The 60,948-nt window shown below is 41.2% G+C and overlaps 1 long non-coding RNA gene across 2 annotated transcripts; it reads left to right on the top strand.

The window, feature by feature from the left end:
• The first annotated feature begins 366 nt into the window (after nucleotides 1-366).
• On the top strand, nucleotides 367-46,772 carry LOC113127375 (uncharacterized). Of its 2 annotated transcripts, XR_003295415.1 has the most exons (4): nucleotides 367-451; nucleotides 1,384-1,482; nucleotides 37,136-37,295; nucleotides 46,693-46,772. It is a non-coding gene; the product is annotated as an uncharacterized LOC113127375 (long non-coding RNA). The 2 variants fall into 2 exon arrangements; XR_003295416.1 differs by lacking the exons at nucleotides 37,136-37,295; nucleotides 46,693-46,772 and adding an exon at nucleotides 15,871-16,216.
• Nucleotides 46,773-60,948: the final 14,176 nt, after the last annotated feature.

Here is a 60,948-nt window from a genome sequence, read left to right as displayed (position 1 = left end):
TGCATGTGAATTAATTAGTCCTACACCTTTTTGCAACATGTCAAGCCTATTCCTTCCATTATGCCACACACATCCACAAAAGGTAATTAAATCCTTTGTAAATATCGAACCAGAACTCTCAGACACAACAAGGACTCTCCTTGATAGCTGTCTCACAAGCATAAGCTTTCAAATGAGGTGGTTTGCTTGTTTTGGGGGGTGGTGGAAGGAGGGACTAGGATGAGGGCCAATTCTTAGTTTCTACGATAAAAATCCATCTGATTGAAATTGCAGGCCATTATGATATGAGAAGTAGAGTGCTAGAGAGATGGGGAGACAGAGAAAGTGGCTGCACAATTGCTGAGGTGCTCCTTTCTTTTCATTTTCAGATGAAAGCTAATTACGCGGTGTGGCGAGAAGACGGGATGGTGTGCACGACGCAGGAAACGGGAAGCCGAGGTGGTTAATTGGGGTATGTGATTACACAGGGCTGTAGTTAGAGGGAATGAGGCAACAACACACTCGGCAGCACAGCTCATCATGGGGAGCCTGAGAGGAGCAGGCGATAATGCTGATATCCTGCACCCAGCAGACCTCACCCTCAGCAGGCACTCTATCAGGCCTACACACTGAACTCCGACATTAAGATTTAAAGTGATATTGTTGTACTTTTTTTGGGCTTTATTTTTGGTTACTACACTGCACTTCCCAGAGTTCACTTGGCATTGAAAAAGCTTTGACAATTCCCCTGGGATTTTCTGTGAGGGCCTGAGTTTCAGTGGGTGGTGCAGTTTTGCTGAATACTGATGTTCTTGCTAAATACCCAGATTTTAATTCTGTAACTATAAACAAACACCCAGTTGCTATTACAAATGTAAAATGCGACACATCACATTTTTGCTGCTTCTGCCAATTTACAGTGCATCACATTCTGTCCAGATAATTGGTCTATTTTTAAAATTCCCAAAGAAATATCTTGGATATATGTTTTTAGGTTGAAACATTTAGTTAAACAAATAATTCATTTTAATGCTTTAGGTCACTACATAGAAACAGTGAATCTTTATTATGAATCTGAGAATCAGGGGTTCATTTTGTGTACTGTGTGTGTCAGAGCCACTAAAGTCTAATAAATGCAGTTATGCTGATACAATATTATTGACCAAGTGAGAGCATAATAACCCACCCATTATGCAAATGAACAGTATATAACATAGTATAATAAGTATAATATAGTATAATAACTCCAGATGGAGTACATGATAAAAGTTTGACCTAAAACTGTTCTGCTAAATTACTGTTTGTTCTACAATTGTTCTTTAATGACACAGATCTTCTACATGTATTTCCTTGTGTTTATCAGGATTGCTTTCCAATAAACTGATTTTGATTTTGTCTCTAAAGGGCAACAAACACCAAGGAATCAGCTCCTATGATGCCAAATGGTCCCTGTAACACACACCGGGAGTGGTGCAAACTCCGTGCAGGACTACTGAAATTGGTGTGAGTATTTTAATATCTCAGTCTTGCTGATTTTTGACAGTAGTGTCATAGGTTATAATATTTTTGACATGAAATAAAAATTTAAACAGTGATATAGCATCAAAAAGAGTGATCAACCTCGGATCACTATTATTATTATTATTAAACATTATCTGAGCCCGCTCTCTGCACCTAATTTGAGGCAGACATTTAAATTTCTTTATCCAATGTAATTAGCCTTTAGAAAAACTGCAAAAAAGACAAAAGTACAAAATCACAGAAAAGACAGTACGGTGGCCAGCATATTTAAAGCCAGGGAGTAAATATTATTTTGATTTTTGTCCATACTGGGAAAGAGGTCTGGGTGATCTGTATCAGTTTGGCGTCAGTTTAATGTCAGTGGGCTTGAACAGAAAATAATGGTTGCAGGTGTTTGACGTGTCCCACAGTGTTGGTGTGTGTTACCCTTAAAAGGGTCAGAGATAACATCATCTGAACCATTTGCAAGTGGTGGGTGATAAAAAATGGCATAACAATAAGTTTCATGTGTGATCAGTAGTCAGACCAGTGTAAAGCAGCATTAAGATGACAAAAACCTAGTAAAAACTTTTATTTTCTAACATAATTCAGAACTTTTGTCATTTTGATGTTAACTTACCCATAGAAGATTGCATGTCCAGGATCTCTGCAACTTCAGAGAAGCAACAACGAGTTAAGCACCTTCCTCAAGGCAGTATTCATTTTATTCCCCTCAAAACATCAGTCTCCCACTTATGAGGTGGTTCTCTAACCTTGAGGCTTTTACCAAGCTTTAAACCCTATCAAAGAGCACATTTGTACTGGAGACCTGACACAACTGCACTTTCACTCTCACATAGTCAAATAAGCAGAAGCAAAAGATGACCTGCGGCATGAACCCTTTCACTTTGTGAGCGCTATCGATGCCACTGCAGCGGCCTGCACTTGAAATTCCCCAACGTGATCTCCAGCCTGGATGGTCTGTATTGATCAGTGTGTTATTCAAAGTGTCTCCCAGTGTCTCCATGTAGTCTTCTCCTTTTATGTTGAGAAACAAAAGCACTGATCATAAAAACACATAGGAAGAGTGAGTTAAGGGCTGTTAACACTCTACTACACAAAGAAAGGGAGTGTTCGACTTGCTGTCCTGCTTATAAACACAAAGATCTGCCAAAGACATATTTTTGGGTCTGAAGAGAAGGAGTTTATCAGCAGGAACATCTGTCTTTCTGCATTGTTACTTCATACCTTCAACTGCGTTCTCTGGCATCACTCAGTACAGAGGCCTTATGCTAAATCTGAGGTGCTGTGAGATGATTAGCAAAATAAGAAGGTAATAGAAAAAGACTAGGCTATGACAGTGTTTTCTCTAATGTGTTTTATTCTAGTTGGCTGATTCATAGTTCATACACGAGGACATTGCTTTGCTCTAAAGGGCTGCAGGATTTAAGATAAACCACAGTGTGCTTGAATCAGGTCTGGCAGGACACCTTTTTTGCAGCTGTATCTGTAATAACCTGCTTTTATGGTAACGTATTTATAGCCTTAATAGCTCACAGGTATGCAAATAAAATTTGTGTACGCAACTTTGTAGAAATTCTGCTTGATTTTGTCTGACCCCCAGCTGCTCTAGTGAAGCTGCTCAGATTTGAACTGTGGCTGTGCTGGGTAGTATCCAGGTGCCAACGTGTAATTGTGGGTGTGGAAAAGAAGAGCTCGGCAGCCTCTAACACATTATTATTAACAGTAATGGAAAACAGTGTATTTACTGGAGACACATCTGCCAAAGGATGAGGTTAATTCCCTTGAAAGCCTGTTTTCTATTTATATACTATACATATGTGATGTTGTGTGATCTTTGCATGAATATGAATTTTGGCCTCTTGAGCACTCTAGTGTCCGGATCTTTCTTCTGTCCTGTGGTGACCTGGACGCTCCTTATCCCCGAGGTCCGTTGTGTCCTGTAAGCCCTCTCAAAAAGCCGCTGCTACCTCTTGTATCAAAGCTGCATGTGAAGAAGAAGTAGCACACATCAAAGGTGGCGAACCTCCTGAAATAAAACGTGTGTTGTTGCCGGACGGCCGTTCGCCTTTGAACTTCCCCCGCCCCAATCTGCGTGACAAAGCTTCAATTAGCCAACATCAGAGCACTGTAACATAGGAAACCGCAGCATCCCTCCTCCTTCTGTCTCTCTCATCACCGGCCTTCTTGATTCATGGATGCTTTGTTTTTGGTGAATTATTCCTGCCTAGTCAGCTGCTGTTATTGTTAATCAATCTTAACCACCCACACAGTGATGAAGGTAACTCAGATGAGAGCAAACATAGGCAGATTAGACTGAATGTATTAGGGGCGTTGATGCCCCCAAAAATTTGCAGTTGTTTGAAGGATAAGATGCACTTGCACTGTGCATGTTGTTACAGAGAAATGCACCTAATTCAGCAGAAAAGGTAGAAAAGTGTGAGCTGGGTGAAATTTTAAAGCATTTAAATCATATCTTTCATAGACATATAGAGCAGTGTGGAATTCATGTGGGCTTGTGGTGTCATGACATAACTAGCCACTAGATGTCACTCTAAGATGTGATAAAAATCTAAAGATTGGCCTGCTGTGTAAGTGTTGCCTCCAAAATTGAATAAATAGAACAATATTTCTCAAATGAAATAGTTGTAGATGCAAGTAATAATCAAAACATATGAAATCATAGTATTTAACAGAAACACATTTGGTTGCAAGCATTTCATATTGCTAATATAAAAAAATGAAATGATAATAGATGGTAAAAGAAGACAATAGTATGAATTCAGAATATTATTATTTTTTATCTTTATTTACTTAAGTGCTACAGTTTTAACACTTGACCATGTGAACTAAATTACTATTGGGTAAAAATCTTAAATATTTTAATGAGTAGCAATTTGCAAAATATATGAAGAGTAAAATAGTGCAAATATTTACTGTTATTTAACATTTAACATCTAAAGTATCCACAGAAAGTGAACAATCTGTTGTTATTGTAACAGTCCCAGATGCACAATTTGGGGTTTAATTTTTAGCTGTTGGTCAATATAAAAAAAACTGTCACTGTAAATGCTGGATGTCTCACTTTGGAACAAAACAGTCATTTTGCATTGGCTTCTGTAATAAATGCCTATAAGACCAGATGCCATTATTATCCATTTTTACTCCAAACCACCTTGTGCCACCTCTCCTCAACAGATTGCCATTCAACCTAATTTATGCAGGGTAACCTTTTGTAAAATGTCCATATGCTTGATGTGCCTCCCTTCACAGAGGCGTGTGCTAAGCAGCTCACTGTAAACACAGATGGACCAAACTGCTGCAGAAATTGAGGTGAACATCTGTATGGAAGAGATCTAATGTACCCTATTGCTATTATATTGCTGTCCCATATGGAAACAATTCTCAGTGTGTGTGTGTGTATGAAATAGAAGGTGGGTGAGTGTACACTAATGTAAATGCATGGAGCAAGGAAATGTTATTTGCCAGTGCAGTCAGTCAAAAAAAAAAAAGGTGTTTGATTGTTGTATTTACAGCTGTGATTGTTTTTACCTCCATTTATAAAAATTGGAAACTTAATAAAAAAAAATTCATATTGTTTAAAATCTGAAAATAAATGACAAACATTTTGAGCTTGTGTAATCGCGATTATTTTTCAATACTTTTAAAATCCATATGTAGGCTATATATTATAATGGAGAGTTCACACTTTTCCATTGAATGAGGAGGGACTACTTTGTGCCCTGCACACACAGGCAGTGATGATTGAGTTCAAACATCTTCCCCTCAGAAAGCTGACTCAAGGCGTACAAAGGCCACTGATGAGGTAAACGAGTTTCCCACTCCCCTATAATCTCCTTGTTTTGCTGCCATTATGAAAAAGACATTCAAGGGGCTCTTTCCCTTTCCATTCACCGTTGCATTCGCACTTTTTACCTCACTGAATGAGGATTCCTGTATTATAATTTGGCCAGAAATTATTAAGCAATAGATTGTCGGCTATCAGGAGACACAGGGACACTTTGAATGGCAGCAATGGTATTATCTCAGCCTTTTCAAGGAGCTGCAGGTTTCGAACTGCCAGCTAATGATTGAATTAATTCAACAAAAGCAAATGATGTTTCTCTCAGTTTTAATGGCAGCCTCACTAGGAAAAATCAAAGAGCAATTCTTCAGGTGCCATGTCATCTGTGGGTTGGGTGGGGGGGTGGGTAAATAAAACAGAAAGGAAGGAAGCTTTTACAATTTAAATAGGCATTAGTAAGTCATAACCCTCTGAGCACGTCTCTTATTTTAGCTCCCGCAATCCATGTTTAGGATTCACCAAATTTAATATAATAAATGCACTGTTTATAAATTTAGATAAACCCATGTGACATTTAAGTGTAATTCTCATTTAAATGGGACACTTTGCCTCAAAGTAAGCAAATGTGTTAGAATAACCTGAAATCTGCATTCTATTACACACACACACACTGAGTGCCATTGAGAGCATGTTTTACATAATTTCACTGACTGCGAAAATGAATAAACAAAGAATTATGTAAAATGTTGTGATCTGAATTACTGAAATAATGCACATGATTAAGATGCGTGTAAGGGGGTGTTATGCTGGTGCTGCCACTATGCAGAGTGTCGGTGGAAGTAAAAAGCAGAGTAACAACTGCTTAACCAGCCACTATCTCTCACATTGTAAACTCTAAACTTTATATCAGCTGTGGAAATTGATCAGGCTTGGTTTTGGAAGTTATTTATTTAGCAAACGTGGAGTGTTGCAGGTCACAGCAGGCCTCATTTAGTATTTTTATCACAGTTATTAGTTTCTTAGAAACAGCATGTCATCTTTTTGAAGGCACATAATCCCAAATCTAAAACATAAGCAACCTTGAGTTGGACTGGTGGTTTTCTGGTGTTATACAAACAAGTGGTGTTTTATGTACATGGCTGTGATTTTAAAATCATGTACTACCTGTGGGTCCTCTGTGGCAGCTGGAGTCAAGCTGAACTTGTAATAAATCAAGGCGATATCCAAAACAAGATGAGTGAACTTTGCCATTGGCCCCGCTGTTGTTTTAATGCTGATGCATGGATTTTCTTTAACATGCTGCCAAGGGACTCACATTAGCATGCCATTTAGAACCTGCATTCTTGTCTGAAATAACACTTATTGCATAATATCCCCGTGAACAAGCTTCAGTAATACGGCACAATTAAGCTGGAAAGCGTTTTGCATCTGCCAACCCTCCACTAGCAGCGATTATTTGGCAGTAGGTACACACAGGGTTATGGGCAGTCATTTGATGGACACACAAGCCTTTTGATTTTTAATTGTAATTGTAATCCTCTCCACTTCAGGACTTGGAAATACAGAGTTTGAACCCCCCGTCCCCACAGAGATACACACCACCACCACCTCCCCCTGCTCCTGTGGTGGAGTATTCAATGGCTGCCCACTTCTCTTCTGCGTGCAGCATTAAAAGGTGTAATCCCACTGAAATGTAAATCACAGTTCTTGAAAACAAATTACGCACAAAGATAACAGGGACAGCGCTCTATCAATAAGGCATCAGAAAGGCCGGAGTTTTTCCATGTGCGGTTGGTTGTCTGTCTTTTTTTTTTTTTCTTTTTCTAATATATATTTTCTTTCTGGGGCCAAATTGCAGCAGGCCTGTTATCAGGAGTAATGGTGAGCTGTCAGCCAAGCCAGGTTGATTACAAGGTTATAGTAAACAATCCCGTCTAACTGCTGGGGACTGACTGAAGGGGGGGACAGATGAGGACCACACATCACATTCATCAAGCAGGTTTAAGCGAATGCTGAGGGGTTCGATGGTTGCCATCATTGGCTCCCCCGTCCCTCTAACTCCAGATAATTGCCCCTATTTCTGCTTCTCCTCTGGTGATTTTTCTCTGCAGACCTTCACTTAGTTATACCATCTCTCCATCACAGTGATTCTAATTTTAGGAAAAATGAAATTTTGTGTTAGCTGCTAGGTTTCAGAAGGGATGTTGGAAAAAGCTCCATCTGAAAATGATGGTAAAGTCTGATGAGGATGGTGTGAACAGACAATAATTGATAGGCATGTTATGCCTAAAGGACTGCTAGTACAGTGTGACATCTGTTAGATACATATGGTCCAGCTGCAATGTCCGGCTATTTGAAAAGTGTCGTCTCTACAAATTTGTCTTGCCACTTTCCACTCAGCGGTGTGCAGTCTTAGATTGTAATACAAAGAGTGTATTTAAGGGCAGGTCCAGCCCCATCGTCTGCTCTGGTATTTCTGCCTTCAACACTGCCATTATTGAGCTCAATCACCCCCCTGTTAGTGCCAAAGTCATTCAATTAAAGGGAGCAGGAGAAACAAATTTGCTACAAATCGAGCTTGTTGATGTTCTGTGAAGTTGAGAGAGGGCACAGAGAGAAAGATGGGGCAGGCAGCACAGTCGGAGAGGTTAAGAGAGCGAGGATTCATTTCAGTTGCCCCCTGTCCAGGTCGAAGTGCTGATAGTAAAGATACATTGGCTGCCAGGGGAAGAGGCCAGGCTTTCTTGGGCCTTCTCCTTTGAGAGGCGGATAGAACAATCGGCTTCGTTGTTCAGGCCGGGAAAATGATGAGGTTGCAAATGGAATCCCGCAGAGGGAAACAAAAGATGAGGAGATCATTTAGTGCAACCGGACTCTTGGGTAGGTGCCCCTCTTGGACACGTTAATTGATCTCATTTGTTACCTATACCTGCCCGATCGAGCTGCTATCATCTCGGAGGGGGGGGAGGGGAGCCTTGTGGTGTCATGTCCTGTTAGGATATGGAAAGTGATAATGAAGATAAAGAAACCACAAAGAAAGCAAAACAGTGGATAGAATGTGAGCAAGGTAAAAGGAAAAATTAGGGAAGAAAATGTCTTGGGGAGGGAAACAGAAAAGGGAGTACAGTAGAATTAAGACAAGAAGCAAAGAGAAAGAGAGCCGAGGCGAGTGAGAGGGCAGCGTCTCCTGCCAGTCCAGTGCTCTAGTCTTACAGGCTTCATTTCACTGTGGCACCGATGGGCCCTGAAACTAGACACTTCCAAATATCCCAATTACACCTGCACTTCTTGTCCTTTTGTAATGGGAATTCTGCTTTTTACCCTCTCTTCCCTGATTTTGGGCAAACACAAAGTGGACAATTGTCCAACATGGAGCTGAGACGACCTGCTCAAGCATCCATGTCTATTTTACTGGATGCAGGTGTATCGGCTGTGCTTTTAAATGGCCCTGATTGGCTACTGTATTGGTCTGCAGTTATGTAAACTGTATGATCTATTAGGGGCACCGGTCTCTGCATGGGAGTAAATTCTTGGTGTCTTTTTCGTGATCCCTTAAATGTATTTCCTTTTCATTACAGTGTAGAAAGTCTTGTAGAAAACCACATGGAGGCATCATTTGTATTCTTCTCACATTCCTCTTTCTCTGCATTGCTATTTGTGTTCAATTCAACCTTTGCATTACCCAGTGAGAATGATGCACTGACTATGCACAGGCCAAGGATACTGAGAAAGTCTTCGAGGACTTTGCCCCTGTGTTTTTCTGAGGTGGTTCTCTGCCTTCTCGTCGAACGATGATGTGCGCATCGTCTTGCCCTCAGTGAGATAAAGTGGAAGTTTGTTTGTTCAAGGTCTCAGAAAAGTGAGCATGAGATCTCTAGCTGTGCTCTTTTGTCTCAGTGTGTCTTTTGCAACTTCGCCCCCCTCCTGCCGGCATGTCTTCTGAGCTGGCATGGCAGGGTGAGAGCTCTCCAAGCTGCCCGCAGCTTCTCATGCATCCTGCTTGGCTGTCACAAGACGAGATGGGCGCCATTCAACCCAATTAGTAAAATCCTCTCTGATGTTGGGAAGAGGGGAAAAAAGAGAAAGAAATCACATTTTTATTTCGCCCCCTGTCCATCATCTGCCAATTTCAGTGGAAGTAAAAGAGTGGCACCAATTAATGACTGTGGGCTGGAGGCGGCACCAGCACTGGCACAGGAACAGCATGTTTCAAGCGTCGGGTGGCATCATGCAAGGCCTGTTTCTCCACCGACGCTAAAGCAAATGAAATGAGACTAATAGGGAGCTCGTTTCCAGCCGCTGATTAAAAGGCCTGGGAGCTCCTGAGGCATCGCCTATGTCCAGGTCTAGGCCTGGCGTCACGGGGCCTTCACATTGCTCCTGTAATGTCATTTTGGACATCAGCACGTCTGTCTCCCTGGGGTCATCCTTCTTCAGACTCTCTCAATTTGTTTGTTCTGCAGCAAAGGCAGGCTAGGAAATCTACACTTCCTTTGGGGTGTTAATTAAGGGGAGCATCCAAAATTAATCAGCAAATTCACTAGGGCGAAGGACGATGTGTCTGAAGGCCTGGAAACAAAGTCCGTGAAGCGCCTGCGGAGAAAGGGGCCCTCGGCTATGACCAGGCAGAAAAACAAGTGCACAGACGGCAATCTGACACAAAAATTCATGTAAGTATAAAATTTTACACTCATTTTCCCTGTCAGCTTGTCACAATGAATTATAAAGGCTGATTCGCTTATCTGGCTGAGGGAGATCACACACGCCCGGTCATCTGAACACCATCATATGGTCAGTGTCTGCTGGTGAAGGCCTGTGCTAACCACAAAGCTAAAGCTACATCACCAGGACCACTGGAGGCCGCTCACTTATCCCACTTGTGTCAGTGATTCTCATCCAAGACTGTGCAGATGATTTCAACACTGTGCAGCAGTTCCAACTTCAAACTGTGCCTTTGTTTCAGGTTGTTGCCTTCTGTAAAGAATTTCTTTTGCAAGCTTCAGCCTCTTCCTTTCTCCTTTCATTCACCTTATCCCCACATTCATTATGCCAGCATACTTAGATAACTCTCCATTTTTGTCTTTCAATTTATCTTTGGAGTTTTTTGCCACATTCTCTAATTAGCACAGCGCCTGCAGGCTATTTGTGACCTTTCCATATGTAAATAGAGGGATGCTTCCCTCCCTCTCCCCCCTTTCTCTCCCTCTCTGTGACTTGCAGTGACAGGATGAGTGCAGTCAGAGTGAGCCAGTTCTTATGTGTGGATGGATGACACTACTCCAGGCATGTTTGGCAGCGGCTTCGATGATATTGGAGCGAGGTGTTCAGGAGTGTGGTGATTGACAGCTGCCAGGTGTGACACTGCTGGCATGACACAGTGTGTAGCGACTGTGTCCTGTCATTTCTCCTCTGCTCATCGCGCGGAGGCCTTGTGTCACTCACGCTGTCCTTTAAACCCTCTCGCCCAGGGTACTTCAGCGAATGTGCAGCTGGAGTACACTGACTGCAGAGTGCACTTCGGAGAGGCCTCGCTGCTCAACAGCTGTAGTTTCTTCAGCTAGGATATGAGTTTGTTTTATATCTTTTATCAAAGTGAAACTGACTTGTAGTGGGGAGCACCTGAGCTTTGACTCTCTTTCTTTTTACATTTACAGGTACCTGTCAAAAATACTACATGACCTTTTAGGCTCCTGATACTTCAGCCAGCACTGACAAAAGCAGATTGCCCCAAGATAGTGTATGTTTTGAAGTTGAAAGTGAACTGTAGCTATTTTAAAGTATTTCTGCTCTTCTTTGGTCATTCTGCTGCTTGATAAGTACTTTTGATACAAAGTATATTTTTCTGACAATAGTTTTTACCTTCTACATGTTCGCGTTGCTACTATTACGTAAGTAAATGAATACTTTTACTATCTGTGCTATCTTGTCTGCTTATGGAGATAGTTATGTTGGGATTTTGGATAAATGAGCAGGTCTGGTCACCTGACACACACCTGAGGAAGCTTGTACTTGGAGAAGAGCCTGTTGGGGCTCAGCACATTGCATTCCTGCTGTATGTAATTAAGAAGCTGCTGAGGAAGGAAGCAGCTGAATGACTAACATTTTATTTATTTATTAACAAAGTGAATGACTTGATGACTATATGGAAAAATATATCAAAGCAGCAACTGCTGGCATTGGTCCTGCTGAGTTTGGGGTGAATATTAACGGTTCGTTCTCACCACTAAAGTTAAATTACACACAAATTAATGTAATTCAGCTATAAACTGGTGTCAGGACCCCAGTTTGAATAATGGGCTCTCTGGCTACTCACTAGTCTCCAGTCACTGAGACAACTTATATGAGAAACAATATGAAAAGAAAACATCTGAAGTTGGTGAGACACCCTGGCTGCTGAATAACTTTTCTCAAAGCCAAAAATGGAATATGCTGCCGGTATGAATCCCAATATGGATTTTTATTCCTCAGAGACAATCCAAAGTGTTTTTACTCACATTAGCATATATTATAGAAGGGGTGGCTGGATTGCCAAACCAGATCACTTTAAAAGACAAATGCATACAGCAAATATGAAAGTGAACCCAGTAATTATGGCATATTAATTGATGATAATCTTTTGTGCCAGTTCACCACTTAGAAATGGGCCAACTCTGACCTGTGCTGAGGATAAATATAGATTTGGTACATGAAAGGCAAAGTTGTCATCCTCACGCAAATGAGACAAGATCCTGCAAGTAAATAAAGCTGGAATCTCTCCGACATAATTGTTTTACCCAGGCATTACATTTAATGCATGAATAATGTCTGCAAATGGCAGATCTCTTCTTTTCATTTTCTGTGGTGGAGTGTATTTACGGACTGCTGGTGGTCCCTGGAGGCCCCTCTTTCCCCCCTCAGCAGTATTTAATACCTCTAAAGTGCGTAATTGCTGATCAGAAAGTCTGCGATGCTGTGTTTGGTGTGTAAAAGACTTCTTTCAACAAGAAGTGAGGAAGAGAGGGAGGAAGGAATGCTACACCTCTGGTATCATGTGCCATATTTGTTCACAGTGTCTGGTAGTAGCAGCGAAAAACACAACAGCAGAGTGGCTGTCTCAGTAGCAGGCTGGTATCTCTTTACTGGGGTCTTTTTGTGTGAGGGAACAGACTTGGTTGTCGTGTAGTGCTGGTTAACCACCGTGTGCACAGAAAGCCACTTAATAAGTAAAGGCTCGCAGTGTGATTCTGATCTGGCATGGTGACCTCTAGAGAAGCACACCCACAGGCTTACTGTGTCCCTTGGTCTCCATGTCCCCTCCCTCCTCCCCACCACAATGGGTGGTGGGGACGTGACATCAACATTATTTTCCCCCAACTCCCTGACTGAGCACCTGCTCAGCCGCCAACCAACCCCACCACCACCACCCCCTCCCTCAACCCCCAGAGTGGTGTCCCTGTCCAGGTCTCGGGCCACAACACATTCCAACCCGACACTGATGCGAGGTGACCGGACTGGCCGGTTCACACGGCCCCTCCAGTGGCGCTGGGGCCACAGCCAGAGTTACACACAGACAGCTGGAGGAGACGGGAGAGGAGGAGGAGGAGGAGGAGGAGGAGGAGGATGCAGGGCACAAACAGCCATAAAGGAGAACAAGTGGAGGGAAAGTTGACAGGTTCAGCAGAGCAGCTGAATGTCAGTAACAGCAGCCAAAGAAACACTTGAGAAGTGAACAGGGAAACCATGAGGTCTACAGTGATGCATGAGATTGTGGGTTTTTGTTACTGTCGGGTAAAGTTTGATATGCAATTGTCATATCAGTGTGAGCGTTTGTGGGGTATTTTTTCTTTTTACTGCAAATATTTGCTGCATGAAAAGTAAATCTTCTTGTTAAATCTTGTTTTCAGCTGAAAATAAACGATTAAGGCACCAAAAAGTTGTAGAGGCTTCCATGAATTTGTTCTGTTCTTCAAGTTCAAACTAGAATTCGTAGCTAAAACCTTCCTACTGTACTGTCTGTTGAGGTAAAATGTCAAAAGTCTTATGTCATTGTACCATTTCAGGAAAAAGTAAAGACGCCAGATTTTTTTTAAAGGGCCACACGTGAGATTCACTTGCATTTTTTTCATTTTTGATCAGTACTAAGATTAAAAACACGTTGAAACTGCTCATGATATCAAGCCCAATTTAAAAATTTTAATTTTGCTTCAACGGTAAATTAGTAAAAAAATGTTAGAAATATAGTAAACATGTAGCTTATCTGTTCTTTTTTTACACACCGTTTGAGTCCTGTCTGATAACAATCGCTGTAGAAAAATTAATATTCATATTTATTACAGTTCAAAAGCTTAATACACAAAATTCAGCTGAAATGCTGAACTTTAAAGTCCTTGTTCTTTGTCCACTTTAGGAAAAAAAAAATCCAAGAGCACCACATACGCTCAGATCCTCCCTCTCTGCTTTACTGTTGAATAAAGAGTTGTTGACTGAAGAGGATAATCTTGCGAAGAGGATAAAACACTGAGAAGGTGGCGGCACACTGAAGTAGCGTTTTGCAATGATTCAAATGTGCAGTTAAATATTTTCAATCCGTCTGTTAATTATTTATATAAAAAACTCCTGAGTTTCCTGTTGAGCACAGAAATAGTAACTTTTACAAAGAAAACAAACTGAAACTAGTGGACTAAAAAATTTACTTGAACACTGAAGTGACCAGTTTATTGTAATGTTTGAATAGAGGAATAACTAAACAGTGGGGATACAAAAGATATACAAGATCTATATCTTAATTAAATATTACTGCTCTCAGGCATATTCTTTCACCCTGACAAACATATCACTCCTTTCCAAATGTGAGGATGGGTAGCTTGTGTTATCAGGAAAGTGTTAATTAATGAAAGACAAACCTCCTTCAGCTTGGTGCACATATTCAGGCATAAACCCGGCTCTTGCACTTAGGCAGCCACACACACTCAGAGATGCAACCTTATTAGCCACCGCACATAAGTGGGATCACTGTTTGTCGGTGAGCTGTTGCTCCACTTTTTTCTGAAGGAGAAACAGAGAATGAAAGAGAGAGAGGCCTGAAATAATTTGTTTAATTTGGAGCAGCTCCCAGCGCAGCAGGTGAGAGGAAGGGGCAGAAAGCGAGAGAGAGAGAGGATGTGTGTGTGTGTGTGTGTGTGTGTGTGTGTTTTCTTTTTGTATGCAGGTTTTCTCATCATATGTGTGGGTTGGGGGGATTCAGGGTGGCAGATCAGGGTCTCACTTCACTTACCCCAGCTGCAGACACACGGCTTGTTGGTTTGGGTCATGATGACAAAAGCAAAACTACACTCCCACCCACCCTTCTTATGTCTCAAGATGCCCCCCCCCCCCCGCCAAACCTCCCTGACCTCCATTCCCCGACCCCAACACCAGAAACCAAATTCCTAATTATCTCTGAATAGCAATTTTATTGAACCCTAATTTGTGGTAATGAATTGTGATAGGTGGGAAACCAGGGAGAAAGAAAGGAGAAAGTTCACCCCCCCTCCACCATGCACACATCTCCCCTTGTTAACTGTGAGGGCACCCACTCTCTCTCACGACTGCTGCTGATAATCTGTGATATTCTCTGTGTGAGACCCTCGTTGATAAGATGTTCAGGTTTAGTTACATAAGAACAAACGCGGTTGCACCACTGGCTGACGGCACACAATATGGAGCACTGTGAGAAAATGGAGCTTTTCACTTAGGACTTGCTGCTTTTAACAACTTTTTAGGGCTCAACTTTGAGTCATTTTCTGCAGGTTGTTGACAACCTGTGTCCAAAAAAAAAGGACAAGCAGAAAACACAGATGTGTTTCTTATCTAAGGGCACTCTGGACCCCAGATCTGTCTTTTTGGGATCACTTGGTAACTTGAAAAGCAGCGAGTATAGTGGTTGAAGGGCACTTGAGCCGAGGATTCGTAGAAAGAAAGTAGTTTTCATCAGATGTCTGGGGGTCACAGGGTTAAACCAGCCAGGCCCCGATACAGATGAGCCGCTCTGTCTTTTTTACTCTTTCCCTCTGGGGGAGCAACATGGCCTAGAGCATGAACACCTACGGGAGAATGGGTGGGTGTACAGTACTTTTAAAGGCCTCATTTGAATATCTGCAGCCTGAACATAGCAGGCGAGTATAGATTTACAAGAATGGAAGGGGAAATTGTAGACCTCATGTGTTTGCTTTGTGTTTATGATCTTATTTAACAGTCCAGCTCCCAATATTTGATTTAAAGTTTTTACATTTTAAAAGTATTTATAGGTTGTTCAGCGCTGTCTTGAGTCATAGCTGGACTTTGACTGTCTGACGTCTCCTGCATTTTTAAAATCCTCCCAGTGTGCTGTTGACCTGCACTGCCTTTGCATGATAAATATTAGAACTAAATCAATGCTGCAGCATCTTTTCAAAAGTTTTTTTTTTTTTGGCCTATAATTAAATGATTATTTTTTTGCCATGTGCTGAGAAAATCACAAGTTACAAACCTAAATATTGTTATTTAGTGAGATTGTTCAAAAACCCAGTAATTTTGTTTCCTTTTCTTTCTTTTCCTCACCTACCCAGAGTGAACAAACTTTCCCCTCATGATTGGAAGAGAGATCTCCAGCCTGTATCCCGTCATATAAACACTGTTTGCTCTGGGCTTCCTGTCTGTGGACTTACATTACAATGTGTAGATTTAGAGATTGGGAAACTAAAGTCGCCAGGCTTTTCAGTTGGATAACGGTTTCCTCTCTCTCTCAGACCCCCCCCCCCCCCCACCCACCCTCCTACTTGCTTCCCCTCTTCTCCAGCCCACTGTCTGTCACACTGTCGTCCAATACCAGATGGTAGGCGTTCAACACGGAGACCAGCACCGCTAAGCTAAAATACCTGATTACAATTCCCCAATACAATTCAAATATCATGGGCCGGCTTAAGGATAATACCTTTGTAACAACGTCATTTATTTTTTTCCTTGTTCCCTTTATCCTTGTTTTACTGGGAGAGGAGACTGCAAAGCCCTTTCTCAAACAGATAAAAGAAAAGATAACCTCCTTTTTCTGTTTCTTCCCCTGTTCATGTGGGGGGGTATATATTTCTTTTTCTCCCTTGTGATCGGATGCATTTTTTCAAAAAGTGGCAAGAAAAATAAACCTGAAAGTAAAACTAACATTTTAAAAGGACTTTACTGAAATAAATATTATAGGGAAATAAGGAGAGAAATAATTGAGTTGAAAATATTTATAGGATGTAAATGTGCCCTGGTTGACATTTTGGAGCCATGACAATAATGAATGAAAATTTCATTCCAAATTCATATTTATGCTGTTTATTCATATTTTACAAATATATTCAACTGCAGCACAGTCATACATATCCGTTGTGTTGTTATAAATGCTAAATAATTAAGGTGCGTATTTGTGGTGACAGATTAAACAAACCTAAGGGCAGTTTTACTTTATGTAAATATAATAATAAATATAGCTGTAGTATAATTTCATGTTTTTATTATAATTTTTCATAATGATTAGACACAACACAATCTGATGGAAATGCACATTTTAAGTATGTTTTATTCAACAATAATAGTTATTCTTGCTACATATTTGGGGAAAAATATCACTAATTTGAAAATAAGTATTTTAATATTCACTCCTTAAATTTAATAATATAAATGCTTTTTTCGTGGTATTATAAGTGTTTTACTCCATATTAAATTATTTAAATTATTTTTCTCTTTATTTCCTGACAATAGGGCTTAAGTGGCCTTTCATTGACAAAATTACTTTAATTAATTGAAACACTAGTACTTCTTCTTTTCTGATCAAAGCATAAAACCAAGTTTAATAATAAATATTAACTATATGTAGTTATTATCTAATTTCTGTTCTAGGAATTTTAATATTCCATTAAATAAACAAGAATAAATGAAAGTTATTGAAGATAAGGAAGACATTTATGCTAATATTTTTTCTTTGAGGTCATAATTATTGAAGTGCAGTATATTGCCAGTCTTCTGTTATTAAAAATAAGAACCAGAAGTTCACCATAAGTATTTCAAGTAGGTGTAAAGGACAATAAAGCCGCATAAAATAGCTTTTTAATTAAATATTCTCCTCCAGTTTGGAATCACAGATCTATACTGTATATATAGTGTCTCAGATGTATGACAGATGTATTATGTTTTTAAAACAAATATAAAAATAATGACATTACTTTAATAAATTGTTTTATGATTGTTAGAGGTGATAATGTTTCTTTACACCAATCTGCACCATTACACTAGATCACTGTATACAGGCACTATGGATGTGCTGTGTGATTATGCTGCTGTTGCTTTACATGTACAAAACCCTGTAAATTATATGCACAGCAAGGATAATGTTTTTTTGTTTCTTGTCAAAACTGCGAGTTACCGTTATAGCTCTGACCTCAGTGCAGACCTTACGCACAAATCTAACTTTGAAAAGAAATACAGATCAATGTGACCCTCAACCTTTAAGTGTGTTTTTACTGTGAGGAACCAGCCTCAGTAAGTGCCTAATATGCATATAGTTCCTCACCACGGTTTACTTCATGTGTCGCTGCAGTAATGTTGAAACCTCATGTCTCCGAAGTGTAGAACAGTTTTTTAGCTTGACCCCCTTCGTGCATGTTTTTGACTTTATCCAGCTGGTTTGGAAAGTGTTGCATGAATTCAGGGGTTGTAGGAATTTCCCATCACCCAGAGGAGCATGTAAGGCTTTTACTGGAGTTGGGAGGTTTTTTCAAAAGAGAGAGCAGTGGTTGTTCACTGTTTGGAGGCGAGTATGTTACTCTTCCATGGCCAGAGTGTGTTTTTCTCTGAGTGTGATCTCTGGTGTGGGCAGAGGTGCGTCTAGCCGCCCACACCACTGGCACTCCTGCCCATGTAGCACCCATAACACCGAACCATTAGTGGCATGGCAGCCTACCCACATATCAACCACCTTCATTAGTCATTCAGCTCCTTATTTTTGTTTGGTTTCCCCTCTGGCTCCTAATTAATGCTTAATCGAAACTGCTGAACTGAGCTGGTAGAAAATTCATGAATATTAAAATCGACCCTGACAGTTTTTCTCGCTTTCTCCTCTTTTTTTTTGTGTGTGTTTGGCTTGTCTACTGTAGTATCCAGGCGCCATTTATTTTTGTTGCTGTCAGAGATTTAAGGCGTCATGTTTCTTTCCCACTTTTCACTGTTGTAACAATGATGGAGGATAGTAGGCAACAGAGTCGTGTTTTGCCAACTTGAAGTGAACTGCGAGAGTTCTTGGTGTGACTTTGATGTATGTTTTTTCAATTCGAGGGCACTTGATGTAGTTTCACTTTGATAGAGTGAAGCAGACAGAGAAATCATCTGGGTTTGAGACCCTCCAGATTGCTGTAGATGTAAATAGATAAACACTGCAACACCACAGAGTCAAATCCCTTGTTGCCTTTCGGATAATTCCTGAACTCACAGGGGAAAGTTGTTAAAGAAGTTTTGTTTCAAATCGCATCCTGTAAAAACAGATTTCTATTGACCTGTGCTGACAGGGCTGTTTGTGGGCTCGAAGCCACATCCTACAGCCCAATATTTGCACTTTTAAACTGCAGTCTCAGCATTAGTTCTGTTATATGACCAAGGTTACAAAGTTTATTTCCTCTTAAATATTCATTTTTGGATTGATCAAGTTTTGAAGACCTCTTGGAGACTTTTTGTCTTGAAGATTAAAGGATTAAAGGATGCAGTTTCCAGGCTTGGAACAACATTCAGAGAATACTCTATATGATGAAAAAGGGATGTTTAATATTTAATATCGAAATTGAAAAGTTGCAATTCAGTTTATTTGGAAAATGCTAGAGAGTGATACCAAACTTTAAAGTCCTGATCGAGTTTTTTAATTTATAAATGATCAACTCCTGCAGCAGCGTGTGCAAGGAATATTGTAAATTTGCAAATTAGATATGTCAACAAATTTACAATTATCCAGTTATTCATGCAGCATATAGAAATCACTTTTAGATGTGTTTTCATGTTACGGTACCTCCAAAGGAACATGATTATTAATGTTTCCTTGGAGGGTGCCCTGTCAACTCTTTTGAAGAGTGTGACTTGGTGAGCAGAAAATCATTTAAAAATATACACTAACCGCTGCTGTTTATCATATTTTATTAAAAAATCTGAATTTGAAATGAATTTATTCAGCTCTACAGCTTTTTGTTCTTTCATTATTCAAAGTCTTGCAAAAGACGTACTTACTGTATGTAATAATACATGATTGTGAAGAGTGCTTCCCACAACAACACAATCATGTTGCTCTTTGTAAAGAAACAAACATATGTCTATATTTGTTCTGACTAAATTGATGGTGGCATCACAGGCAAACCAAATTGAAATCTTAGTGACAATTTCTCTGAAGTTACTCAAATACAATTTGACTTCTGACAAGGGGATGCAATTTAAAAAACAGAACATGCCATCAGTGGAACCCAGCATTTGCATAATGAGGATACTTCCATTTCCGCCAGCAATGTTTTTGACAGCCTCTAACTAAAAGCCGTGGTGGAGAGGAGTGAGAAATGTCGATACAAATAATCCAGAAGAGGCAGAAAGAGGGGCGATCAGGGCAGCCACCGGATCCATCAAAGAGCCAGAGAACAAAACAAATGTAGTTTGGCAAAAAAAAACAACCATGTGCTCAAGCTGCAGTGATGCTAGGTGACCCTGGCAGAAAAGGGACGGAGGGGCCTTCTGCCCTGAGCTACAGTGTTGACTTTGACTGCACCGAAGATTGTTGGACCGCAGGAAAAACTACTCCAGAGGTTGCTCTGATAGGTTGACAAATATGACCGAGCTGACGCTAATGCCATGTAGCTCTTTTGCTCTAATTGTTGATTCAATTTGCTAATGACTAATTTGATTTAAGTGGCAGGCACATCTCCATGTGTGCAGGACATGGAGAGGAGAAACAAAAAAAATGGACTGGAGGTGGCGTGATGGCTTGTCACGCAAAGGCTGCTCGCCTATGAATATTCCATGAGAGTTCACACTTAATTGTTTCTGATTTGTTTATTTTTTTCAATACAGTGCTTTAGCGCACACTCCATCAGTCCCTGTGTTGACACCCCGTGCACCCCCCCCACCCCATTTCTCCCCTCCCACTCATGCCACCCTCTCCTCACCATCCCCCACATTTTCACAAGTGGTGCTCAGATGTCCATCAAACACAGTAATGAAGGATCACTATAAGTTGTTGGAGCCTGTCAACAAAAGCTCTCTACCACTTTGTTTCACTCTGTTCTCCCTTGTTGAGCTGCTGGAGATCTCTGATGTGAAGGAGCAGATGAATTTCTAACCAGACATTTTCAGGCCCCTATTGAGCACCACTACCTGTTGCCAATGCAAATAGTTTCCAACTCCAAAGGATCCAAAGGAAGCGTATTGTTCCACTGCTGAGTGCTCGAGTCCACTTGCATGTTGTTTGCCTCCTGGAGTGGACGTGCTACATCGACTAGATCACAAATACAGATTTAGACTCGACAATGGGGTTTCACTCAGTCGCTGCATTGAGGTCCATTCTGAGCGAGCGGCTGCATATGGCAGTTCAAAGTCTTTCCACTTTCCAGTGGAGCACCAGATATTATGAGAGTCGGAATAAAGGCTTCAGCAGTGAAAACTGTTTATGCAAATGTCGATATAAATGTGTTTCAGTTTTTCAAACTGTAACATAAGGAAAGTATGAAGACAAGAGCACCTACCCACATGAAAGCCGGGACGGATGACCCGAGACTGAGTTCTTTTCCCCTAACCCTCCGCTGCAGCAGCGTCCATCCGTTTGTAACCGCTCCGAGCCTGTTGAGTGTTCGGTAGAGTTTTTCTGAAATCCCTCTCTGTTCTGGCTCTGCTATGTTTTTGTACTTGCCTTGTTCTGGCTTGACTTGTGAAGAAGCAAATCTCTTTCGTTTTTGCCTTTTATTCTCGCCCATGATGGGTCTCCTGAGCTGGATGACTTGCAAATCACGCCATGATATTGAAAAGGATTGACATTTTCAGATGGAAATGCATAGAATATTTCGTGTTTGGTAATGGGCAATGGAAAGTGGATGGAAGTCTAATTATTGCATAATGATAATGTTTCCCTCTAAGATCTGCTGAGGCCAGTGAATGTGTTGCTATGGTGATTATGAATAAATATGGCCATGTATTTATGTATTAATTCATCTGTGTGGATATTTATTTGGTGTTTGCTCATATATTCATTTATTAATTTATACATTTGGGTCGTGGTTTTGTCTGAGCAAACAAGGCCACTCTGACATGAGGAGCGTCCTTCTAATTCTGTGTTTGAATCACCGGATGTTGGAGGGAAACAGCCAATCTGATGAGATATCGTGTTTTAGGGCTTTGCTGAAACAAACAGAGAAACTGACAGACAGACGGACAAACTTTTCTCATTTCTCTAAGTTTTTTTTTTGTCTTCTTCCTGTTGTTGGATGTGAGTTACCGATGCAAAGCCTGGAGAGAGCCAAAGCAGGTCACAGGAGAGTGACAGTTTAGGGCAGTTTATATTAGTATTGATAAATAAACATTATTTAAAATATCTGTCAGGCCCGGTTAAATATCCTTGGTGTGGTTCAGTAGCTTCACCAACCCAGGGCATCGAATATTTAATTATTGTACTAACTGAATAATGAAAAAGTCAATTTCCAGACCGACGCCCCGTATGCAGAAGACAATTGCATTTCTAATATCTGCATGTGAAATCTTCTTCACACACCCTCCCCTTCCCACGTCCCGTCTCAATGCCTCGCAGGGCTGTGAAGTCTCCTGCATTACCATAACGCTCTTCCTGACTAAGTCTGTTCCTCATATTCACTTGTCGTGGCTAATTACGTGTTTAACCCTGTGCGGGTGAGCTTGTTTTACATTCAAATTTATGGAGACCTCACTGATCTGAAGGAGCAGGAATGAGCAGGGACATGACGGCGAAGATCAGTCTTCTGATAATTGATTATCTCCTTAGAAAACGGGACAGCTTCCAGAGGACTGCCATCTTGAAGTTGTTGACCTTTGACCTCTGAGAGGTCGGAAACATAAAAGGTCACAGGTGGATGGTGGAAAGGGAAGTTCTTTGTTTTTAGGTCAATTATGGATTTACTGTATTTGCCTCAGTTTGTTATTATTAATAATAGTATTAATGTGTTTTTATTATTATTATGTTTGTTGTTCTGTAATGTGATTTGCATTTTTATTACCAGCAAATGCAAATATTTCTGTTTTCATATTAACATGATGCTGTAGCAGTAATTTTCTGATCTTGTTGCTTGTGGAATAAATAATTATGCATATGTTGTCAATATTTACATTTCCACTGTTTAATTTAATTCTAATGGAAGTCCCTGGGCGTTACGAGTAGCTTCTAATAGAAGACAAATGATTAAAGCTTTCTCCGTAATAACTCCGCACAACTTGCTGTACTGTAATCTAATGCAGCATTTCAGTGTTTACAGAGTAAGGAAACTTTGATCACTTCTATTGTTGATTTAATTTGCTGATGTAATTTTTCAAACCCTCTTTTAAGAACATTCCTCTGATACGTTTTATTAGTTTTGGAGCTAAATAAAACAGTTGTGTTCCTGCATTGTAAATATACTCCATGAGTGAGTGAAACAGCTTGGGCTTGTTTTATAATAATTCCCTCACACCATCCGCTCTGTACAGTGGTTCCTTTGTGTTGTATGGTGAGTGTGTGTGTGTGTGAGTGTGTGTGTGTGTGTGTGTGTGTGTGTGTTTGGCATGCAGTACCAGGCTGGGTCAAAGCAGCTTAGTTCCGATCTGTTGGGTGACCTGCCCGAGCCTCGCCGGCCTCACTGACCCGCATGATTTCATTAAAGTGAGGTGAGGCACATGGCCTCTGTGCACACACAGTCCCAGACACACATGGAGGTATAGCTCACATGTTCATAAATGGATCTAAGGCATACACTCTAGCAGATGTCTACTATATAGGAGTTTACACATACATGATAAACAAGTCAGTCAGGATAATTGCAAATACATGAAATGGTTCTATGAACATTGTATTGACAAAAACAAGTTGTATTTGTGAAATTTTAAACATTTTACAGACATGACAGCAGGATTCATTTCTAAAATATTTTTGAAAATGCAAGGTGGAAATGACATGATTCAACAAACTAACTAAGTGCTTATCCATCCGGAACTGCATTGTGAAATACACAAGAAGATGACTGTATTTCTGAAATCCTTAATATTAATTGTTTTGGGTTCATTGTACTGCTGACCAGCACAGCTTCTCAAATTAAAGAGACAACACAGATTTCAGATCTTTCCATACCATGCCATGGATTCTGAAGCAAAAAACACAAATGTAATCCTAATTAGCAACTGAGCATTAAGGTAAATTAAGTAATTAACGTAAATAAAAGGTGCTAGTATAACAATACAAAGCAACAAACAAGCTGTCAGGAAACAGACTAATCTCGTAAACGCAAGCGAGTTGCAACTAATGTCATTGTAAACATCCTGGAAAAACATTCCTAGAAATGATGAATTTAACTGTCGAGAACAGGAACATATTGCTCGTCAGTCTAAGAGCAAGTCAGATTTCACATAGATGACTGTAAAAATCTGATTTTACTTGTTACTGATTAACAAAAATTTGAACAATAAAATAGATTGTGCAGTTTGCCGTGAAGGCACTGTAACATTCACTTAAATACAAAATAGATAAAATCCCATAGACACTCTGCTCGTATGTGTGCATGTGTTGAGGGTGGTGGCGTACTGAATACAATCACTAGATGGCGATCTAGGTTAAAGCAGTGTGTTGTTGGTAAGCCTTGGATGGCAGGAGCACAGCGCTTGTCAGCAGCGGCAAGTGATCTTCCTCATTGACGTGTACACAGTTATAGCATGTAGAGCTGTGGAGTATGGAATAGGATTTGGTTTCACTTTTCCTGGGATTGAGGATTTTCTTTCATGCTATTGAGGGATGCACGTTCAGAGGCTGAAAGCACAAAAACAACACTGCTCAAAGATTCAGAGCAAATGTATCACCCTGGGTGAGATCACACCACAGCTAATATCTGATTCTTAATTAGGTAAGATTGTGTTTTGACCCCAGCTAGTCCAATTAGGCTTAAGCAAGATCAGGGTGGCACATTCATGTCTGAGTTTTCATTTAATTTGTTTGTTTGTAATAAGACAAGTAGTGATTGAAACATGGTGATGACACACATGAATTAAAAATAAATTTGTGTTGGGAAGATGGGGGATGATGGTAAACCATGTTTCAAAATTTAGTGGTAAATAAATCCTTTTAATCCCCAAGATACCATCCTGGAAAGTGATTGTACTCACAGAATGAGGTGTTCCTATTGGCACTGCTGTCGTATTTAACAAAGTGCAAAATTGTTTTAACTAAATACAGCCGATAACTGCTTTACCACTATATTTTCAGGCCATGTCTGAATTCCTCAGAGTAGGAAATCTCATTGGTTGAGTTTACACCTGAGTGGGTGGAGCTACAGGTGTTTGTAACCGATTGCAATGTATTCATTAGAGCCTCTCAGCAGAATGTATTTGTTGTATTTGTTGCTTAAAAGCAGGTACGTTTGGATCTTTGTGATGCTAACAGTTACTTACAGTGGCCTTGTGCTTGTTCTCTCTTATGCAGCTTATGAGTTATTAGAGAGCAAGCAGGTTAGCTAGCTCATTAGCTTAAATAGATAAAGGTGAATGACAGAACAGCTTAACAAGCTAATGAGCAAATACTGAAAATAGATATTTCTAATTAGCACATGACCACAACTTGAGCCATGCTGACTCTTGTTGGTCACTCTTATGTGTAACTCTTATGTTTAGTCTATCAAAAAAGGCTAGTTCTATGGATGCATATTGTGACCAGCCCTACATTATTACGTGTTTAAAACAACAGAAAAGGCAGCGAGATGGATAAAGTGTCAGCTGTAATGAATGCAGAGTCCAGAAACAAGCCCTGTAGCTCTGTCAGATGTTTCCAGTTAAACTGACACTCTTGTCTGTAACATATGATGAAGAAAAACATGGGAGAGGCACTAAATCAAGAGAGAGAGAGTAGAGCAAAGAAAACACTAGGAGAGAGACTATGTTTAAGGCCAGAGAATCAAAGCCCTTTAATTTGCATAACCTGCATACATGCATTTACAATATACACACGCATACATCCCATCATTGTAGTATCTCATCTTCTTCTCCGCCTCTTTCCAATCTTCCTCGTCTTCTTTACATCAACTTTTTTTTCAGCCTTTTCTTGTATTTTCTCCTCTCTCCTCCTGCTCTTGACGAACGCAAGTTGTCATTCTCTCACCATAATAGTGCTTCTGTGCCTTCATGTTGCTGGTTGTTTGCTTGAAACGTAATCTGCAGATGTAACAGAGGAAGAAATTGAGTCTAACAAATGGCTTGAAAGACTCACGTGGCATATCAAGCCCAAACCAACAAAGGCAGACAAAACGCCCGTCTTTTTTCCTTCCCCCAATATCTGAAGTTGATATTTTCAACAGAATAGTGCGCGGCTGATGTTCCCTGAATAAAGAATGCTACGTTCACTGCTGTTGTGTTGTGTTACGCTGTCATTCTGACTTGAATGGGAGAGTTGAGGCCCATTTGTTTGGTTTAGCTGCGGAGTAGAAATGGGTTTGTTTGATTAACATTTTGCTTGCGCATGTCAGTTTGAAGCAGTGTCATTTCTATGGGGAAATGAAAAAGGCTGAAGAAGCTGTGTAAACTATAGAAAGACATCTATCTATCTATCTATCTATCTATCTATCTATCTATCTATCTATCTATCTATCTATCTATGTCTATCTATCTATCTATCTATCTATCTATCTATCTATCTATCTATCTATCTATCTATCTATCTATCTATCGTTCGTAAAATAAAATGGCTTTTGGTTACAATGGACACATGAAATCTGATATTAGCCTAACAGCAACTGTGATTATGGTTATTACAGCAAACCATGACCCACACATTACTAAACATTACCTGTGGTGTGTGTGTGTGTGTGTGTGTGTGTGTGTGTGTGTGTGTGTGTGTGTGTGTGTGCGCACACGCGCTCAAACTAGATCATAGGCTACTGCAATGGGTATAATCTCTTGGTTTCACTAATGGGCAGTGATAACAATGTTTTTGAAATCTCAAAATTGCCTCCCAGTTCACAAAAATCACATTATACTTCCATGTAGTGTCCTGGGCTGCAAGCTTGCAGCTTAGGCAGGTACTATCTCTAATCTCTTGTAATGTACTGTAATGTTGGACACCATAAAAGGCCTGTTTCATGGCAAAAAATAGTAAATTGCATGTTGGTAGGAATTGTCCATTGCATTGTAGCAATGCCTGGACATAATTTGGCCTGTATGAAAACAAAGATACAGCTAATACCACCATTAAGCAGAATCATTGCACATATGATTTGTGCAATTTCTCCTAAAACAAAGACTTTGTTTCTTTAGGTTGCAGCTTGGTTCTCACTGTCTCTGCTATACATTAAACACCAGCTGTTTCTTTCACAGAGTCTAATGTCACAGAAGTATCGCTCTTTTCTCTTTCTCTGTGTGAGCTCGCTAACTGCAGTTATCTATACATAAACCTGTCCCCTTGTCTGTTACACAGGGACTTTCTTCTCGTCTCTTTTCCACCCGTCTTAATTTGCTGTATTCGTAATAACGAGCGATGTCACGTGCTGCATATTGCTGCATGAGGTGATCCTGCATCGTTGTTGTTGTTGAGGATTTTTAACTGCTGTTGTTAACAGATGGATTCCACTTCATTTATGATCATTGTTTTTTGTGATGTCTTTACCTCTTTGTGCGTAGGGATTAATACTGAACAATATGGGATAATAAACATTACAGCATTGCAAATGAAATGTACAATGAAAAAGTATCTGGCTAACGTAAATGTTTTATACGCTGTGTGAACAGCTAGTTTTGTGCATCGTCCATATTTACAAGATCACTATATGTTTATCTTAGTAAACAAAGTGCAGAGCAGTTCCCAGTCAAAACACCATAGAGAGCAAAACAGAATGTGTCTGTGTAAACACTTTAGTCTTCCTGCTTATACTGCTGGGCAGGAAAAACTGTAATAATGCATCATAATGCATTTGTTGATTATATTTAAATGATAAATGAATGCGTAGAACAGAACCATATTCATGTTACTCATCATGATTTTATGTCATGATGGTTTAAAAAGTGTCTGAACTCAGTGAAAATCATTTTAAATATCTGCATACATATTAGCCATCACACAAAAAATATTATCTCTACTATTTTATAGTCATCAGCATTTTTATCTGATAACATTTTGGTAGGCTGCTCCTTTGACCCATGAATTTCAATAGCCAGTGGGGCGGAGGATGCAGAATGCTGCCTTTAATGACTGGCTGACTGTGCAACAAGCTAAGTCTTTAAGGGTTCACTTAAAGGTACAGTGCAGCCGACTGTCTCACTGCAAAGAGACCTTTACTCTCAGCACTGACGTTTGAATGTTGAAAAATAAAAGGCTCCTACAAACTGACCAGTGTATTAGTAAAATACAGAAAAATAACCTGATGTGATTGCTAAAGCTTTTAAAGAACCAAGAGATCCACTAATATCTGCTCTTTAAAGGCATGATGAATGTTGTGGCAAAACCCGTTGGATGAGCAATAAAGAGAGTGCAGACTGATTGTCTTTTCTGAATATATATAGCAAACCACAATAGAACACAATCGATCAGAGTCTTCCCAGTTGTTCCCCAGTTGCTCAGCTCCTATTAGGCTGAGGCCGCTACTTATACAGACATGCAGAGTAAATGCAAATAGTCATTCACATCATCAGATCATTCAGTCAGTACTTTCCTACTGTTCTACAAAGTGATTTCCTAATAAATAAGCTAAATAAGCTAAAACTCTATATTCTCATTCGACGGTTAACCCTCCATCCTGGGCCTGCTCTCTTATACTGGTCCCTTCCTCACACCTGGTGTCCTTAGGACCCTTTCTCCCAGATACTCCTCACCAACATCCTTGAGAACACTGTGTCTCTTAGTGTCAGACTGTACTGGGTCAGGAAGAACATAAACATCAGATATGATTATGAAAACACATGAGTCTTAGTGAACTCTGTGAATCAACCTGTGAATGAAAACCTGTGAAACCTGAAAAACCAAGAATACAGTAAGAAACAATAAAAATCATAATCAGTAAGAATAATCAATCATTGAAACTAAATTTTCCATTATAATGAAACACGCTGCAATAATATATTGTAATATATTAGAAATATTTGCTGTTTTAACTGCCTTGAATTGCATTTGTCTCATATTTGATTCTTCTTTAATACTGAGAAAACGTATTTGAATGACAGTGAAATCCTTTACCTTGACCTCACTTCAGAGATCAATAAAGTTAATTTAAATTCTGGTTTAGATAAAGTTTAGACCTCTTCCTAAACAGCAGCATGTTTAGCCCCAACACTGTACCTAGTTTCCTTTTCAAATACACAATAATCTGTAAGATGGCAATGGGGTGACCCTCTTCTTGCACCTCCAGGACCTCTTGACCGACTCCCCCGCCCGTAACCCAACGTGCACGGTGGGGATCGTCCGCGACCCTCTACTCCTCATTAACCTCATCTAATTAGATGGCAGGAAAGTCCATTGTTTGCCCTAATGAAGCCTCAATGGAAAGACAGGGCCTCGCCTGGCTCTTCTGACACTGCTGTGAAATTACAATCCCTTCCCCACCACCCCCTATCTCACCCCGCCGGCTTGATTTCTCCCCCTCCTCTTTCTGTTGGATTTGTGTTTCTTGGAGAGCCACGATTGAAGTCGAAGGTTCAGGAAGATTGCAACACAGTGGCAGAAATAGACAAGCAAGCAATGAAGATGATACAGTAACTCCACGCATTCCCACACTCCTAATTTTAGTTCAGCAGCAGAGCCCAGGGTAGCTTTAGCTCTGCTTAGCGCCCCCAGTATGGATCCCGTCCACTAATTACTTGAGCTGACGTGGTTCGCTGAAATTTAAGTACCACCTCAATCCCATTATCTTCCATCCCTACAGCTAGCCCCTGTCGCCTGGGCCCTTTGTAGTGGAGGAGCAGAGGCTGCGAGGTTATTGATACAGGCCTGCCTTGAAGATAAGACCCACAGCGGTGTACAGGAGCTTTGCTACTGTACCGTGTGGCTGGTAAGGGAGGTGAATGGCCTTGGATCAGCGCCGGAAGGGGAAACAAAGAGCACTGGAAGGGCTGTGGGTGTGTGTGCATACACCTATGTGAGAAAATCAAAGGCTGCGACAGCAGAACAAGGTGGTGATTGGGGGGTTAAAATTGGATGGGGTAGTTGGAAAGATTATTCCCCCTCCAGTATTTTTCTCTTTTTTTTCGGGGTTGGGGGGGTGGGGGTTTCGCTCTCTGCTCACCCCACAGCGACTAATTACAATTCACATGTCACACACTCCACACATAATAAGAGTTAGGAAACAGAATTAGAATATTCCAAAGGCCTGCAGGGGGTGTCATCTCGGGAGAAAGAGGAGAAAGTGTGTCTCTTTTTTTGCAAGAGGGGGGAGAAAAACAGGGTGAGGAGGAAAGAATAGACAGTGCATGTATTTATGTGCCAGGGTATGTGCATAGTGGTGGTGTTTGTAAGGGGAGGTGGGTGAGTGGCTTGAGGGCAGAAGAGGTAGTGATAGAGGGAGTGCAAAAATCTACTACGCTCCCATGCTGTGCATTCCTGCCTCCCCTCCCTCCCTCTCGCCGTCCCATCGATATGCTCGACACCCCTCTCTCTTCGCACGTTGGGTGTCGCTGGCTTGGCATGCTGCTATGGCTGCCTGTTAGGGTGGTGGTGATGGAGTTTTTGAGGGAGGTGGAGGGCAACTGAGTGACATCTGCTCTACTGAGGCGAGGGGCAGGCGGACTACTGGCTTCGGCGGCTGCCGTGGCGTAGGCGCTGGCATGAGGCTGGTTGGGTACAGCAGGGGTGGCGGCACCGGCAGCAGGCGGTGGATGGCCTTAACGGAGAACCGTTTGCTCAAACAGCATGACATCTCCTGGAATGAAAGCACACACACACACACACACACACACACCCTCACACACACACACACACACACACACACACACATTCCTGGCAACACGCACCCATCTATGCTTCCATGCACACAAACTGACATTCTGTCCTCCTCCTCTTGCTCTGTCACTTCCCTCTACTTGACTACTTCTCACCTCACTCTTCAGGTTTTTTCAAAGCCGCCATGTCCAGCCCAGAATTGCCATTCAAAGGCGTTTTCATCTGCAGTCTACTAGCGTGGACAGTGTCAGCGCGACACCAGGATTCATTTATGTTCCCAATTACTTTCCCTGCCGACTAGTCCCTTCCATCTCTACCTGTCTTTTTGTCTTTTATCCTCTTTCTCGTCAGGTTTCCCTAAACCAAACACTGTTAATGAACCATGAAGCTGACATCTGCAAGAAAGCAACAACTACATTAGTGTGAGCGACGGCAACATCCCAAATCTCTGCCTTGTCACCTGCCACCTCCCAAAGAGAATACCTAAGTGAACAGGACAAGAAAAGGGGACAGGAAGGTGAAAGCACCTTGAAGGTTTGAGGTTTAGAAACTTACAGTGGGTTGAGGTAACTAGTGCTGTACTTTGGTTGCTATTAAAGCTTAGCTGGTTTTTGAAAGTATGTATAAAAGTTATTAATAAATAGTAATTTCCATTGGAGGACAATGAATTCAGGTAACCTGGGGGTGATGGAAGAGAAAAAAAACAAGATGAGTGACGTTTATTAGATTGTATCTAAATGAATCTACCACTCTCCTCTGTCTTTCTCTCAGAAGTTGTTTCTCTCCTCTTTCATATCGCTGCTGTTGTCGAGGCACTGTGACGCTGATGCGGTGTAAATTGATTTCCCGGAAGATGTGATGGATGAATAGAGAATGAACATCTTCATCGCTGACCCCAGCGCCGATTGCTTCTCCCCCTGCCCGCTCTGATGATTGACAAGGCTGCTAACGAGTGCCGTCGCCGGTCGTGTTATAATTTCGCTATGTTGAAAACAGCCGAGACTCGGTCCCAAGGTAATGAGCTTCTGGAAGAGAGGGAGGAGAAAGGAGAGGAGAGGCTCACCCCAGGAGAGGTGAAATAAAAGAGTGGGAGTAAATAAAAAAAAGGAGACAAAGCACATGAAAGTAGATTAGAAAGAAGTTGAGGTTATCATCGACTTGAGAGGGGCCGTTTCATTGTTTATCTGCTGTCTTGATGGATGTCTTTCAAGTTGGGGTTTCTTAGCTGCAATGTATTCATTTCTTAAATGCTGAGAGGCAAGAAATTTCAAAGTCTCCATAAAAAGTGATATTTGCATTAAAAGTATTTGATGTAAAAGTGCTGCATAGTGCAGATTGTGAACCTGAGCGTGCATGTGTGTAGACATTCGAGCACTAGTGTGTGTTTTTAAAGCAGATTCTGCGCCTGGATGCGTTTGTGTTAGTGTAATTGTTTGTGTATGCGTGTTGGGATGTGTAATTTATTCCTCCATGTGGGGGCTGAGGGCAGGTCTCTGTGTTTATTTGGATGATTAGGAGGTGACAATATGTTGCTGATGATCAGGTTTATAATCAGCTACCATCACAGATTATTCTAACCTTGATTAAAGACCTGCAGTCTCCCTATCATCTCCCAGCTCAGCCTAACAAGATAGGACGACGCTCTGATTAATGCCAGAGAGAACCTAGTCATGACACAAAGGACAGGTCTACATCACCGCAGGAGGACTTGGGGAAACTGTCACGCACTATACTTTGCTGCCTTTCTGATTTGTCTGTTTAATACAGGACCTTTGTCTTAATTATTTTTCTTTTAGAAATTAATCCATGTGAGACTGATTCAGTTTTCATTATGGCAATAATAAGGACGGCGTTGTTGACGTCGGCTGTGATTAGATATCAAAAGAAACATTGTGCCAGAATGTTACTGCTGTGCCTCCATCTGCTAATGCAACCGCCATCTCTCCCATTTCAGAATAAGTCATAAACTCCATCGACAAACTTTCTTTTGTCTTTGCTGACAGTAAGTAGTGTGACGTGAGCACGTGTGTGTGTTTCTGCGGGGGTTTTTGTTTTCCTGGCAGAGCATTTGATTCATTCTGCTGTAAGGTGTTGTTGAGAGGTCCCGGAGGTGTGTAGGAGAGGACTGAATGAATGATTCGTTCTCACAGGTTGTCAGATGATGATGATGATGATGATGATGAAGGCATTGATACAGAATCTCTGGCACTCATTCGGCTGGAGGCAGACGCAGCAGCCTTTGGCCTTTGATTCAGTTCAGCATTAAACAGCGCGGCCTGGCCTCTTGCTTTCTCTCTAGCCCTCCTCCGCCATAGTGGGATCATCACATACTGTTGGCGAAAACAAACCTCCAGTTTAGCAGCAGTGTCATGCCGAGGAGGAGGTTCAGTGATCCACAATCATTACTAAGCTAAAGCTGCCTACTGTTTTTGTCCCTGAATTACAATTAAGGTCAAGTCTTTTGTATCGCACTTTGACTTTGGGATGGAAAACTGAATGTTCTGAAATAACTGCAGTAACTATATCAAAACTGGGATTAATTGATGTCTCCACTAATAAATTTCCATATTTACTTGACATTCCAAACTACATATCGACAGGAAGGCCTCTACTCTGCTGCTTTTCCTCATTTGGGTTAAAGTAGTTGGTATTATTAGCCAATCAGGGTGATACATTGGCTTATTTTAATTAACCACAAATGCTCAAACATGATTTTGAATTTTAGAAGTTTATTATAGAAGATGAAGAAATTCTGGTGCTTCAGAAATCCTATTTCCTAGTAAAACATTTATCCCTGTGAGGACTCATCAGAATCATCATTAACTTAAACTAAAATGTAAGATCTCCTCACAATTGTAAATATTATAATAATAAACAGTATTTTATAAATAGTTCAGAATTTAATCATGATTCGGATGTAAATTGTACCGTGATCCAAATGTGAACATTTACATCTAATATTACAACATAACAAATGTACTTTGTTAAAAGAACTTTTCTCCATGTAAAAGATACTTATGGTCATATCCTGCCCTCTAAGCTTAATAATCATTATCAACCTTGACTGGAGTGTGCTGTAATGGACTCTATTTGTCCGAAATGTTCTTGTATCCAGGTGCTCTTTGGTGCCTTATGTGGCGCCACACTGTGCTGTGGGACAGTCTAAATGGAGCAGGTCCAACCACTGATTGTCCCTCTCCTCTTTGATATTAAAGGCATTCTGGTGAGAATAATTTGTGTTTAGTGCCCTGCTGTGGATAGAGCCGTCCTGTTTGACCAACGAAGCTGACCTAATTCATCCTCTCCAAGTGTGTGTGTGTGTGTGTGTGTGTGTGTGTGTGTGCACTTGTATTTGTACTAAATGCAGAATAGCTGTTGTGACTAGCTGGCCGCACACAGAGCCTTGTTGTTGTTGCTCAGAGAGCCTGTGTGCACGTTTGAGGGCCACTGAGTATGTGACCTCTTCTCTAGCATCCCCAAAGCAGTAGCTCAGCGGGCGGGTAATTCATGCCAAACCCGACTGCCCCGCTGTTCGGAGCACGTGCCCTCAGTGAGCGCCCTCCCCCACGTGCCCCCTGACCCATGTCTCCGTGGCGATGGGGTGTCCCATCACAGGGAGCACCTGGCACCTGGCCACCCCCTCATTGCTTCTTCTCTTCTTTCATTCTCAATCCCCTCCTCACAGGCCTCACTGGAGGGGTCCATAATGAAGTTTCACATCTTCATTCAGGAAGCAACAGGAAGTGGTCCAGGCCTGGAGCATGCTCACGCTGCTGCAGTGACACAGTTTGAAGGATATTTCAGTTCTGGGAGTTGTTGCTGCAGGACAGTTTAAAGTGTAAGCTGTCATTTTTTTTGTTTTCTTCTTGTTCAGTGTATGTATCCATATGCAGGGAAGATTTATTACCCTAAAGTGATGAAAATAAACATTTAATGCACTTTTGTGACTCATGGCACTTTCAAAGATAATTTTTTAGATTTCGTTATACAAACCGTGCACTGAGGCCAGTGGTGAGCTTAACAGGGGCTGGCAGGTACAATAAATCTTGTTACCTCTGACCAGAGAATCTGAGCCATTTCCAGTATTTATGTTAAGGTAAGAGCTAGTGGTTGTTGCTTCATTATTAGCATACAGATATGAGAGTGGTGTTAATTTAAGTTAAAGTAACACTGACTGGGTCAGAAGCTTAACCATGTGCTACTATGTTAACGGTCCCCATTCCCCTGTCACCACTTCTCTGAGTTTTTCTTCCTCCCTCTCTTCCTTTTTAACACCTCCTCTAGATATGACATCAGTCAGCCACTGACTCAGCGAATCACTTGGCTCCTGTCTTTTCTCTCTCCTTATTACATGCCAATTAGCCGCACAAAGTGGTATAAAAAGGTGTCTAATGCAATTACCCTAGTTGGGATGTTTTAATAGTGTGCTGGGCCTCAGAGATGTATGTGCCAGCTAGCCGCTGACATTAAATCAATAATCAGCCTGTCACGCCTGCTTGTTAATTCAGCGCTTTGCATTTTATACCCCAACATTGTAAGATTGATTATTGGTAGCAGGGGTTTTGAAGTAGGTCAGGGGGTTTATAATGATATGTGTAATGGAGTATGGGCTGCGTCGCTTTAATTTGCATGGTAGGTGCTAACTGAGATTCCGTCTGTGGTATACTCACAGCCACTAATTTGTTCAGATAAATTACTATAAGAAAGAATTGTTTTTTCTCGTATAAATGAGTGTGTGTGTGTGTGTGTGTGTGTGTGTGTGTGTGCAGAAGAAAGAGAATGAGTCATGACTGAGTGACAGCACTTTGTTTCTGTCTGTATTTTCGCATCCCCACCACAGTCATAATGCATTAGCCAGAATTTATTTCAAAATCATCAGTCTTATTATTCCCTAGAAGAGCAACTCACATCACTTTTCTTCTTTTCTAATTTTTATAAAGGGGAAAAAAGTTTATTGCATTGCTTCTCTTTTTTCTAGTTTCTTCGCTAAAATCAAAATAATGCAAATAGTTGCGCAGCATTCAGAATAAGAACTATATTTGTTTTAACCAAAAAGTGATCAGGAAATGGATTATTGGGTAGTTTTGGCAGTAGTGGAAAAAGTTGTCAAATCCTTTACTTTTAGAAAAGGCCAAGATAACATTACTTTTTGTATCTAGTGTTAAAGCGTGCTCGATGTCTAAGCTCCACTCTTCCTGTTATTTAAAGCAGCCTTTCTGTTAAACATTTGTGGACTATGTGGCTTTTTGGCACAGCTTCGCCTGCTTGCAGGGTGCATGGAGCAAGGTAATTTACTACACCTAAAACCAAAAGCCAAAACCAAAAATGGTTTTAAAAGTTTCAAAAAAAGGTCTATTACAAAAAGAATGTACCTCTGCTGAATGCTAATTGATTATGTTAGCTTTGCCTCGCCTGGGATTCACCTGTGTTTTTAAGAGGCAGGGGATGTTTTTCCTTCTGTTTGGTCTTTTTTAACACAATGCTGGGTACATGTGTACTGTTCAAAATGGCGTAGTCATGCCCATATAAAGCTACATAATAAACGTAGAAAATAAAAGAAAAAACACCCAGGTGTTCCCTTTCCTCCAGCTCCAAAATCCTCAGCATTTATTGATAACTGTGCATCCCTTCTTCTCAAAAACTGAAAGTGAAGAAAAGGTGCAAATGCACTTGTATCATTTATCACTTTATAATTCAAATGGAAGGTGGAAAACTTACCTGCTCAACCTTGGAGGAACAGCATGGAGATCAAGATGAAGCTTTCATGAAAGTGACAGAGTCTCAACACTTTCCTCTGACGCATAAAGTATAAGTTTTGCCTGTGCAATTCAAGGTTGTGAATAATGTGTTTTCAGTAAACATTTTAATTAAAAAACATCCGGATATGGTGTTTCTGAAAATCATGGTGCTGCTCTCTCATCCCCACATTCTGCCCCCCTCCCTTCGAGGCCTAAGTATTTCTACAGCGATGCAATGATGCCTCAGTTTCCTTCAAGGAGATCGTTGAAAGCAGTATTAATCATTGTCTGGTGCTGGCCCACCTTCCCTTGGTGTTTTGCATCCTGCATCGCTTTCAAAGTGTACCTCCAAACTGGGGAGCGTGACAAAGCGGTTCTAAAAGACGTGTGGCGCCAAGCATATGGCAGAGGGGACGGCCGCACTCCAAAGCCAATCCTACAAGGAAGAAGAAGAAAAGGACGGGGTGGTAGAAAGGGTGAATCCAGAAAAGGGATGCAAAAATAGAAGTAACACCTAGTGTTTGTCTTAGACTTTACTTTTTGCCCTTTTCCAACAACTCTTTACTTACTCACTGCATTTATTGGAAATAGTTGGGATTTGCTGTATACAACTAAAATTTCCACACATAAAAACAATTTTACTTTTGCAAAGGAAAAAACAAACAAAAGTAATTGCACCTAATAATTCTATTTTCCACAGCTTTTCTTGCAAGTAGGAGAATTGTCATAATAAAGCAGGGCACTCTGACCTGCATACACACTTTAGTAAATCAAACATTGATTTGGTGCTAAGTACCTGGCGAGTGTTTGCCTTGCAAACAAATGAATGCCTCACCATGTTCCTGTTTCCTGGCTGCCTCTGATTGGTTCTGACAGATATTCAGGCTTTTGGTGGAGTAATTAGAGAGCCTCGGGGTGTGAGCCGAGGAGAGGCCTTCAGAGCTGTGTTACTTCAGTCTTTCCTCTCCCTTACAGGTAATTGCTAGCAGCTGCACAGCCAGGGAACTGAGCCTAAAAGCGCCTTGCATCGATTTCCCTCTTACCCCCCTCTCATCGCTGGCTCCCTGATGCCCCAGATCCCATAGACCACTCAGATGTACCTGATGCTACAACAAGCTGGAGACACTGCTGACAGGTAACTGGACGACTGCAACCAAGTAAACATTACAAATTTTGTTTACCTAAAGTGTCCTAAAGGGGTAAAGCCACAGAGTGAGAGTAAAAAGAGGAAGGAAGAAGCAGTTTCATGTTGTTTTCGTATGAAAGAAAAATGCACTCCCAGCTGTTTCTCTCTAGAGCAAACAAATTCAGTAAGAGAGGACAAGTTTCCTTTGAAAGATGGGATTTTGCCTGGTTACATAAAGGTTAAATGAAACTAGTGTGTCTGATGAAGCGTTTGCCACCACCTACAGCTTTGTCCAGGTCTGTTGAGCTTTGAACCACTTATGTGCTCTGTCAGAGCTCCCTTTGTGATTCTTCTTTAAATCTGCATTCACTTTGTGCGTGTAGTAGATTTCAGGGTGGATAAGTCTATTTTGAGAAAAATGAAATGTTTTCACTCAAAATTAAATAACTCAAAAACCCCTGTTGAGTTTAACTGAGGTCGGTGAATTGGCTAATCCATCCACCCGGTCCACCTCCTCGCCCCGCTTCCCTTAGCAATGCCTCAGTGTCAGCTAATATCTGTTTTTATTCACATATTCTTCGTGTATTCCTCTTCTGGTGGGTGCACAAAGCTTGTTTTTCACAAGACAAGATTCATCATTTACCTGGTTGGCACTTGTGCTTTGTAAAACGTCTAATTCTAGGCAGTGATTTTAGTTATTGTTCACTCTTTCCCCAAGACAGGTCTTGCTTCTAAAGAGGTATTGACAAAGGGATATTTTGTGGTTGAATTACTAATTTTCAAGGTAGTAATTAGTCACATGTACATTTAGACACCTCAGAAATTCACCCCATGAGTAACAAAAGGCATTATGTAGATGAATACACTTTCTCTTTCAACCTGCATGCTGACAGAACCTGCCATTACTGTCCTTCATCCTCATTTTGATGCAGTGTGTATTTTAGCTCAACAGAGAAGAAGAAGGTCAGTTTGGTCAAATGATAATTTATGAATACTATACTGTAAACCACAGAATAATACTACTAATTATGCTCCCGTTGCACAGGAGAACTTACTGTATCTATGCAGTGCCAACATCATCTGAGTTCGTAGCTGACATAACATTTGACAACTCAGAGCTGTCAACCTGTTGGTGGCACAGAGGAAAGTCCAAAAGTAAACTAAAAGTCAATAGGATTCGTCCTGCGGGGATCATAAGTGTCTGTACACCATTTTATGACTGACTGTCGAATAGTTGTTGAGATATTTTAGTCCAGGTCAAAGTGGTGACCCAACTGACTGACATAAAAAGCCAAAAATGACTTCAAATATGCCCTGCAGCAGCTGTTGTATCAGTTCAACATGCAGGCAGATCTTTAAATGCACTACAGATGTATGCATAGTGATCTTGTGGGAGTCATAAGTCCAGTGATTCCTCTGCATAGTGGAATAATGACTAAGGAATATGAGGCCATTTTACAGGTGCACCCTATGGTGCAAGTGATTTTCATTCATGAAGTTTCCATATTTTAAGATGATAATTCCCTGGTTCACACAGCCAAGTGGATTCATGAACAGCAGGAACAAGTCAAATGCCTTTCATGTCCCCCCGAACTGCCACGTCTAATACTGACATCTTACTGAGCCTTTATGGAATCAGATTTCTGGCACAGGTGAACTGGAAGCTTCCCCGCAAACGTTTAATGCTACAGAAAGTTCTCTTAATGACCTGATACATTTATGGACTGATCGGTGTTTCTAGCTTTCCTTCCCTGTATATGCCCACACGTAGCGTGAAGAGGATAGCAGTAGTCTGCTGAGCATTGTTTGGTGACACTGAAGTCTGCCTTAGTGCATTCATCCTGCCAATGACGACCAGATAGAAACTGACAGAATGCACGCCTGATATCCACCAACACCCAAAGACTTGAAGGCAAACGTGGGGATTGTGTTACAGTATTTACATGCTCTGTGATACGACACATCAAAAATATACATTTGCTTGACGGGAAAAAAAAACAACAAACCCTTAAAAAAATTACTTGTCAAAAAAAAGATGACAAGTAAAGACAAAGCTAAATTGGATAACAGAGACTTAAATGACAACAACACATAGACCAGTGTGATATACTGTACCAACAACAAAATACTTAAATGACAAACAAAGGGAATAACATGAAACAGTGTAATGCTTCACCTCACATAAATCCATCAGCACATAAGCCTGAATCCTTGTGGACATGGCAGAAAAGTGGCATTTCATTGTAAAGTTTATTGAAGGCAAAGGCCCATTGCTCAGCTCCATGTAAACCCAGTACAGGGTTAGTATAGATTACATTTCTTATTTAAAACAAAAGATTATTGTTTTGTGTCTGGGAAAGATTGCTGAATGCACTCTTTCTCTTATTTTAATTAACATCGCAGGCGTGTCATAATGTCACCACTTTTCCTTTTTGTCTCCCAGGCGGCACCGCTTCTCTCCTTTATCAAATGTTTTTCTTTGGCAGACCCTTGGTGAGGAAGTCTGTGAAAGGCACAGACAGGGGATTGTCAGGAAGGAAATATTGTAGTAAAATAACAGCAGGGGCAGGTGTTTTGTTTGAGTGGTCCTCTTTGGCATTTCCCAGCCGCTGAAGAACACCACTGCAATTATAAGCAACAATGGCTGCTCAGGCACATGTATAGATTCATTACCTTTAACAACAGGGCTTCTTTCCCCTGATCCTATCAGTGGATCCTTCTTTTCTTTGACTCCCTTTTTTCTTCTTCATTCATGTCCACTAATGTATACATAAAACATAGAACAATAGAAAAGAATAGATAGTCTGCTGGTAACAGCATACAGGCACACTCACATAAATCCACGCCAAACCCTTGTGCAACCAGATGTTCACATCTGTTACGCTGCTGTAAATCCATATAAGACAGGAAGTCATTTCCAGTGGCAGCTCACTGTGCAAGAAGACATCAGTGGCATGTGGCAACAAGTTTAAACCAAGCGAGGCTAGCAGAGGAAAGTTGGGAAACTTTTCATCTTTATTCAGATGTGCTGTGATGCATGGGCACAGCAGCTCAAAGGAACCAATCATGACGAGCCTGTTAATGAGACTCGGTAAAGCTGATTATGAAGCACTGGTTCCCTCTCGATGTTCACCCCCTGAAAATGTGTTTAAGACACAGCACAGTCTTTTCTATGTGAAGTAGAAAGATTCCCTTGTGAAAATATATGATCAAAATACTATGTTGAATTGACTTGACAAGCCATTAATATCCTTCATAAAAATAATAGATTTTTTTGCATATCACTACATAATGAAAACTGATGCAACAGTGGTTAATAAAATAAAAGGTACAATGTTTAGTTCTGAGTCAAAGCAGTACTACAGTACTACATTCAGTTACTAGTAAACTAGACTATGGACCCTTAGCTGAATCAAACAGGATCTCATTATATGGCAGACTGACACTAAGATCTGATCACACGTAGTGTCATAATTACTGCAAAAGAACGAAAATGTGCATTTGATGTATGAAAATGAGCACTGCTTATCATTAATGTTAAACATTTAACCAAAAACAAGCGTTACCCTGTTAAACAGAGGGTTTTCAGTGATGTTCCCTGCTGTTTGAGATTTACATGACCCAATAACAGACAGAGCTCAGTCACATTAATCCCCCGTCCAGGAATCAGAGGTCAATCAGTCAGTCTGTGGAGATGAAACCTCTGGTCCAACATAGCCCTGGAACAGGTGGGATTAGTGATTCGGTTCCAAATGTGGTCACCTGTTATAAAATGTGCACCGTAACAGTATTGTGAAGTTTTCTGGGTAAACAGCGTCATGTTAGCAAGTCCACTTCTAGCACAGTGTTACCCGTCAGCTCAGAAATGAAAGAAACCGCTATATAAGCTTTGATTGACACAAATAGGTTGTCACGTTTAGGTCCTCATCCACTATTTAATACACCAGTGGTACAGGCTATAAATTTATCTCATGACCCATGGACGGTCACTCTGGCAGTGCATTGTGGGAGACAAAGAACAAAGAGCTGCACACCACAAGCAGCCAGCAGATAGCTGTTATCACATCCAACCTCCCTTTTCACTGCCTTCCGGCTACCCAGGGGCACGCTGAAAGGTGAAATGAGTTAAAAAAATAATTAATTTCCTCCTTTCACTGTTTTTTCAAAATAAACACCAGAGGGGGAGTTTAGGGACTGACAGGGCAGAGGGTTAAAACATTCAGATCAGCAGCATAAGATGGCTGGAGATGGCATGATGGAGAGGTGTTTTGGCTTTAAGGGAGGACAGAACTTTGCTGGGCCTGAAGCTGCAGCGTGTGACCACTCTGTAGTACCCTCATCCATCACACAGTCACTTCTTGTACCAAAAACCAAATCTTGGTCTTATCTGTTCTGGTGTCAGATGTGGAGTGTTTCTCCTGAAAGTGAGAGCCTCTGACAGCGCCAAGAGCAGCCGATTCTATTCTGAGAACAAGTTTTTCTCTTTATCTCTGAGGCTTGTTTTCTGGCTGACAGACACACGGTTTGATTGGCAGACACACAGGCAGGTTGATAAACTGTATCCTCCAATTTACCACAATAGTTCAGGATTGAATTCCAGTGGCTTATCATTTTTAACCCAACAATACATACAATATATTAATAAGAAGCACCAATAATGAAATGCAAAGTAGGTGTAATGCATTAATAATAGTCCCCAGAAGAGAGAGAATATTTTACAGCTAATACTTAACAAGTTTTTCCTGTAGTGTAGTACAAATTGCAGTATTTTTTGCAGTATTCTCAGCTGTTTGTTGCCACTGGTTAAAATGTATAATCAAATCAGATACCATTCCCACAGGAATGTTTGTGTATTTGGTGCTGAACTGTTTGTAGTGTAGTTTCATAGAGTTCAGCAAGTTATTTTTTAGTGAATCCATCCCGTCTTCCATATCAGGCAGCGGAGCAGACATACAGACGGGTCATTAGGTCGACACACTGGCAGCTTTCTGTGTCTGTTTATCCTGGAAAGGCAACAAGACAATTGGAAAGTCAGAGGTCAAGCAGCTGTCTGGGGTCAACCCTGCGTCTGGGCAGGGGCCTTTATTTTAACACCAGGAGGTAGTTTAAGAGGCGCTTAAGGAAAAATGATATCTGCTGCGAACATTAAACTGCCCCCAGGGCTTGAACATTTGTGTGACAGGTAATTATTTTCAAGTAAACAAAAAAAACAAAAAAACAAATCACTGTCAGACAATAAAAAAACGGGCTGTATGAAAACCTGAGCAATTAACATACATGTTTAAATTGCTCTGTAACACAATCAGCCATCTCAGGGAGATTTTGAGTCTTAAATGTACATAGTAATTAGTAGTGAAGTCCTGTACAATAGCACAGTTGTAAATTATACTTCCTTAGCCAAACAATACCTTAATGATTGCCACACATTTTCTCCAGCCTCAAAAAACAAACTACGACAATGTGAATAATCACATATTATAATTGCAGACTCAGAATGAAGAGGACTTTTTTTTTTTTTCTTCTTTCTTCACTTTATACCTGCACCGGACGGACGTTACAGTGGTTTATTACCTTTGTGAAGCAGCAGAGGTTTGAGATGAAAAAAATCTTACCGGCACTGAAACCTGATCTTGGATCTGTCCGACCCTTTTTACTGAATCCTTAGTTTGTGAAAAAAATTTTTAAAAAATCAGATTATTTAGATTATTTGTCTCATAATTTGACGATCCAGGAACTACATTAACCTTAGCTTTTTATGGTAATCACTGGAGGCTCAGGGTCAGACTCCTAGTGCCCTGGTAATATTCCTGCGACCCTGAAATGATCATATGTGTAACTGAGGAGTGTTACACCTGTGAGCTAGACAGGTACAGTGGTAGACGAACTGGCAGAGCTTAGACCTGAAGATCATGAGGTCAGCGAGGGCGGCGAGGAGCAGGTGTTGGTTGTCAGTGGCAGCAAATATCTCTAGGCGCTGGTTATCCTACTGTAGGTGATAAAGGCCTGAGATTAGACACGTTTTAATTCCGGAGCTGTATTCACTGACGAGCTCTCACTCGTACTGTTTTAAATGTGGGGATCCTTGAAATAGTGCTGCTGTCATGTTTCTCCAGGATGGATGTCAGCATGCATCTGGGCTGTGATGGCACATGGTTAAAGTGTTACTCTAAGCATTTTTAAAGTTGATCTTCCACTACTTTTTTCTTCCTTTTTACTGCCTGAATCTGACAAAATAATCTTGCTTGCCAGGGAATACAGTGACAAAACAATCCAACAGATTCAAAACACAAACGCCCAAAGCACTGAAATAGGTAATTATGTGATGAAACAAAAATCAAAAACATCCTGTCCAACAGTTTCGACGTTACCTTGACTGTTGCTTTACATCATCGCCTCCTTGTTTACCTTTCCTGGCATGTGGTGCTGCATAAAGTCATGCAAAAAAAATAACCAGTGAACGGTTAGGAATTACAAATTATACACATGTAATGAGGGATTGAATGCTGTGTTTAATAAACCTTGCTCTGGGTGCTGATTATTGAAGTGTGTGCCCTGTAAAGAAGGATTGTGTGGGTGAACCACTGGCAAGCAGAATGTAATTAGCTCAAATAATATTTCATCAGAGGCAATTAGAGTGATTGACAAAAGGTTTCAGGTCCAAGCTGGGAGTTATGTTTTCAGACTCACTGGTCAAGGATGGTGGAGAATGGTGGCGTTAGTTGAAGTGTGGACGTTTATGTTAGACAGCTTTTCCACCTCCAGCCAAGTGTTTTAGCGGAGGCTGGTGTAAGTTCAGCTTTGAGTCTTTCCTGTAGCTCCATATGATGAGGAAAAACATTCCCTGTGACCACTAAGTGCCCCCCAAAAAAAAGCAATTATTTGTTCTCACTGAACGAAGCACACCAGCAGTGCAAACAGCCCTGTCTCTTACCCACATATGATAGGCAGAGGGCTGTTTGCAGAGTTGACTTTAAGTCCTGAAAAGCAGTGTCTGTATGACAACCTGTCAGTCATTACCTGTGGCAGCCTGCCTGGTGCAGTGCTCTTACACTCTGCCAACACTGCTGGTTCAAACTGTTCTGTGCTGCTACTTTGTCCTGACAGAGAAATCTGTCATTTTGCTCACAGCCTGCTCCTGTTGAACTTTTATTTTCAGCTTCTCTTTCTGTGTGTTAGCCCCTGTTGCTTTTTCTGCTAGAGATTTTTAACCCAGTTAATCCAAACACCTTTTCAACTAACAACATTGAGCAACACACTGTGAACTGTTCCTATCAGTTACTATCAATCTTTGCTGGCCAATTACAACCCAGTGACAACATTATCACTTCAAAAACAGACAAAAAGAGAACGGGAAAGAAAGAGAGGGAGGAAGGGAAGTATAGAGGGGAAAGATCCAGCCTGTAATTAGTGGTCCTAACTGGAAGAGAGAACAGGGGGCCACATGGTTAGGGCATCTGTGGCTGAGCACACACACACATACACATGGTCCCGCTGGCGTCTGGGAGTCCGGTGGTGTCAGCCCTATTCTGGGCCAGCGGCCAGCGCCTCTGTCCCTGTCATGTGGGCCCGTTAATGAGGAAGTCACATATGGACTAGGGACCCTCGTTAGGCAGGCGGGCAGGGAGACACACACACACACACACACACCATAATGTGGGAGGAAACACACACAAACAGGTGCAGGTGAGGGCACACGCACAGATTGATGGACACGAGGCAACACAAGCAAGCTGGGAGCAGAGAAAGAACATGCTGTCATGGACGACATGAGGGCAGCACCAGACGGGCCTCACACACACACACACGCACACACACACACGCACACACACGCACACACACACACACACACACACACACACACACACAGTCACTCACTCCTGTAAGTCTGTCTCACCAGCACTCACTCAAACACACACACTATTACAGACCTCAGAGCAGCACAGTCTCCTTGTTGTTAATGAACTGCACTGACTAGTGCGTCATGCTGAGAGTGGACCAGCTACTGTACTTTAGGGAGGGCAGTTGGATCAAGTAGCTGGATATTTTAAATCCACCAAGCAAATTAAAATAGTTCCAGGTTAATATAAATGTTTGTTAAAGTCATTATCTTCTGACTTACGCAAATAAATGTGCTCCAGTGTTACCAAAGGTGTGCACCCATTTGTCGAAAGCTTCTAATACTGTGGCTTAAATATGAGTCATAGATATATCAGGTTTGTCCTTTTGACCAAGGTTCATCATTTATATTTTAACATTTTTCATTAAAAACATCCACATTTTACTTTTAGGGATTTTTTCTTTTTTTTTCAAAGCTTGAATTTTTCATTTTATTATAGTTGATTTTATCTTTGAAGATAATTTCTATTAATTTTCAGCTTAACGTTTGTAAGAGTTACTGAACACGGGCAGCAACGGCAGAGCAAGATACCTGCAGTAAAAACTGTGCTGCCCATGTGGTTTGACAGCCGCGTGAGCTCTGTGTAGAAATGTTGCAGCGGTGAGCATGTTGTGCCAAAGATGCCACCAAAAGTGCAAAGTAAATGATAGATTGACACCTCAAAATGGCAACAACCTGTTTGAGTAGTGCTGGGACCGTTTTTTAGACGGTTCAGTGAGACTTGGAAGTGGGGAAAGGACACAAGGGGAACGACGGCTCAGCTGCTGCCCATCCCTTTGGTCCTGCCTTAGCCCTGCTGTGTGAGTGTGTATGGTAAAAGGAGGGGTGGTGAAGGCATCATGGGGGCAACGCTCTTTCACACGGGCCTCTCACCAGCTGTCACCCTCAGCACACCGCTGAATGGGGCCTGTCACTCTGCCGGCCCCGTTGGGATTTAACTGGTCAGGAGAGAGAGAGAGGAGAGAGGATGGAGGGAGTGGAGGTGGGAAAAGAGGATGGAGGGCGGGTGGGGTAGAGAGAAAAATTAAATACAAAAGCAGCTCAGAAAAAGCTGGAGAGCAGGGATTAGGGCGCACATGTGTAGAAGACACCAATGCATCTTACACTAACTTCAACCTTAGCCCCTTCCCCTTCTGTCCCCCCTCCTTCAAAGCCCAGGATTAGAGATCTCGGGTGAGAAGACTAGAAACATATAGGCCCTGGTCTCCCCATCAGCTACTCGCGGGTTATTATCCACGTAGCCCCTTTAGCTTATTACCAGCCTCATCCTGCTATTTATCAGCCCTTTGTGTCATATTTTTTCTGCATTTGCCCTAAGTTAAGATGTGGATCAGATGGGTTTAGGAGACTTGGTGGGGGAGGAAGGGTGTGAGTGTGCTTGCCACATCTGCTCACTGCCAGTTTTTCACAACAAGGGCTGAGAAGGAAAACACAGAGGTCACTATGAAATCTGCACATGCCTGGCTCAACCTCTCTCTTTGTTATTCGTCTGTGTCTGCTTGTTTGTAGGGGACGATGCAGTAAGAGGCCGGTCTCCACTCAGACGAAGTCCTCGTTTCTGCAGACCTGAAGGGGGGTGAAAACGGGAGGTGGGTGCTGTTCCCTGCTGATACTGCTGCTGTTACAGTCCTTCCTCCCTCTGTCCCTGTCTCTCTCTCACCCTCACACACATTCAAATTCAAATTAGCTTTATTGGCATGACCATGAGTACAGTATTTACAAACAAGGTTGTTTGTGGGTTAAAATGCAATTATAATTCTTCAGAATGCAAAAAGGAAATGTGATGCTGGACTACACTGAAAGATAAACTATTTCCTTGTAAGCAAATCGTGAAAACTGGGAGTGACACAATATAATTGAATGTTGAATGAATAGTTGTGTGAACTATAGAAGAAATTGAGATGAGATAGTTTTGTTTGCTGCTTCTGTAGCAATGTCAGGTTTCTGTGGTTTCTGAGATTTGTTTTTGCAAAGACCTGTTTCTGTCCGTGTACAAGCTGCAGTGCAGCACGGCATGTTGCTCTGTCTCCTCTGGCTTGGCAGTTCTGATTTTGTCTAGTAATCTCAAGTTGTGGTCACTGGATACTAAATATCCTGGCAGTGAACTATTTGGAGCACATATGAAGGAGTGGGTGCACTTTTTTAGGACAATGCTTTGTCCTACACTGCTGCTTTAGGAATCTGTAGGCAACGAAGTGACCAAATCTTGGTCAGATAGCAACTTTTTTCATATTGTTGTCAGGCTATGGTGCTGCTGTTCCAAAAATCTTCAGCAAAACAAAAGTGGAGGCCTTTAAGGGGCAGGAAAATTAAATCAGGAGAAGATTTTTACATTTTTGCTCCACTCTGGAGAGTATTTTCTTTGTTGCAAACCCTGGCAGTTGTCTGAAAGGTTTTACACGGCATATGCATGTTTTTTCCCTTTTTTCACTGGGTTAGTGCAAATTCAGCCATGCATATCATGAATAGCCAAAAATCACAGCATCTTGCCCATAGGGGTCACTAGCACTTCACCAAATGACTGGATTTGCAATGGAAAAGAGCTCCTGGTAGATTGTCGGAGTGTAGCTGTGCGTGTGCTTGTGGCCTTTCCATGCACACTCACACACACAATGCTGCCCTATATGATGAACTCCTAGCTAACCCACCAGCAGCTCTCACACGTACATGTATGTAGTATTTTCCCAGCAAGCCTTTCTCTGTACCATACGCCATTATCTGCATTTCTTCACATGGTGAGCCTCAGCTAGTTGGCTGCGGCTCAGGCCGGCCCTGATTAGCAGGGGCTACATGGATGTGACACGTCCTCTTTGCCAGCGCGATTTCTCCCCCTCCATGCTGCCACACACACACACACACACACACACATACCAGTCTACTGCCTGGAAGAGTAGACAGGCCTCGAGCGAAATCCAAACCCCCCTCCTCCCCCGCCCCCGTCACCCCCCACACACACCGCTAATGCAAATGAGCTCTCTGGTCAGCCAGGCTGAAAAGGCAAGAGAAGGCAGGAGCGTATGGCCAAACAGCGGGGCTACCACCCAAACCCCCCCCCCCCCCCCCCCCCCCCCCCCCACTATCACCACCACCTCCTCACCCCCTTTCCATCACTCACCCCCATGAGCACACACACACACACACACACACATGCATAAACCCACATGTACAACACAAACCAATACACAATATCTTCCTTGTCAACACACACCCAATTCCACCCTCTTCTCTCACTCACGCCCCCAACACTGGCTCAGCCTCAGAAACACACACATCTCAAATGTTCTCCTTCCTCTGTGCTGCCTCACACTTACATTTTTATCATGCGTGGTGTTGAGCTTAGATTCCCTCTTAAAAGATGAAACTGTAGCTCAGTGAGCCTGAGTTTTGTCATGAGGGGAACAACCAGTTCACCGTGTCTGAGTACTTATAAAAATCAGTAAATCGTGGTTCATCTCTGAGATGAAAATTATAATGGCTAAAAAAAAAAATCTATTTTATATTTATCAAAAATGCGTAGTGCATTTTTGATAAATTCACAAAATAATAAACAGTTTATTAATTAAATAAACACAAAAATATTGTTTATGCTGAGTGAGGGACAAGAACTGTGAGGGCTTTTGTAATTTGTTCATCTCTAAAGTGTAAATATAAGAAAAATCTTATATTGTCTTCACTGTGAAGAGTAGCCACAGTTGGCAGTGTCCAAAAAAATATTACATGGCAAACCATTTTTAATTAATACTTGTAGTAGTTTGAAATGGTAGCCCAATTAAATCACAAAATAATAAGATTGTCCTGGAAAAAAAACTAAAATCGAGAGTGAAACAATAACACTGCCTAATAATAGTGAAATAAAACTTGGTGGTGAATTGTGTGAAGCAGAACCCCGGACTGGAGGTTTGATTATTACACAGTTATTAGAAAATAATGTTTTTACCTGCAATATTTCATAACATGACAGCAAAACACAGTTTTCCTTTAGCCTTTGATTTGTTGGGGTTTTCTGTCATTAGAAGTTTCTGTTTATACTCTGAGAATCAATGGGTTTATCCCAGTTTACTCATATAATAGTAGGTTTGCTTTACTCAGGATAATAGGTGGCTTTGACCTCATACTCTTGAGATACTTACAAAATTATAATATGGTTATTTTGACTAGTGTTAAGGGTAACTACTGAATTATACAATTTATTGGGTTGTGCAAAGCAGCTGAACATATATATATATATAATTAGAAACATATAGTGTGAAAGCTTAAAGGAACTAGATTAGAGAATAACATTTTGCAGCCTGACTGTTGCTGCTGTTCTATGCAAACATATTCTGAGCATGTTAAATGGTGCTGTGGACATGATAAATAACTGACCCATGACTTAATATTATCATTTGAGTGCTCAGGGTGAATTATTTTACTCCGCTAGAAACAAATAAATTAAATGTCAGTGCAAAGAAATAGCAAATTTAATGGGCAGCTGCTTGTAGTAGCCATCTTTTGCTATTAGCCATCGCTTTGCCCTGTTGTTTAGGCAATCATGGTACTTCTTAATACACTTACTGTATATGAAAGTGTAAGCCAGGCATTTGGAGGGAACGTGGCCTACTTATTATTCTCCCCTCCTCTGTGGCTCCTCAGAGCTCACCTTTCTTATCGTGTGAAACAGTTTACAGTGTGAAAATGATTTAAAAAGTAATAAAATGTGCATAGTACAAAACAGGTTGTAGTTTATGCAAAGTGCACTTGTCACTGAGGTTGAATTAACTGCAGTGCACGTGTCCCTTTCAGGGAGACATATTAGCTGATGCACATGCACGCTAATAAAGCAAGTGGCCTAATTTTCACTTTCCTTCGCTCTTTAGATTCACTTGCAGCATCAGTTTCTGCCTCTAATTCTGAATCCCAGCAGAGCGACTTTTATTCTTTCATCACACTGGCATTGTCTTCAGCTCTCATTAGGCAGCCTCTCTCTCCCCCTCTCTCTCCTCCTTAGGAAACACCCATTCTGTTGACTACATGGTCAGGTCTGCACTCATCAATCAGTCCTCAGCAGTGGGTGAGCAGACAAAGTTGAAATCTGGAGATGTATATGAGAGAGATTTTTTACAGACTTAAGTCTTAAGAATTTAGTCTGACCTGTGCTGCGTCAGTACAGACCTGTTTTCTTATAACACTCGTATTCAGAGTGGCCTTATTCCAGACAGAGGCAAGGGCGCAGAGTTTAACCTTGTGTGATTATATCAGCTTATTATGTGTTCGTGTTTCTACTGGATATTTAAATGCAGTTAGAATACTTCAGTAGGCTAGAGAACTAGAATAAGGCAGATGCATGGGGTTGCTATGATTTTATTTTTCTGCTTTTGCAGATCATGTTTCAATCAACTTTTGCAACAAAACACCTTTTATTTTAGAGATAAATATAATATTTAATAGTAAAAACAGGTTATACTGGTGATCTAGTGACAACATTAATGGTGCATGTTTTACAGCTTGAATCAGTGGACATTTAAATATGTCTAAAATTATCCCACCTTATTATGTATATGCAAAACTCCTTGAAAATTAATAGTTTTTTTTTTCCATTTTGTAAATGCAATCCACCATCCAATGTAGGAACACGCTTCATTTTTAGAGAAGCACATTTTATTATAAGTAACAAGACTACAGTAATTTAGTTTTTATTGACCTTTTAGTTATTTTATGTAGAAAAAATATTTTTAATGAGTTAATTTTATGGATAAAAAGCTTATAAAAAGGATTTTTGGTGATTTGGATGGCACTTGCAGTATCAAGTAACCCTCCTCTGTAAGTACATAGTGCACATTTCTCAGCCTGATTCATCAGGTATTTTAATGTCTAAAAATGACTTGTGCTTTTTTCTGTATATGCACAACTCCATGCAAATTAAGACAAATTATTTTTACTGCAAATTCAACAAAAACAATATCAAAGTCAAGATTAGAACTGCAAACATGTAAATGACAATAAACATGAAACATGTCACACCTACTGCACCGGCATTTCAATATTATGACAAAGCATGAGATCAAAACAAGAACACATGCTGTTTGTTGTGTGGCATGTAAACTGCTGTTCAGTCATCCTTTAATGGCATGGAACGGAAAAATGTATATAACTTCTCTCAGGTCAGGGTCAACAATCCACATCTCAGGAAGGTCGTAAACCTGACCCCGAGGCAGCGACCCTGTAGTTCCCAAGGAAAACCTGGAACACTGTGTACACTCAATTTTCCCCCTCCGTCCTACATGCTACAGTGCACGCTCTGTCCTGCACAGCTCCTAGGTGTGCAGCTGCCCGGTGATGAAAACGTTACAGCAACATCACGGGTTGTCAGGGAGGTAGAAGGGAGAGGGGGAGGATGGGGAGTCAGGGATGGAGGGGGCGGACTGGGGAGACTATGGGAGGTTTTCACTCAGCGGAGGAAAGAAAGGGGGCAGAGAAGAGAAAAAAAAAAACACAATAACCGATGAAAAGATGAGATGTGAAGAGGGAAAAATGCTACTTCTGGAGGCATTTTTCTCAAACCAATGAGAACAGAGCTTTTCACCTTTGTGGTGCAAAGGTCAGGTTTCGCCTCAGGCCAAGTCAGCCCAGACTTAGAGAAGCAACTTTCTCTTTTTTTCCTCCATAGAGGGATAAAAGTGCGAGAGTGTGTGTATGTATGTATGTGTGTGGGCGAGAGTCTGCATGTGTGTGTGTGTGTGTGTGTGTGTGTGTGTGAGAAGCACAAAATAGACTCTGTACATTATCCTGCTGTTAATAGGCCTGTTTAATGGCTACAGGGGGGTGTTAGCTCAAAGTGCCACCCAGACCCTTGCTCTTTGTCTCACCAACCATTCTCTATCTCCTTAGATTGAACCCACTAGATTTCTTCTGGTAGGACTGAAAAGATCACTGCACCTGTAGTGGAAGAGAAGGACAGAAGAGGTGAAGCCAAGTGACACCATAAAACGTCCTGTAAAAGTATAATATCCAGTGAAAATGGTCCAAAAAGCCCAAAAAGTAGAGAAGTTTTAGCTGGAAACAATTCAAATTAATTTTTAATTCATTATGTCATGCTGACATTTTTAAGAATAAGTGAGCTTCTTGGTTTTTTCATGCAGGGATGAAAAAGGTATTCAGCTCCTTTCCCACAATATAAGTAATAATAATAAGTAATCCATCACAACTAAAGATCCTATTGAGATCTGACTGAAGTAAACAGAAAAGTTAGTACAGTCCATGTTATATAATCGTAAGATAAAATATTTGATTATTACAGATGCATCAGTGTCTGAGCAGGAGTTGCAGCTTGTCCAGCATGAGCTAATTTTTACTGCTTTATCTACTTTTTAATACAAAACCTGCTAATTAACTACTCAGGTAGAATAAAATACATATACTGTAATAATCACCTTAAAAAAACACAGTGTTTCTATGTAGATCTGTTAATTACTTGTTAAAGTGTAAGGACTTTCTGTATCGAAGTCATAAGAATCTATTTTCTTATACATTCCTGTTTACAGCGTTGAGACTTGAGATTTTTTGTGACAGTGGCTTTTCTCCTTTTTTCAACCAAGGGATTTGTCTGTAGTGCCAGAAAGTCCACTGCACCTTTCGGTGAAAAAGGGGAGGAAAAGTGTGCGAGAGAGAGAAGGGAGTACTTTGACTAACTGATGAATAGAGTGAAGGAGTGAAAAGAGATGGAGAGAGTGGGAGTGAAAAGGGAAGAAAAAGGAGAGAAGTCTGATTAATAATTGCTAGGCTGCTAGGTGCCGATCTTCTGGCTTCTCACTTCAGTGGGCCGGCGCGGGGATCTCGCCTTCGGCCGTGTCGGTGGGGCTCATTAGGGAACCTCTAGGGACCTGACAGAAATTGTTAGTGGGATGTGATGGCCGAATCAGACCCCCCTCCCTCCTGCTCCACCACAACCACCATTCCCTCCACCCGTGTTCCTCTCTAATTCCCTCCACCCACCCACCAACATGCCCCTCATCTGGACGGGAGAAAAAGAAGGAAAAGGGGACCACCTTTCCTCCCAAGTGCCCCCTCCATCCAGCGGTCTATAACAAGACTGCCTGTACTACACCTGTAATCAAACTGCTTTCCGAAAAAGCACCAGAGGAGCACAGCCAGCTACAGGCCCTGCTCTGATTGGAGCCGGTGAGGACGAGGCGAGGAGTATCAGAGCCCCAATCCATAATTGATGTGTGTGCACAATTACAGGCCTACAGACATCAGCAAAGTGTTGCACAAGCGCGCCTCAAGGATAGTTGAATTTTGAACAGGCGTTGCATAAAAATCAAGGATCACTCTTTTTCCTCTGACTGCCCACCCCCACCTCCACCTCTTCCCCCCTCACTACATCTGAATTTTGATACCTACTATCTGTCGTGTGTGTGTGTGTGTGTGTGTGCAAACCACGCCAAGGGTAGTATAATGGATGAGTGAGTGTGGGCTTACTTCACTGGGTATGCATACAATTTCTCCATCTAGTGCATATTTTGGACTTTAAGGGTATTCATTTGCACTTGTCTAGTCCCATGAGCTGTGCACAGTTGATCTGTTTATTTTCTTTAGATGACCTCAAGCGAGTTCACAACCCATGTTTACGTAAAACTTAAAACAATGATTAACTTTGTTTCTTTGCAGTCTCATGCAGCCTGTGCAGCTTACAGGGTTTGGGTTCGAGCCATTTTCCTTTGAATAATCTGAGTATCCTTCGGTTTCCCTTTGTACCAAACATCTTTCTCCATCTTAAAGAATGTGTTGTTCATTTCTCGGTTAATATGGAGTTTGCCCTTTATTGATATTTCAAATTTGTAATTTATTTGTAATTATTTCGTTTTTTGAGGCTTAAAAACTTTGAACAATTGAGTTTAGCACAAGTATATACCAAATATCAGCAATTCCATGAACAAGTTACTTAAAAACATTAATAAACCATAGGGTTTAACTATTAAATCATGAAAGTGAATAAGACAAATTAATGAATTTTAATTTCCAACAATGTCCAAAACTGATAGAAAACTCAACATGAATTAATTACACTATAAAGAAATGAACTTTGTGCTCATTTAGCCTCATAGTAATTCAAATGGAGTAATTCAGAAAGTATTTTAATTATACGTTCATAGTTCACTGCAAATCTAAATTCTGTAGTTTTCCTTCATTGAAGCTGTGAGTCAAACAGATTTCTAACTCTAGACAAAAGATAGACTAGTGGCTCACAGCGCACAAGCAGACTGCTGTAAAAGTGTTTTCTTGTGTGCATGTGCAGCGTCAGAGCACATTCACACATTCACCAAAGGCCCTGCTGAATAATCTCTAGCAGAAGTGAAAAGATTATTGATGATTAAGTAAATTTGGCTGTTTAGCAAAAAATGGCCATTTGCAAAGTTTTTAAAAAAAATGTACATAAACCCTCATTTTTTAAGGTGTGGACATTAGCTGTGTGTGTGTGTGTGTGTGTGTGTGTGTGTGTGTGTGTGTGTGTGTATGTGTGTGTGTCTTTAAATGGAAAGACATTTTGTGTTGGGTTGTACAGTGCTTGAATGTCAAACTTATTCAGGACTACAGAAATATAGAAATATCAGCACAGTTTTATATATTTAGATTATTTTTATAATGCTGACTACATCTGACTCTTAATGTAACTTTTAAAACCTATTGTTCCTTTGAATAAATATGTGCAGAACATGTTTAAATACATGTACTAAGAAGAATATCTTGATATATTTATTAGTTATAGCTATGACTGCATATGTTCACAAAAAAACAAAACTAATTCTGATTGGATGACAGCCATGATATGAGTCAGTGTGGTTAAAGAATAAAGTTTTTAAGAATTCATAAGTTAAACTCTTGCATTTTGAATAAAAGTGGTGATATCCAGTAGGTGAACTTGTTTAGTAATCAGTTGATGACCTTATGAGTTTTCTCACAATCAGCTGCACACTTGTAGCTCGAATGTGCCTCTGTGTGGGAGTAGGGTGGGAAAAAACTATTCTAATGATACAAACGCTCATGTGCACACATTCATGCACACACACCAGTCTGACCCCTGAGTTCAGGTGAAAAAGTAGTTGTATTATATTTTGGAAATAAACCAAATATCTTTAAATCAACTCATGTGAACCTCGCGAACAAAACGAATCTGCTTCTTAGAGTCCTCCACACAGATATTTCTATTAGACTGAAGAGATGGAGATAGAGAGAAGAAGAGCGTGCAGCCTTGCAGCTCACAGCACTGAATCTAGTGTCTTCACCCTTGAGTGTCAACAGGTGAAAGTGGGCGATAACACTGTTTGATGTTGCCAGACAGAATTTCTACCACACAACTTCACTTCTTCTTCTCCTAGACCTCTCAGCAGACTTCAAAGCCCCCCTCTTCCCTCCTCTATCTCTCTCTTCTCACTTTAATCCAATGCAGCAGAACCCTACAGTTCAAAGCGCTAAGGAACACCCCCTCTGCACTCAAAAAACTGCAACCCAAACTTTTTCTTCAACCCCCCTCCTCTTCCCTTCACCTCCTCTTCCTCCCTCTGCTGAGTAGCAATTACAGCTCTGCTAGCGCGCTGACCAGCTCCCGCTATTAATTAATCCCACAAAGAGCGTTCATTTCCTGGCTTTCTCAGATTGACAAGAGATGAAGGGGGGGAAGAGAGGGGGAGCAGAGATGCCTGTTTCAAAGGCAATTCAGTCTGACCAAGCCAAAAAGAGGAGAGGAGAAGAGAGTAAAAAGGGAGACGAGAAGAAAGACCTGCACTCCTAAAGTAGGTGGAGGTGGAGGGTGCATTTGATACAGGGGCCTACTTGAATGTGATTGAATGCTTTGTTGCCGAGGGCTCTTTGCTAATCTTTACCTGCACAAAAATTCACAGCACTAGAAAATGCCTGCTGAAGGGCTTGTGAGTAGGGAGGCTTTGGCCTGGGTGGGCGAGACGGCTGGGAAGAGGTTTCATGTCCTGCCTGCACACTCTCTCTTCCTTTCGTCCATTGGATTTTCTTCTCCAAAAGAAAGGGAGCTTCTTTTCCTGTAACAAACAGTCCGGTGGATGGGTGGTGTTTGAAGAAGGATGAGACCGTGCTGAATGAAAGAAGAGAAAAAGGGGGATCTGAGAGTAGAAGGGGAGGAGCTGGAGAGGAATGTTGCCAGGAAGAGGGGAGCAAATGACAGTAGAGGGATTCAGGCGTTTCATTCATGGCCTGTGTGTGTATTTTTGAATGGTGTGACACAATCTAGTGGTTGGAATAATCTTATTGTGGACTGAGGCGTTTGAGCAAATCTCAGGGTGGCCCTTACAAATTTGGATGTAGGATTAGAAACTCTACCTGGATGAGTAATTACAGCCTGGCTGTCAACCAAATAGTTGACCTGGCCGTCCTTTTGAAAACGAGCCACATACGTATTTTCTGGTCTCGCACCTTTTCTGCACATGGTTTTTCAGAGCCTTAAAAAATGTCAGTATAGTAGTATAGGTCAGCTTCACTGGTCTTTTCTTAACATATGCATAAGTAGCTTTGGAGGGCTTTAAAAGAAAATTTATAACCTGCCTTAGTCTGATGCAGCATCAATAAACCCTTCACTCACCTGATGAAGCATCAATATTTCAGGTAATCCATTTCTTTGAAGGTTGTTGATTGAGAGCCTGAAATTCATTTTGAGACGTCGCAGTCAATACAGTTTAAAATATTAAAGCCTGGTCAGCTTCTCTTTGTTTGTTGCATCCATGAGGAATGCTTGCCAGAAGCTGAATGAGACATGTGTTGTCTTCTTCTGCAGTTTTGAATGGTATTTCAGAGAATCCAGTCTTTATCTGGGCATTAACATTTAACCCAAACAGAGTAATGGTGTATTCACTGTCATCTGCTGCTTAAGTTTGGTGATTTTTGTTCTTCTGTCTGGATATTAAAGGCTCAGTTCCTCAGGGCCAGCATGCAGCCTCCATCTGAAGCGGCATCATACCACTCCTGGTTTTGTTTGCACTGTGACGCACGTTTCTCCCACTACACAGTGTGTGAGTTGATTTGGGATTTGTAAAAAAACAGAAAAGATTGCAGTTCAGATTATTGTGGCGGTGTTCGACGTCTGTCTTCAGACACTGGTTCTGACTCACAAAGTACAATTTTAAAGGTAAAGTTTTCATATGGAAACAGAAAAATTTACATAGGAACAGGGTCTGATTGTAGCTTTGATGTGTTCCAAAACGTTAATGGCTGCTGACTCTGCCCTTGTTCACTGAACAAAATCATGTGTTAGCAGTGGCTCATGTTTCTACATCCAACAGCAAAGCATTGGCAGGTGCGAAGGGAGCAAAACCTTTTGACAGAGGAAGTGAAAATTTAAATATCCACCCAGAGGGTGGAGAGAAGGGGGCATTTTCACTGACCCTAAATGTCTGCAGGTCTGGTATGGTCCTCTCGTCAGGCGAGGCCAGATGTTCTCACACATATTTTGGCGTGAGCATGCCAACACACCAAAAATGATCTCAGAAAGGTGCTTGAGCTGGAGACACTGCATGTTTTTCTATCATTCATCACCCTGATGTCAAAAGTCATTATTTAGCAGTTGTTTTCTTAAATGAAGGGCAGCAGAAACCTTGAAAATTAATAGCCACACCTGATTGGATGTGATTTCCACTTCCTGTTTTATGTGTGGCCAGACTATAGACTTTGTTTTTCTTTTATTAGGGTTAAGACATTTTCTAATTTGGACTGGGATTTCTATACCTCACTGAGGTCTATTTGTGAGTCAGACAATGACAAAGATATATTCCACACATGGTGGGAGCTGCCAATTTACCAATAGCGTAACTGTTTCAGCGGTAGATGTGTGTGGGTGTTTGCCCCTTCTGCAAAATATGAGCTGGCACTCTACAAACAGAGAGCTTCCTCTAGGATAATTTGGTCCTCAGGGATGGACTTATGAGCCATTAACAAACTTCCCTGTGCTGTTCCAACGGGCCATGATTGTAAAGAAAAACTAACACTTTAAAAACTTAATTTTCCCTCCTTGTTTGGTCGACCTGATTAGCAGGCTGCTAATTCCCCTCCCTGGTGCAATTAATCACATTGACACCTGTACTCCAGGCTTCGTCAGAGTCTTCGTTCTTGCTCTCTGCCAAGCAGCTTGTGTGCTGTAGGCACATCAGAAAGTGTTATTTTTGTCATCTCATTACAAGGGTTCAGAAAATTGCTGAAGTCCAGAATGCTTTTTCTTTGATTTGAGTCTTTTTTGCATTACTCTTGAAGCAGTGTGGAAAAGAAACTGTTCATTAGTGAGTGGGTTTTGCAATTTTCTAGAATCAAATAACATACTGGATCTTGACAGAAATACTGAGAAGCAAAAATGTTGCACACACTTAAATGGAAACCTTTGTCAGAGCATGCAGGCATGCTCGGGGCTATCTGCTGTCTGAATATGCCTATTAAGTCTGATTAGTATAAAGATTTGAGAAATTGTATTTGATGGAGTGTTGACTTTTTCCTTCTTCACAGCTGTTAGAATATCTAGTCATAGAAACTGTTCCTTACTGTTGGAGTGATCTCATTTACTTCATGTTACTGGGCTTAAATGAGGTGCAGCTGAATAAAAATCCGATCATCTCCCCACTTCGCTAGCTTTTAGAAAATCTGATTTCAGAAAAGTAATATTTTCGAGATTCACAACCTTTTTATGGGAACCGGTGGGGGATCTAAATAAATGATGATATTAAATGATCAGTGATTTCCCACGTATTTACTACATTTTTCCAAAATATATAAGTTGGGAATTTTGTAAAACCATAAAACGTAATATATCAATTAAACAACTGTGATCTCTTGCCAGTCTTTTGGTGGGAAGAGTGTACACAGCCCTGTTTATATAGAAGACGTTATGGGTATGTGTGCTATGAACTATATATAAGTATCTATCAGCTGCTAATCAAACAGTAGCAGCATTACAGGTCATGTGACATATGTCTTCACTCACCTGTGTTGTCCCATATGTGATTAGTTTAAGACACGTAGAGACAAATCATGTTGATGGTTTGTGAATGTTCCTGTCGCCGACGTGGTTGTGATGACAGAGCTGGTCATGTGATGGTTAAATTATTGTGCATTGACGCCATACATATTAAATTTGGGGTAAAATAATCTCAGGCTGATATGAAGCATGACACTTGTGTGTTACAAAGTCAAATAAATTGGAGCTTTGAGAAACTTTCAGACTTGAATGCTGAGTGTTATTTGTTTCAGTCAGAACTAGGGATAGTGTGTAGTGTTTCTAAATGTTTGGTTAGCTTGGCTGAATTGCATATCATCTGGTAAATCGCTCAATTAGCCGTTAAACTCTGTATCATTCTTGTTGAACAGTGATACAGCGGCACTTAAAATCTCAGGATTGGTATTTTACGTCTCTAGAAGTGCAGACTATTCGTTCATTCAGTGTAAACTACAGAAATGTCTCCGCGCTTCACCTTTTATGCTAAGTATCTTTAAAATCAATTGTCCAAAGTGAATAGTATGGACGATTACTTACTTATTACTTATGCTCATACCCATCATCGCCTTCTAAAAAGCAGGTAGTGTTGAGAATAACAGCACAGTTTCACTGAGATGCTTGATGCCTAAAATGAACACTAAGGGGTAAGATGAGAATAATTTAAAAAAAAACTTAGGGGCAAACTGAAGTTCTGGGAGTTTACAGAGCAAGAAACCAAGAAATCTCTGCTTGCATCAAATGATGCAGTTGTCACCAACTTGAGTGTGAACTCGCACGCCTTTAAATGCATTTATGATCCTAGAAAGTTATCCCGTTACAAATGTCACCTCTCACATTCATGGTCTCACTCTCAATGCTACCCACAATGCTAATCTAGTCACTGTGGGAACAACTAGTTTAGTGATACCAGAGTTGTCACTGGGTAACAACTTGAACTTGTCACAAAGTTTGTAGTTGAGAGTCAAAAAATGGTTTTACAGTATTTTTCATCTTTTTTGAGTTTTTCGTTCTCATGCTTAGTTAATTGCACCACCCTGCAGTCCTCAAAACGGCAGGTCTGCTGTTGTTTGAGGGGTCAGGGGCCAATCTGGGCATCAAACTGTCCTGGAAGCCTAATTTGACAGTGCACCTGCCTTGCATTTCAATCCCTGCACCGCAAACCTCACACCAGACCTCACCATCAAAGAGCTCGGCCCGCGCTGACTCACATGCACCAACAGCCAGGACATCTGTGGAGTTCTGGCAGCTTTCACGTGTGTGTGCATGTGTGTGTCTTTGCATCCAGGCAGCGTGTGAGACCCCGTATTTCTGCCAACACCGACTCTTGCTCAGGCTGTGTTTGGCCAGCGAGCCAGTGGGAGCTTCACCGCATGTTACAAGCGATGGCCATGTCGGAAGCAGAGGCCTGTGGCTGCATCCTGGGAGCCTGCTGGGAAATCACTTTTACAGGATCTTGCAACAAAACTCACTAACTTACTGTACACACACGCTCACCCACTCATTTTTTTTTGTCTTTGTTACACTAAAACAGGAACACACGTAAACACTTTACACACAGGCGCCCTCCGCTGCATGAATATTCATTTGCAACTGTGATGAGCTGTGACATGCTTTCCTGGCAGGGCCCTGCGACCACATGGTCGGGGTGTTAGAGGAAGAGAAAGGCCGTGTCGGAGCGTGTTACTCAGGCCTGTCTCATTCAATTGGGTCCAACCATGATGGTCGGATTTCTCAATCTCAGATGGGTTCCAGACGTTCCCTTAGAGCCGCTCCTCCCTTTCCTT

Source organism: Mastacembelus armatus, chromosome 2 (genome assembly GCF_900324485.2).
Source record: "Mastacembelus armatus chromosome 2, fMasArm1.2, whole genome shotgun sequence".
Taxonomy (NCBI): Eukaryota; Metazoa; Chordata; class Actinopteri; order Synbranchiformes; family Mastacembelidae; genus Mastacembelus; species Mastacembelus armatus.
Note: the sequence above shows the minus strand (reverse complement) of the source record. Positions and strands in the feature narration are given on the sequence as shown.